Raw genomic sequence first — 72,089 nt, 5'->3', positions numbered from 1 at the left:
GCCACCTATGGAGGTTCGACAACAGTATCATAAGAAAACAGGGAAAGTTCATCAATAGGTGCCACCACTGTGCAAGAAGCTGAAGCTGGCATCGCTGCCTCAGAAGGTTGTGCAGTACGAGCTGCCACCTCTGGAGAAACTGCAGTGGGCGCCATCACCTCTGGGGACAAAAAAGTGTGAGCCATTACCTTGGGAGATTCTGCAACATCAGCTGCCACCTCTGGAAACATCATAGTAGGTGCCGCTGTCTCACGAGTCTCAGTGGTGGAGTATGCAGCCCAAATACTCCATAAAGCAATCCCCATTGTGGGAAGCACCAGAGAGAGGGGAAAAAGTTCAGGAACAGGAGGGCTAGAGTGAATGGGTTTTTGGATTCCAGCTGCACCTGCCACCACCAGCGGTGGATCATTCATACTGGATGCCAGTCTGGGACACTGAAGAACTGATCTCGAAGATCTAGGTGCAGCTGACAGGAAGTGACCTGACTCTGGACAAACATCTAAATGTTACGAGAGTCTGGACGAACAGCTGAGATATGACGAGACTCTGGACGATCAGCTGAGGCGTGACGAGGCTCTGGAAGATCAGCTGAGATATGACAAGACTCTGGATGATCAGCGGAGGCATGACAAGACTCTGGACGATCAGCTGAGGCGTGACGAGACTCTGGACGATCAGCTGAGGCGTGAAGAGACTCTGGACGAACAGCTGAGATATGACGAGACTCTGGAAGATCAGCTGAGGCATGACGAGACTGGACGATCAGCTGAGGCGTGACGAGACTCTGGACGATCAGCTGAGGCGTGAGGAGTCTCTGGATGATCAGCTGAGGTGTGACGAGACTCTGGACGATCAGCTGAGGCGTGATGAGACCCTGGAAGTTTAGCTGAGACATGAGACAACGAGACTCTTGAAGATCAACGGTGACTTGACTTAACTCTGGAAGATCAACGGTGACTTGACTTGACTCTGGAAGATCAACGGTGACTTGACTTGACTCTGTGACACCCACAGTAAACAAAGAGCCAACTGACAACAAAGCATATTCCAGGAACTGACAGAGTGATGAACGCGGACCCTCGCTTCTAAACTAGAGAGGTTGATTTATGCCATCACAGAAAAAATGTCTGGTAACTCAGAATAGTAAGCAACGGATAAAGTGAAAGTGATGTGACATAATGCCAAGTATGGTGACCCATACTCAGAATTCGTGCTCTGCATTTAACTCATCCAAAGTGCACACAGACAGCAGTGAACACACACACACCGTGAACAAACACCCAGAACAGTGGGCAGCCATTTATGCTGCGGCACCCGGGGAGCAGTTTTGGGTTCAGTGCTTTGCTCAAGGGCACCTCAGTCGTAGTATTGTCGAGGCCCGAGACTCAAACCCATAACCCTGGGGTTAGGAGTCAAACTCTCTAACCACTAGGCCACGAGTTCCCTACACTCTCTAGTATGGTTCTGCAGTGATCGTGGGCCTTGCTTAATGGCAAATAGTATTTTATTGGTGTCCATATCTGGCCAGTGTTCACCTGAACAGCTGCTGGATCCTTGTGTGGCCGAGTATTCTGTAACGTGTGAGCCGATGAGATGTGAGGATCCATTTGCAAGCTTTTATTGGTCAGAGACATGGTCATAACAGGCATGTGTCAAACAATGGCAAACAGGTATATAGAGGGCAAGACACAAGAATAATCCTAGGGCAAGCATGGGTCTTTAATGAGCGAACAATATCCAGACAGGGTAATCCAGACATTAAACAGATGGTACTGCGCATGTGTCGAAGCTCATCCATCCATATTGGGAGGGAGGGGTCTCGATCCCCTGCCCCTTTAAGAGCCAACGCCCTTTCTGTCACATAACTTCTACGCTGCTGCTCCATTCTTGTGATGTAACACTCTTATTAGCACATTGTATGCTCATACTGCTAAAGTTCAGTTAAATACTCCAGGTTCAGTCTGTATTCTAACAACAGACAAGGGAGTGATTACAGGATCCAAGCAGACTCAATCAAGTCATTCAAATTAAATTTTTTAAATTCAGAATTTTTCATTCTGAATATTGTAAGTTAATTTTGTTAAACTGATGCATTTTATGAATTTATGCATTTAAATAGATAAAATTTGATTGAATAGATGGAAAATCTATTTAAAAAGCAAATAAGTTAAAAGATGCATGTCAGTTATCATAGTCAGACTCAGAGACAATCCCATTATTCAATGCAGTACTTAACTGCAGTTGATTCACTTGATCCCATTTGCAATCGTGTGTCGTTTGAACAGTAATAAGAAGAATCACAGAACTATCTTTACTGTCTTGTGCTGCTGAAGGATGTGCAGGCGTGATGTGAAGGCAGCTCTCATCAGAGGGTCTATTTATACATGCAGGTTTAACTTTCAGTTTCACTTTAAATAACAGATTGGAAAGGAAAATGTTTGTCATCTCTAGTGATTATAATGGGTGCAGATCAATATTTTCCAAAAACAGCTGTTTTGATAGAAAACTTGGAATATAGCATTATAGAGTCACACCCTCGTGTATTTTTCTTTGCAGATCTGTTAGATTCATTTGTTCAAGTGTTTACAGTGTTTTTGTGTTCTGTGATGGCAGTTCTTATCTAAAGGCTATATTAATCTACAGGTACACACTGTAACATTATCTTTCATAGTTGATAATGCCAGCCATACCTACAAAAAAAAAAAATAATAATAAAATAAAAAAATAACAGAACTAAACATGCAGGTTATTATGAACCAATAATAAGTTCTGAGTAAATCTTGAAAAGATTTATATGAAAATATGAAAGTGAGGAGTAAAAAATTTTTTTATAAAAAATACTGTTTTTGAATCATTCACCAAATAAGCCTTTCTTCATTAAAGCCTTGTCATCTCAATGAATTATTGAGTAAAGCAAGAAAACACTTGTATTGAAATTTGAACTGATTTAATCCTTAAAAAAATATCGCCATGTTTTATTTTATTTTATTTATTGTATTTTATTTTTCATCGTACTGTATTTTAAAATGTTTAAAACCAAGTAATGATTCATAAAAAAGACTCATTGCGAAGTAAATTTCATCTAATCTCTATTATCTAATATCACTATTGCTAGACCGCATTAATATTCACTGCCATCAAGTTTCAGATTTATTCTAGTTGTTTTTAAATTAATTATTTCCAAATAACAGACCTACTTGAATTATCATTATTAAATAAAATGGGGTAGAGGTGGGGGAAGAGGTTGATGGGGTTGGTATAGAATAATTTACAACTCCAACTCTAAACATTGGGCTATAGTCTAAGCGTCCCACATAATTTAATTAAAGTTCCGCAGGTAATAGAGCAGGGTGGGTCACTGCATCTTCTCATATTCCTAATGGACACACAAACACAGGAAGAGAGAAACTGAAACTCAGAGAGCGGGTCGGATGCTGAGTCATGATGCTGAGAGGATGGAGCTTGATCTGTGACTCAGTCTGCAGAGAGGGGCGGGGCTATCCATGTATAGCTCCTCCCTCTGCAGACTGCAGTCAGATCCTTCAACAATCGCAATACATATTCCAAGCTCCCACTCAAACACTGCTGCTTTTATTCTTACAGGTTTTGGGGGTTTTCTCCAATTGTGCAATGCTAATTTGCTTATTTAATTGTTATAAAGTAATCTATTGTGTTATAAATTATAAGAGAAAAGGAATAAAACCTGACAAATATAAGTTGACATGCTTTGCAAGAAAAAAAATTATGGAATATATTTTATCAATAAAAAAAAAGTAACACAAAATAATATTAAGCAACATTAAACACAAAGAGATAAAGAAGTGTTCAGTTCAATCTACATACAATTACTCTATGTATTATATACTGTCAAAAACAGAAAGAAAATGTTGAATTGTATTTGGAAACACTGCCACCAAAGGTCCGTGTGAGAAATTAGAAATTACAAGTGCACACTGCAAATAAATAAAAGTGAAACTAAACTATGCACAAGCTATTCAGAAAAAAAGCCTTTGTATACTATTTTATCCTCTTTGGATTCCTCTTTTGTAAAGAGAATGAACATCAAAGATCTCTGACAAGTGAAAAACCAAACTCTAAACTAAGGTCTTTTCATGTAATTGCTCTAATCTATTTGATAAACTATTTTTAACCTATTTTTTATTGACTTTCTCTGACTTCAAAAACTTTAAGCTTTAAGCTTTTCAACTTTTTTTTTTTTATATTGAGACTGGTTTTGAAAAGCCAACATCAAAAGTTTGTCATCAATCTTAACTCATCTAGTCTAATTTGTATTTTATTTAGCAACACGTTTGTTTTGTGAGCTAGACTCCTCCTTCATGAACCCAGTCATGACAGAAACCCAACTGTCTTCAAAAGGGTAGGATTATGTTATTATGCACTGTAAACTGCAACTCTGTATTATTATTATTTTTATTAAAACAAAAATAAATAAAGTGAAGATCTACAAGTAAGAGTGCCAGTATATGAAAGTCTGTGAGTAAATTAGCTTGAGCTGAATTGACAAGTGTCCTTAAAAAATAATAATAAAAAAAAATCCATCTCCAGCACACTTCCCTGGAAGTCAGAAGACCTTGATTAGCCGCTCCAGGGGTGTTTAATTAGGGTTGGTGTTAAACTCTGCAGGACAGTGTCCCTCCAGGAGCAGGTTTGGATGTCCCAGATCTGTTTAATTACTGGTGTGATTTTGTCTTCTGTGTTTTGTCAGCATGGATCTAGTGGGAGTGAATTCAATAGAGACTGTAACTGTAGACAGACTCTCCCAGCTGGGGATGCTGTATGACTGCAGGAGAGATGCTCTAGTACCAGGTGATGCAGAACCAATTATTCTCTTTCTACCAAACTTTAATGGCAACATTAACAGATAAATTACAAATCTAAATCTGATTTCTGGGTTGAATTGTTTAAATGTAATTGTAGTTTTGGGCTATAATATGGCATAAAAGATTTAATCACACACCTGTTGCTGGTTGTAAAAGTGCATAAAGCAGTATGTGTCAGTGTTGTTCTTGATGTCTGAAGAAGGTCTTTTTATGTAAACAAATATGAGAATGGACAATGGGAGTCAAGTTTATTGTTGCATCAAAAGAAATGAAAAATAATCCCGGTTCCTGCGTACTTTGAAAATGAATCTAATAAAGCTGTTTGCTTCACTCCTCCATCAAAACCAGACTGTCCAATCACTGAAGATGTCAGATGTAGGCAGGTGGATCTGAAAGTGTCTCCACCGTGTCCTGCTACAGAGGAGCTCACATTACTGTACAAAATAAAGAAGGAGAAAGACTGGACATCTCAAACTGTGTCACAGAAGCAGAACACAGTGACTCTGACTGATCTCAGACCAGATACTGAGTACAGGATTAAATGTGCAGCAGTGGGAAAACTCAACTACACTGTAGACAGTGATGTGATGCGCCTCACAGTCATAAACCTGAATCTCATCAAAGCCAAAGTCACCAAACTTGCCACAGAGGTATGATGGTCTGCCATGAAATATCAGCTATAAAAATGAATTTTACCACATCACTCACTGTTATTTTGTAATTTTATGAGGTTGATAGATAATATCACTGTGGATTTCAGCATGTTTGCATGTTATCAAAATTTGTCTTTTGGCACAACAACAGCCGCTGGTATCTTGGTATCTCGCCTAGGTTTGCATTGAATTAGTAAAATATACATTAAAATTCAATATATAACTGACTTTATTTCTTTCTCATGGAATGCGAAACACTCACATTTGATCATTTGTAAAAAAAAATAACATTGTACATCATTTACACATATTACACATATTTACCATATTTATTGTTGTTGTGTGTTTGTGTTTTACTTTACAATAAATGATACATTAAAATGATCTGATCAAGAAAAGCATCTTAATTAAAGATAAGAATCCTGCTCGATAACATCTGGAAATAAGTACAGTCAGTTTGAATCAATCGGACTCATATAGAAAATGACCTTCAGTGAGACAGACAAAAGAAAGATAAAGACATCATGTGTTTGCACAGTTTAAGTAAATCTGCAGTAGAGATCCATGAAATAGATGCAGTGTGTCTGGTGATTAAAGCATCTCTCTGCTGCTAATTTTAAGCAAAGTTACATCAAATGTTACAGTGAACCATACACTCACGGATTATGTGCTCTAACCCCAATAATTATAGTTCTTGTTTTATTCTGTATATCTTAGTTGAGAATTGTCTTATATGATGATGATGATAAGATGTTATTTTGTCTGTTATGGAGTATATTATGTTTATTGTAGTCTTTCTGATTATGTTGCTGTTTCATTTATATCATGCACGTTGAGCTTGGTGCCCAGAGAAACTTCATTTCGTTCTGCAGTGCACTTTGTTGTATGACTAGACTATAAAAGTATTTGAACTTTGAACTTGAACATGGATTGACAACAGCAGGCATGTTTCAGATGATTTCAGAGATTTTCTTCCTCATCATTAGGAGCTGTTCTAAATTAAGGAATTACTTAGTGATAAAACACATTCCCTAAGTTTCCTAAGCATGTAGATTTGTGTGTGTGTGTGTGTGTGTGTGTGTGTGTGTGTGTGTGTGTGTGTGTGTGTGTGTGTGTGTGTGTGTGTGTGTGTGTGTGTGTGTGTGTGAATATGTTCCATGTTGTTCTTGGACCAGTTTCAACACAACCCATGTGATCATAAACTCTTTTACAACACTTACCTGGAAGAGACTATCGTGTTAGTTCTCCTTTGTCATAACTCCATTCCCGCTTTAAAAAGAGAAAGGAATCAGCAATCACTGAAGAACAATGAGAACAAGAATTTAACAAGGATTTATGGGATAGGAAGTTTGTTTCTTATCGGACAGTAGATTTTTGTGATTTTCATGGTTATTCATTTTTGAAACGATCGAACAGAACCTGAGAGTAAAGTTCAGACTTCTGGAGCTAGAACAGAGAAAATGGCTTCTCTACATGTGTCTGGAGAAGAGCTCTCTTGTCCTGTGTGCTGTGAAATCTTCAAGACTCCTGTTCTTCTGTCATGTAGTCACAGTGTCTGTAAAGAGTGTCTTCATCAGTTCTGGAGAAATAAAGAAACTCAGGAGTGTCCTGTCTGTAGGAGAACATCCTCAAAACTCGAACCTGCAGTTAATCTTGTGTTACAAAACCTGTGTGAGTCGTTCATGAAGGAGAGAAAAGAGAGCCGTTCACAAAAGGTAAAACAGATTTATTTCTGAAGAATAAAGCTTCTCATAAACATGCTAATTTCTCTGTATACAGTTTGATTAAAGTGTATTATTGTGTGTGTATATAGATATATATATATGAACATATTACAGAAATCTCTGATGTCTTAGATTTATTTCATTTCTAGGATAAAGATGAAGTTAAAAAGAAAAGCATTAAAAGAAAGTTTGAGGAAACAGGACAACACATGCAGGTGAAACTCTGTTCTTTTGACATATTCACAAATTAAATTAGATTTGTCTGACCTTTTGGGGTTATGAAAGAGGGCTTTTATTTTTAGGGATGTTGGTGTTTAGAATTTGATAATGACTTCTAAATATAATATTTGTTCATTTATACATGTTCATCTATATTTTTATTGTGTTTTGTTATTGTGTATTGTTTTATATTCAGAACAAAAATGATCTGATAAAGAAAAGCATCTTAATTAAAGATGGAAATCCTGCTCGATACCGTCTGCTTGCAAGGACAGAACATTTGGATCAATCTGAACCATATAGAAAAATGACCTTTGGAGAGAGACATAGACACAAACCCCATAAAACCATTCTGCTGTTGGGAGAAACAGGAACAGGAGAAACATCCCTGATCGATGTGATGATCAACTACATGTTGGTGTTCAGAGAGAAGACAAGGTTTGGTTTGAGATCACAGATGATCAGAGCGACTGAACACAAGCTCACAGTCAGACCTCCAGCATCACTGTTTATGAGTTTTATCCACAAGAGAGTCCAGAACATTTAACAATCATCGACACTCCAGGATATTGAGACACACGTGGAATTGAGAAAGATAAAGAGATCGCTGAGAGTTTGCTCAGTTTAAGTAAATTTGATGATTGGGTTCATGAAATAGATGCAGTGTGTCTGGTGATTATGGCCCATCAAAACCGACTGTCTGACAGACAAATCTACATGTTTGATGCTGTTCAGTCTTTATTTGGAAGAGATATTGCTGAAAACATCATCTTACTCTTCACACACTCAGATGGAATGAATCCTAAAAATGCCCTGACGGCTGTTAAAAAGGCTAACATCAAGTTTACAGTAAATGACAAGAATCAGCCAGTGTTTTACCTGTTTAACAACTGTCAGTCAGAACCTGCTGAAGATCAAAAACATAAAAAGATACAGGAAGAATCATGGGATCGCAGTTTTATTGGAATGGAGCAACTCTTCACATTTCTTAACACAATAAAACCAAAATCCTGGAAGATGACTCAAGATGTGTTGAATAAATTGAAGCAGTTGGAGGCAATTATTTCTAATCTACAATCACGAGTTCAAATGATGGAACTAAAGCAGAATGAGCTGAAACAAACCCAAGAAGCTGTGGAGGAGAACAAGAAAGATGTTGAAGAAAATAAGAACTTTGAGTATGAAGTTGATGTGGTCTACAAAGAACAGGTTGATATTGATCTGTAGCCAGCGCGGCGATGTGGTGCACCGTCTGTGAGGAGAACTGTCATTATCCAGGATGCTGGTGGACCAGTAATCTCTCATGGTGTGAAGTGATGAAGAATAATTACTGTACAGTGTGCACTAATAAATGCCACTACAGTAAACATGTCAAAGAAGCAAAAATATATGAAACAAAGACAAGGACAGAGAAGAAGACTTTTAAAGAATTACAGAAGAAATATGATAGTAAGATTAGCGATGGTGTGTCTGTGGTCAAGATACTGGAAGAAGAACTGCAAGCATTAGAGAAAGAGAAAATAAAGCTGGTGAATGAAGCTTTTCACTGTGTTGAAACTCTGCAGATGATTGCTCTCAACACTGATTCACTGCTCACACTTCAGCACACTGATTTTCTGCTTGAGAAGCTGATGGAGATAAATGAGCCTGAAAAGGCCAAAACCCTAGAAAACATCAAGAAGAGAGCAGGAGAAAAACAAGGAGCACTTAGATACTTAACAAGACTTAAAAAATAATAATCAAATCAAAAACAGGATCCTGAAAATATTTCTGCTTCTTTTAAAAAAAAAGTCCTTTATATGATGTCATCGTATTATCAAAGATTATATGAATATATGATTATTATGAATCAAACATTTTTCTATCATCAAACTTGTACTGCATCAATATCATCAAGTGTATTTTTCTCATTTGAAAGCTGCTTTGAATAATCAGTATATGTTAAATTAACTGATGTAATAAGAAAAAACATTTTAAGATTAAGACACATTCTGAGTCCCCCCTCCTTTGACTCACAGTGCTTTAATGTTCATGTAATCATGATTACTAAGTGTTTCTTTAGAGACTGTTTTAACTGTATTAACTTTATTATTAAGCTCTGCCACCTAGATGTCATCTAAAAAAATGTGTATTCTTCAGGTTAAGAGACATTTCCATATTCAAGCTGATAAAAATCTGAGACAGCTCTTCTGGACTGTGTTCTTCATCTTCTATGACATTTGTGGGTCTTACATGTTTATTTGCTTTATAGTTTTTCTTTGAAATAATACTAAAATCTTAGAGAATATGCAGTGTAAATAAGAAATGCGTTCACGTGTATCTCACTTAAATAAATAAAGCCATTTAATTTTTCCTAGAATATTCTTGTTCAGATTTTCTTGTCAGAATCAAACACTTCTCATCTCGATTCCAGTGTGTGTTGTGTGTCGGTCAGAGTGTGTGAATGATCCTGTCCTGCTCTGTCCGTCTCCTAAAATAACCCACAGCAGCTGAAACAAACCCAGAGAGACTGGAACAGTTAACGCTGATGACTGAACTGACAACAACTGAAGAAAACATGACAATAAACATAATATACAGTATATGAGGGCACAACAAGACTCAGTTCATCAGTAATCAGATTTTGCTGGTAAAATTGACTCGAATCAAACCAAAGTTTAGTTAAAAGGCCTGATCATGTGTGACAAAAGCCTGTTTTCATGCAGATTATCCAGATATATTAGCCATAATCTTTTGTATTAAAGTATTAATTCCTTCTCAAACAGACCTGCATGAAAAACAGTTATGCTGAGTTTAATCGAGTGTTATTTAGGTTGTATCTTTATTTCATGTGACAGTGTGGAAATGATGTTTCTCTGTGTGACTCACGTTCATCTGAGCCAGAATCATCATTAAGAGCAGTTCTTCATCATGTTGTGTGTGAAGATCTTCTGCAGGTTTGGGAACTCCTCATATGTGTTACTCATTTGTATCTGTGAGAAAACACATGCCACAAAAGGGAAGCAGAAAGTGGATGATAATGAAGCCACAGGCTCATGTGAATTTGAGTTTATATGAGACACATGTCTATATAAAACACCAGAGAACATCAGCACTGGAAAGTGTCTGTCATGAACATCCATGAAATAAGATTACACTTTCTATTAAGACAATTAAACAATAACTTGATGATTTAGATAGAGCATGTCCAAAAGTCCAGGTACATTTTTTTTATGCTTGTTTTGCTTTATTATATCTATTAAACAAACATATTAAACATGTTTAATCTAAATAAAAAATAGATACATAAAATAGATAAAAATAAATAGATACATAAATAGTATAATAATAAATAAATAAATAAATAAAAGTAAATTAATAAATAATAGTTTAAAATAAAAATAAATAAGACATTTATTAACCTTTTTTAATTCCTTAATTAAAATGGCTTGTTAAATTTACAAAAAATAAATTATTTTAAATAAGTCAAATAAAATTATGCATTAGGGATTAATTAACATTATTAAAATATTATATTATATTTTTAACCGCTAAAAAGTATACTAAATACATTTTTAATAATGTAAATACTTTAAAACAAAGAATTTATGAACATTGTTGAAATTTTGTATAACACTAAATAAAGTATGGTCACGTGAGTTTCATTGATGGTTCTGAACACAACAGACAGAAACTGATCTACAGCTCATGGATCTGTTATTTATATGACGCGCAGTTAAACTCTCAGCCAATGCGCGCAGCTCGTTCTGCACGGACGCGCCTCACACACTTTTGCCTAAACCGTCTGATCCCTAAAGTTAATCAGACACCGGACAGGTCCGACCCACGGACGACCAACATGAGCGAGAGGTTTCTGGTCGTGCCGGTGCCGCACGCCGATGAGAGCGCGTTTGGAGACCAAGCGGACGGAGACTCTGTGTTTGACACCGGTGATGAGCTGCGGGGATCGGTGCCCATCCTCCGGTACAGCAGAGAACCCAACAAATACGGTGAGTTCATAGGTCAGAAAGTGTCGCTCTGAACGCTCGCGTCATCATTAATTAAGAGCCGCTATGTTGATAATAACATTCAGAACAGTAGTAATAACAGGAGCGACGCGCGTCCAGAACTCATCAGTAGTCTTATTAATCAAAAATTGTTAGCCTGAATGCAATGCAAGTCGCTTTGGATAAAAGCGTCTGCTAAATGCATTAATTAAATTTAATTTATTTGCATTAAATGCTGCTGTTTGAGTGCATTTACTTCATAATGAAAATAAGCACAGTAGGAGGGTTTGGTGCATGCCTTAGATCCTTATAATATAAAGCCAAATGTATTTACTTAATCTTTATTATTCTTATTTTTACTTAATATTTGTACTTGTATATATTGTGTATATGTATATTAGTCCTGATCTAAACCTGAGGTGATGGCGTTTTATGCAGCACAAGGCCCTTTTGGTTTTACATGACTGCCTGATTTCAGGGGCTTCCTCATCATTAGGGAGCTGTTCTAAATTAAGGAACTACTTAGTGATAAAACACATTCCTAAGCATGTAGATTTGTGTGTGTGTTGTGTGTGTGTGTGTGTGTGTGTGTGTGTGTGTGTGTGTGTGTGTGTGAATATGGCCCATGTTGTTCTTTGACCTGTTTCAACACGTGATCATAAACTCCACTCTTTTACAACACTTACCTGGAAAAGACTATCATGTTAAATCTACAGTACTTTGTCATAACTCCATTCCCGCTTGAGAAAAGAGAAAGGAATCATCAATCACTGAAGGACAAAGAAAAGAAGAATTTAACAAATATTCATGGAATGTGAATTTTGTTTCTGAACTGACAGCAGATCTTTGTGATACTCATGGTTATTCATTTTCTAGACAATCGAACAGAAACAGAGTAAAGTTCAGACTGCTGGGGCTCAAACAACTCAAAATGGCTTCTCTACATGTGTCTGCTGAAGAGCTCTCTTGTCCTGTGTGCTGTGAAATCTTCAAGACTCCTGTTCTTCTGTCATGTAGTCACAGTGTCTGTAAAGAGTGTCTTCATCAGGTCTGGAGAAATAAAAAAACTCAGGAGTGTCCTGTCTGTAGGAGAACATCCTCAAAACTCGAACCTGCAGTTAATCTTGCATTACAAAACCTGTGTGAGTCGTTCATGAAGGAGAGAAAAGAGAGCCATTCATCAGGATCTGAGGAGATCTGTATCTTACACAATGAGAAACTCAAACTCTTCTGTGTGGAGGACAAACAGCCGGTTTGTGTGGAGTGTGTTACTTCACAACAACACATCAATCACACATTCAGACCCATCAGTGAAGCTGTTCCATCACAAAAGGTAAGACAAGTTTATTTCTGAAGAATAAAGCTTGTCCTAAACATCCTAATTTATCAGTACCGTTTTACTTATGTGTTTTATATAAATAAACATATTACAGAAATCTCTGTAATATGTTAATTTATATAAAAGCACTATCACTGATGTTCTTACCCAAAAAAATTATAGAAAAGATTAAAGGAGAGTTTGAGTAAACTGGACAACACAACAAGATGAGACTTAATTATTTTGACATATTCACAAATTTAATTCCAACAGCTGATTGGTTTATTTAGTAATCCCATTGACTAGCACTCACTTTCCACAATTTTGGCAAATTAGCTTGGGCAAACACAGACAATGTGATTCATGAGCCCAACATCCTGTTAGCATGACAGGGTGAAGCTTTATGATAACTTTAATTAATAAATCATTAACAAACATTATAAAATGTTTTAGAGATCATTAGCTAAAATATATTTACATAGCTCAAAATATGAGATGATGTGATTGTTAATGTTTATGAATAAACTTATTAAACATTGCCTAATTATCAAGAGGTAATTATTTAATGTAAAAATAATAATAAAAATAAAATCAAAATAATAAAAAAATTCTTACAAATGTCATTAAACTTTCAATTAATTCTGAAAATCTATCAATGATTTTGACAGATGTTAAACAATGATGAAAAGCTTTTGTTAATGTAAAAACACTTTTGCTGCTATTGGTGTGTGATATGGTACGTTTACGGGTTGGGTACTGGATGTACAGGATTAGATTACTATTAGGGAAAAGTGTGATGACTGGGTGAAGGAGAAGCTGGAAGCAAGTGCGAGTATAAACAAAGTTTTAATGAGAGTAGGTAAACAAACAAACTGGAACACAAACAACGCTGGGAAGGAGATACTGTCCGAGATGGTGGAGGGAAGTGATGAGTCCAGATGGAGGTGGTGAGTTGGCAGCAGGAGAGGGTGGCACAGGAACTGCGGGGAAGCGAGCCGAAGGTAAGTCGTGATGCTTGTGGTGGTTGCGAAGAGTGGACGAGGTTCCGGGGGAAGACACGGACATCCAAAAACGCAGAACACAACAGAAAGCCAAGCACGGTTAACAACATGAAACAACGCTCTCACAAACACAAGACGTGAGACACGCCATTATATAGAGAGGGTAATGAGTGACAGCTGCTGCTGAAGACAATTAACAGAGACGCCCACAAACTAATCATTGCAGACGCGTAACACACAGACTTCACCCACAAAGTGCAAAACCCAGAGATCACGGTTTACCAACCATGACTGTACCCTTTGGAGGCTTTGACCGGTGGTGATCGGCCTTGGCCTTAGTGCGCTCCCTCACCCGGAGCAGAGTCTAGCGGGCTCTGGTCCAGGTGCGGTGGCACCTCTGGACAAATGCGTGAGTGGAGAGGACCGCTACTTCAGATTCCAGACTGGGAAAAACTGGTGGCTGATAACCTAAGCTGCACTGAAACGGAGAAAGGCCCGTGGCTGACACTGGTTGTTGGCTCCAGGAAGAAGGATTCTTGGAGACCAAACATGACAATGTCCTCTCTAAATCTTGGTTGGCTCGCTCAGACTGACCGTTACTCTGGGGATGATAACCCGAAGACAGGCTAATTGACGCTCCTAGCAACTTACAAAATTCTTTACAAAATTTGGATATAAATTGAGATCCCCTGTCAGAAACCACGTCTACCGGGAGGCCATGAAGCCGAAAGACGTGATCTAGGACAGTGACCGCTGTCTCCTTGGCTGTCGGTAATTTGGGCAAGGGAATGAAATGTGCCGCCTTCGAGAACCGGTCCACTACGGTCAAAACGACCGCCATGCCATTAGAGGGCGGGAGGGCGGTAACAAAATCTAGTGCGATGTGGGACCAGGGTCTCGAAGGGACAGACAGCGATTGAAGGAGCCCATCAGGAGGTCGGTTAGATGACTTACCACTGGCACAAACTGAGCAAGCCAAAACAAAATCGTGGACATCACGAGCCATAAGTGGCCACCAGAATTGTTGTTTAACTAACCCATTAGTTCGACTTATCCCTGGATGACAAGCAACGTTAGAGCAGTGTCCCCACTGAATGACTTTGGACCTTAACTCCTCCGGCACAAATAAACGATTCGGTGGACAACCGGGCGGAGGCGTTACCCCTTCTAAGGCCGTCTTGACCTTCAACTCGACCTCCCATACGAGTGCTGAGACAACTACTTTCTCAGGTAAAATACACTTGGGAGTCACCGGGCGGGCAGAGGGATCGAAAAGACGTGATAAAGAGTCGGGTTTGACATTTTTGGAACCCGGGCGGTACGATAGAGTAAAATCAAAACGACCGGAAAAAAGTGCCCACGAGCCTGCCTGGAATTGAGTATTTTGGCAGTTCTAATGTACTCTAAATTCTTATGACCACCTGAACGGAGTACTGGGGGAGGTCAAGGCCGTCAGAGATGAGGCTAGTTGGCTGAAATTGCGAATGAAACGCCGATAGAAATTGGCGAACCCCAGAAACCGCTGTAGGGCCTTACGGGAATCTGGAGATGGCCAATCTATCACAGCCTTAACCTTGTCAGGGTCCATACATATTCCCTCGGACGAGACGATATACCCTAGGAAGGGAACAGACAGTGCATGGAATACGCATTTCTCAGCCTTGACAAAAAGCCCATTCTCAAGTAACTTCTGGAGCACTCTTCTGACGTGTTGAACGTGTTCCTGGAGAGATTCAGAAAAAAATCAGTATGTCATCCAGGTAAACATATATAAACTGATCTACCATATCTCTCAACACGTCATTAACGAGTGCTTGGCAAACCCCTGGCGAGTTGGAGAGCCCGCACGGCATCACCAAGTATTCAATGTGCCCCCTAGGGGTATTAAAGGTGGTTTTCCATTCATCCCCCTTCCTGATGCGGACCAAATGATAAGCATTACGTAAATCCAATTTTGTGAATACGGATGATCCCTGTAACCTCTCAAAAGCTGAAGACAATAGTGGCAAAGGATAGGTGTTCTTTATCGTAATGTTGTTCAGCTCTCGGTAGTCAATACAAGGTCACAGAGAACCATCCTTCTTACCCACAAAAAAGAATCCCGCCCCCGCTGGAGAAGAGGAAGGGCGGATGAACCTCGATGCCAAGGAATCAGAAATGTATTTCTCCATGGCCTCCCTCTCCAGAATAGAAAGAGAGTATAGTTTGGCTTTAGGCAGAGACTTACCTGGCACTAAGTCTATCGCACAGTCGTAGGGACGATGCGGAGGAAGAAAACAGCACGGGACTTACTGAACACCTCCTTCAGGTCCAGGTACTCTGCGGGCACGTTTGATAACACCATGTTCTCTTTTTGAAAGACAGAAACAGGCACAACAGGAAAAGCAGAAACCAGACAAGACTCATGACAACTTTCACTCCACAATGTGACAGTGTTGGAACCCCAATCCACTCGTGGATTATGTTTGATTAACCAGGGGTGACCTAAAACAATGGGAGCAACGGGGGAGTCCATGAGGAAAAAGGATATGGTTTAACAGTGGTTGCCTGATGTGAGCAGAGTGATGGGTTCAGTATAGTGGGTGACGTGTGGCAGTTCCTGGCCGTTGAGTGCGGTGACATGGATGGGATGAGACACAGTCAGGACAGGAATGTTCAGGTGACGTGCAAGGAGTGAGTCCATAAAATTACCTTCGGCTCCAGAGTCCAGAAGGGCGTGACAGTTGTGAGTGTGATTCTCCCACCGCAGTTTCACCGGAAGGAGAGTCGATGATGTAGTTGAGGACTTCCCAGTGGGCTGGCTCTTTTATTGGGCAGGAATAGATAGAATGTCCTGAGCCTCCGCAGTATAGACACAATCCTTGGGACCTCCGCCGCTCTCTCTCCCTCCGGGACAGCCGAGCTCTACCCACCAGCATGGGTTCGTGGTCGTCGACGGGACCGACCGCATTCTCTCGAATCGAGTGGCCCCTTTTCGGAGAGATGGGATGGCGTGTAGTACTGGTCTGTCTACCAAGGCGGTTAATCCGAGCATCAACTTGAAGAGCCAGGTCGATTAATCCATTGAGTGTAGGGGGCAGCTTGAGGAGGTAGATCTCCTTCTGAACACGGTCGGCCAGCCCATGCAGGAATCGATCCCACTGCGCCGCCTCGTTCCACTGGCACGCAGCCGCCAGGGTGCGGAACTGGATGGTATAGTCCGTGACCGAAGATCTTCCCTGTCGTCGGTCTGAGAGCTGGTGGGCGGCTTCCCTGCTGGCCGCGGCTCGGTCGAAGACCTGTTTCATGTCCTTTAGAGAGGGTGTGGACGGATGTTGGTTCTCCCACACCTGCCAGATAATAAAGTTAGTGCAAATGTAACCTTGGACTCCTCGGTCGCGAAGGTGTGGGGCTGTAATGCAAAGTGCATGGAACACTTGTTAAGGAAAGTCTTGCAGAAATTTGGCTCACCGGAATAATTCTCTGGCGCCGGAAGTCGCGGCTCTGGACGGAAGTGATCCTGGAAGGTCTCCCGGTGGACGGGCGGTGCAGGCGGTGCGATGGGCGCAGTGGGAGAGGTGAGCTAATGGATCTGCTGGGTGAGCTCGGACACCTGTTTCACCAGCACTTGGATAGCATGTCCGGTGTTTGCGATGCTCTCCTGCTGCTGATCCATTCGATTGACGCTGTGATGGATAAAGTCAGACAAGGAAGTGGTGCTCGCTGCTTCCATGGTGGTGAGAGCATTCTGTGATGACTGGGTGAAGGAGAAGCTGGAAGCAAGTGTGAGTATAAACAAAGTTTTAATGAGAGTAGGTAAACAAACAAACTGGAACACAAACAATGCTGGGAAAGAGATACTGTCCGAGATGGTGGAGGGAAGTGATGAGTCCAGATGGCGGTGGAGAGTTGGCAGCAGGAGAGGGTGGCACAGGAACTGCGGGGAAGCGAGCCGAAGGTAAGTCATGATGCTTGTGGTGGTTGCGAAGAGTGGACGAGGTTCCGGGGGAAGACACGGACATCCAAAAATGCAGAACACAACAGAAAGCCAAGCACGGTTAACAACATGAAACAACGCTCTCACAAACACAAGACGTGAGACACGCCATTATATAGAGAGGGTAATGAGTGACAGCTGCTGCTGATGACAATTAACAGAGACGCCCACAAACTAATCAGTGCAGACGCGTAACACACAGACTTCACCCACAAAGTGCAAAACCCAGAGATCACGGTTTACCAACCATGACTGTACCCTTTGGAGGCTTTGACCGGTGGCGATCGGCCTTGGCCTTAGTGCACTCCCTCACCCGGAGCAGAGTCTCGCGGGCTCTGGTCCAGGTGCGGTGGCACCTCTGGACAAATGCGTGAGTGGAGGGGACCGCGACTTCAGATTCCAGACTGGGAAAAACTGGTGGCTGATAACCTAAGCTGCACTGAAACGGAGAAAGGCCCGTGGCTGACACTGGTTGTTGGCTCCAGGAAGAAGGATTCTTGGAGACCAAACATGACAATGTCCTCTCTAAATCTTGGTTGGCTCGCTCAGACTGACCGTTACTCTGGGGATGATAACCCGAAGACAGGCTAATTGACGCTCCTAGCAACTTACAAAATTCTTTACAAAATTTGGATATAAATTGAGATCCCCTGTCAGAAACCACGTCTACCGGGAGGCCATGAAGCCGAAAGACGTGATCTAGGACAGTGACCGCTGTCTCCTTGGCTGTCGGTAATTTGGGCAAGGGAATGAAATGTGCCGCCTTCGAGAACCGGTCCACTACGGTCAAAACGACCGTCATGCCATTAGAGGGCGGGAGGGCGGTAACAAAATCTAGTGCGATGTGGGACCAGGGTCTCGAAGGGACAGACAGCGATTGAAGGAGCCCATCAGGAGGTCGGTTAGATGACTTACCACTGGCACAAACTGAGCAAGCCAAAACAAAATCGTGGACATCACGAGCCATAAGTGGCCACCAGAATTGTTGTTTAACTAACCCATTAGTTCGACTTATCCCTGGATGACAAGCAACGTTAGAGCAGTGTCCCCACTGAATGACTTTGGACCTTAACTCCTCCGGCACAAATAAACGATTCGGTGGACAACCGGGCGGAGGCGTTACCCCTTCTAAGGCCGTCTTGACCTTCGACTCGACCTCCCATACGAGTGCTGAGACAACTACTTTCTCAGGTAAAATACACTTGGGAGTCACCGGGCGGGCAGAGGGATCAAAAAGACGTGATAAAGAGTCGGGTTTGACATTTTTGGAACCCGGGCGGTACGATAGAGTAAAATCAAAACGACCGGAAAAAAGTGCCCACGAGCCTGCCTGGAATTGAGTCTTTTGGCAGTTCTAATGTACTCTAAATTCTTATGACCACCTGAACGGAGTACTGGGGGAGGTCAAGGCCGTCAGAGATGAGGCTAGTTGGCTGAAATTGCGAATGAAACGCCGATAGAAATTGGCGAACCCCAGAAACCGCTGTAGGGCCTTACGGGAATCTGGAGATGGCCAATCTATCACAGCCTTAACCTTGTCAGGGTCCATACATATTCCCTCGGACGAGACGATATACCCTAGGAAGGGAACAGACAGTGCATGGAATACGCATTTCTCAGCCTTGACAAAAAGCCCATTCTCAAGTAACTTCTGGAGCACTCTTCTGACGTGTTGAACGTGTTCCTGGAGAGATTCAGAAAAAATCAGTATGTCATCCAGGTAAACATATATAAACTGATCTACCATATCTCTCAACACGTCATTAACGAGTGCTTGGCAAACCCCTGGCGAGTTGGAGAGCCCGAACGGCATCACCAAGTATTCAATGTGCCCCCTAGGGGTATTAAAGGTGGTTTTCCATTCATCCCCCTTCCTGATGCGGACCAAATGATAAGCATTACGTAAATCCAATTTTGTGAATACGGATGATCCCTGTAACCTCTCAAAAGCTGAAGACAATAGTGGCAAAGGATAGGTGTTCTTTATCGTAATGTTGTTCAGCTCTCGGTAGTCAATACAAGGTCGCAGAGAACCATCCTTCTTACCCACAAAAAAGAATCCCGCCCCCGCTGGAGAAGAGGAAGGGTGGATGAACCTCGATGCCAAGGAATCAGAAATGTATTTCTCCATGGCCTCCCTCTCCAGAATAGAAAGAGAGTATAGTTTGGCTTTAGGCAGAGACTACCTGGCACTAAGTCTATCGCACAGTCGTAGGGACGATGCGGAGGAAGAGAAGCAGCACGGGACTTACTGAACACCTCCTTCAGGTCCAGGTACTCTGCGGGCACGTTTGATAACACCATGTTCTCTTTCTGAAAGACAGAAACAGGCACAACAGGACAAGCAGAAACCAGACAAGACTCATGACAACTTTCACTCCACAATGTGACAGTGTTGGAACCCCAATCCACTCGTGGATTATGTTTGATTAACCAGGGGTGACCTAAAACAATGGGAGCTACGGGGGAGTCCATGAGAAAAAAGGATATGGTTTAACATGCGTGCAAGGAGTGAGTCCATAAAATTACCTTCGGCTCCAGAGTCCAGAAGGGCGTGACAGTCGTGAGTGTGATTCTCCCACCGCAGTTTCACCGGAAGGAGAGTCGATGATGTAGTTGAGGACTTCCCATGCAGGAATCGATCCCACTGCGCCGCCTCGTTCCACTGGAACGCAGCCACCAGGGTGCGGAACTGGATGGTATAGTCCGTGACCGAAGATCTTCCCTGTCGTCGGTCTGAGAGCTGGTGGGCGGCTTCCCTGCTGGCCGCAGCTCGGTCGAAGACCTGTTTCATGTCCTTTAGAGAGGGTGTGGACGGATGTTGGTTCTCCCACACCTGCCAGATAATAAAGTTAGTGCAAATGTAACCTTGGACTCCTCGGTCGCGAAGGTGTGGGGCTGTAATGCAAAGTGCATGGAACACTTGTTAAGGAAAGTCTTGCAGAAATTTGGCTCACCGGAATAATTCTCTGGCGCCGGAAGTCGCGGCTCTGGACGGAAGTGATCCTGGAAGGTCTCCCGGGGGACGGGCGGTGCAGGCGGTGCGATGGGCGCAGTGGGAGAGGTGAGCTGATGGATCTTCTGGGTGAGCTCGGACACCTGTTTCACCAGCACTTGGATAGCATGTCCGGTGTTTGCGATGCTCTGCTCCTGCTGATCCATTCGATTGACGCTGTGATGGATAAAGTCAGACAAGGAAGTGGTGCTCGCTGCTTCCATGGTGGTGAGAGCATTCTGTGATGACTGGGTGAAGGAGAAGCTGGAAGCAAGTGCGAGTATAAACAAAGTAAAGTTTTAATGAGAGTAGGTAAACAAACAAACTGGAACACAAACAATGCTGGGAAAGAGATACTGTCCGAGATGGTGGAGGGAAGTGATGAGTCCAGATGGCGGTGGAGAGTTGGCAGCAGGAGAGGGTGGCACAGGAACTGCGGGGAAGCGAGCCGAAGGTAAGTCATGATGCTTGTGGTGGTTGCGAAGAGTGGACGAGGTTCCGGGGGAAAACACGTACATTCAAAAATGCAGAACACAACAGAAAGCCAAGCACGGTTAACAACATGAAATAAAGCTCTCACAAACACAAGACGTGAGACAAGCCATTATATAGAGAGGGTAATGAGTGACAGCTGCTGCTGATGACAATTAACGGAGACGCCCACAAACTAATCAGTGCAGACGCGTAACACACAGACTTCAACCACAAAGTGCAAAACCCAGAGATCACGGTTTACCAACCGTGACAAAAAGGTTCAATCTGTTTATATTACATTGTTCTGATGAACTATTGGAAATAAAATTTGGATTTTGAACATCATGTTTTCTCCTGCTGATGTATGGTTCAAGAAATACCCTGTTTAATGATATACTACTAATATAAGTGTTGAGGCAATAAAACATTTTTAGGTTACACATGTAACCATGGTTGCCCGAAGAGAACGAGATGTGCGTCGAAATGCTATGGGAACGTCTTCAATGTGACCACGCTCTGATACACAAGCGTAATCAGTCCAATGGATGGGCGAGACATCAAGGGCAGGGTGACATAACGACCAGGAAGCTTAAAAGCATGTACGGTGAAACCAGTCTCAGCTTCTATGAATGAAGCAAGCACTGAAAGGGATGCCAGAAGTATGGCCTTGAGATGGATGCATATCTTTCCCTACATGCATAACCTAGAGATGTTCCCCTTCAGGAACTCTAGCTGCATTAAAATACTATGGGAATGAGAATGCCTATGCTGTCCCTGCCTAATGTGGAAGAGCACAGCTAAAGCAAGAGAACAGAACCAGTGTGACACAGAATGCAGGTAGGCACCTGACAAAGTAGGCGGGGACATCCCACCCAAAGGCCAACTTCAGAAGGATTGAGTCTTGACCCCCAATCGAGAGGGGAGATGTGAATACTCAAGGCTATGGAATAGCATTCTGATCCAATTGCTTAACATAAGCTTCTCTGGCTGGAAGCCTCAGCCTCAGCACACCACGGAGGAAATTTGAAACAAGTGGGTGTCTGCTCACTTACCACCAATAGGGGCGTGATAGGCCACAGTTGCCAACACGTAGAACTTTAGGGTGGAGAATCTGGCATGCAGGAACTCCAGAATTTACCAACTTGGCAGCTGACTGGGTCAAGCTGACAGTCTCCGCATCAAGAAGTGGAAAGATTACACTTCAGGGCATACAGTTCCCTTATTGAGGGAATTCTGGATTGGAGGATGGTCTCAACCTTGGTTGAGAGACCGGAAGCTATGAGTTGTGCCCCCTCAGAGGCCACACCCATAACTTCCAGCTCAATGCGGGGATCCTAAAAACTACCAAGAGTCCATCGTTTTGTTACCTTAGGGGGCGTTATGGATTGTATCATGGTAGAAGGCTAGTTAGGTAATCAGGAGCTAAACCATTTAGGGCCTTATAGGTAAGTAATAATAGTTTGTAACTGATACAGAACTTAATAGGTAGCTAGTGCAGAGAATGTAAAATTGGGTTAATATGATCATATTTTTTTCTTCACCTGGTATGAACTCTAGCCACTGCATTTTGGACTACCTGTTGCTTGTTTATTGAAGATAAAGAAGTGAATTACAATAGTCCAATCTAGAGGTCATGGATGCATGAACTAGCTTTTCTGCATCAGAAAAAGGTAACATGTTTTGTAGCTTGGCAATGTTTCTAAGATGGAAGAATGCTGTTTTTGTAATATGGGAAATATGGTTTTCAAAAGTCAAGTTGCTGTCTTATATAACACCCAGATTTTTGACTGTAGAGGAAGTAATAGTACATCCATCTAGTTGCAAACTGTAATCTACAAGATTCTGTGTTCTGTTTTTTGTTTGTCCAATAAGTAATCTCTGTCTTATCCAAATTTAATAGGAGAAAATTATTGGCCATCCAATCTTTTACAGTTTTAATACACTCTGTTAGCTTAGATAATTTTGAAGTTTCACCTGGTCTAGTTGAGATATATAGTTGAGTACCATCAGCATAACAGTGGAAACGAGTCCCGTATTTTCTAATATGTGACCAATCATGCAAAGCAGTGACACAAGTTGGTTCTGGGGCATTTTGAGTTATTCACAGATTCTGAAAGTGTAGTCTCCAAGCTTTCCAACGATGTGTAACACATGGAAATCTGATAATATTTGGAGATGTTGTGGCCATTGGAATGTAGGCACTCAAAAAAGCTCAAAAGGGAGAAAATGGCCTCTAAAGATTGTGCAGATCTCATCTGTTCTCACCTGCTGGGAGTGACAAGAGGGCTCATTTACATCTCATTTAGATAAGCCATACCCCCTTCTATTCTTCATATTTCTGTTTTGCATAAACAGAAATAAAACAGAAACATAAACAGCATAAACAGTAGTTTTGAACATCATGGCAACGTACACAAAAAAATACCTCACGCGGGAAACCCTTAACGTAACGCGTAAGTGCAAGTAACTAACGTAAATCAAGCATAGTCCACAAAGTGTTGCCAAAATAACACAATATCGGACTGGAGAGAATAATATGGAATTTATGGAAACTCACCCCATAAGAAACAGAAAATTATTCTTGCAGATCTCATTGCCTCCAATGAAATAAGTTGTTCGGGCACACTTTCTCTTTGTCGGGGTCTTCTTTGTGGATGTAACTATCTCCAAAGTTTGCACTGTGCGTCTGTTTGCCTCTCAATGTCCAATAATTTGCATGTCCTGCCACTCTTTTTCCGTAGCTAAAGAATCCAGCCGTATGTTGTATATAATGTCTGGAGAAAGCTTCTGGCTACAGGACTGTCTCCCATGCAGAGAGTTCTCTTTTCTCCTCATGTAGCATTTACAGTCAAAGTTACGGATTTTCCCCATTTCTCTGTCTTTATCCCCATTCTTTCTCATTTTGCTCAAAAGTTGTGCTGCCGACTTGTGTCACTGGTTTCTGTAATGGGTCACATATTATTACCAAGGGGCAACATTTTTTTTTTAAATAGCAGAGGACCTAGAACAGATCCTTGTGGCAGCCCATATTTTACTGGTGATAAAATATGGGACCACCTCAATGGCCTCCTTCTTCAAGAGGGTGTATACTTCTTGTTCTATCAACAGCTTGAGACCCACCAGAATGTAGGTAACACCATTGAACCAAGGCAGAGGGGAACAAAACTCGATTCTGTAGCCTCTCTCTACAGTGCGCAGGACCTATTTAGACACATTTAACAATAGTTTCCACGCTGCTAAATAGTCTACTAAGGGAATCAGTCTCTCGAGACTGACCTCTGGTGTAATAAAAGTGGATAGCTTGGTGATGTGAAGTGGCAAACTAGGGGACACCTGTACTAGCTGCTCTAGAGACCTCCCTAGAGGTCACGAGCCTCTTAGCACCACTACATTTCCAAAACGACAGCCCTCAGACCCACGTCGTCTGCTTGGAAGACTAAATCTCAACCTGCTCTGGGTAGGACTCAATGAAGCATGCTTGACAGGGGCTCCCATATAGCCAGGTGACCTCCCAAGGGAACCAGTCTCACGAAACTGGCCTCTGGTGCACTTAGACCAGCTAGCTCAGTGCCCTAAAGCAGCGGACCAGTAGGAGATGGCCGAACTAGCTGCTATGGAGACCTCTGTAGAGGTAGTGAGCCTCTTAGTACCACTACATTTCCAGGCAGTAACTGAGAGAAGCACTCACTTTAGACTGCTGCACTCTGGAACACCAGGAGGGTTGGCAGAAACGATCTCCTGAGGGCACTGAGAATAGACGAGCACCATGTAATGCAGTGTATATCTCTCTTCCCCAGAGGGAGCTGGCCCTCAGAAGTCCTATAGGCCTTAAGTGTCAGGACGTTTTAGACAAAGACTATCGAGCAAGAATTATTGTCTGCAGAACCTGGGAGTACCACTCTGACTTTAGACTCTGCGGAGTACGAGAAGTGACGCCCCCAGAATGAGGAGCTGGAACAGGGTAGGTTAGGACTGCTCCCGCCCAGCAGCCCCTGGGCCCGGTTTTTCAAAAGGTTTAATCCGGATAAAATTGATCCAGATTTAGTAATCATTTTTTTGCGATCCGTGATCATGTAATCCATCTTACTTTTGGAGCCAGTTTTTTAAAGCAACATCAGATTGGATCAATCTGATCCGGATAGGAACTTTTCAGGATCACCAAATCTGGATAACCAGTGCTCGATAACCAATGCTCAAACAGGATAGGAAATCACAATGTAGAACTATAGATATGTAAAGAGCAACAAGTAGAATAGCTAGTGTGGGGTCAATATAAGTTTATTTTTATTTTAAATGAAAACCCACACATTTAAAAAAAAAAAAACTAAAAACAAGAAAAACCCCACCCCATCCTCTTCCAGCAGTCTGCTCATCTGAGACCTACAACACAAACACTGTACATAGAGGATATTTATAACAAGTATCAAGTATAGATCTATTGAATTAAAAAAAAGACTTAATGTCAAATACTCCACAATAATTTCAGACTTCCTCATCTAATGTGGAGTGACCAGCTTTTCTGAGCATAGCCTTTAGGAGGTGGATCTCAAGTCTGGCCTTGGTTTGCTGCAGTTTGGTCAGAGTCAGTTGTTCCTCTGCCAGACAAAGCTGTGCTTCTGCCCTTTCAGTCTCTTTTTGCAAAAGTGCCTTGTAATCATCATATTTGTTTGATGAAGGGCGCTTCAAGCCTTTCCTCTGAGATCCTGTGGCAACTACCACTGGCTCAACCAATGATGATCCAGCTTCTTCCTCAGGAACAGAGCTGAGATTCAATATAAATACGCTCTCTGGATCAGCCTCAGGAGGAACTGGCAGATTCTCCTCCTCCTTCTCAATCCAAGGCTCGCCATCCCCTACAACACATTGAATACCATGGAGAGCTTGCGACTTCTCACCTCTAATGATGTCGAGGACCACATCTGTGTAATCTCCCCTCTTAAATGGCTTGTTGCCTGTTTGTGGGTTTTTGGCTTCAGCATGGTCCTTTGTTGCCCTGGCCTTAAGATACTTCCACCGCAATTTGATTTGGTCTGTGGTCCTCCTCTGGCCAGACCCTATGGCATTCACATTTTCTGTGATTAAAATCCAAACAGGGGGGCGAGGAACCTCCAGTTGCTTCCCCACGCCAATCACTGGACCCACTTCCGGCCACTAGGGCGGCAGGGAGGCCTGGGCCGGCCTGCTGGCGTTGCGGGGATCCGGGCCATTTCGTGGATAGGTGCCCGGTGATGGAGGTGGGGACGTTAGTCCGGGTCCCGGACGACCCGCAGGCTGCCCCTGATCAAGCCGGGTTGTACCAAATACCAGTGAGTATAAAGGGGGGTAGCTATCGGGCTTTGGTGGATTCAGGTTGTAACCAGACCTCCATTCATCAAAGCCTGATACAATCGGGGGCATTGGATATGGGCCGCATGGTTAAAGTGAGGTGTGTGCACGGGGATATCGTGGAATATCCCGTAAAGGCCATAGCTTTCAAATTTAGGGGTCAAAAACATTATTTAGAGGTGGCCGTTAGTCCGCGCCTCCGGCACCCGCTAATTTTGGGGACCAATTGGCCAGGATTCGAACAATTACTGGGGTGTTTGACAGTGGGTGCCTCTGGGAATAAGAATCGGCAGGACAGGGGAGCGTGTGCTCAGGTGGGAGAATCTGTGCCAGGACCCAGTGGGACGGTCTCAGGGGAACTGAGCGGCTTGGCGAGGCTGACCCTTTCCAGTTGCGATGACTTTCCCCTGGAACAGTCCCAGGATGAAACCCTCAAACATATAATTAAACAGGTCCGGGCCATCGATGGACAGGTCCTCCATCCTGACCGTGCGCTCTCTTATTCATATTTTGCCATTATCAAAGACTGGTTGTATCGAGTGACCCATGACACTCAAACAATTGAGGATACAACCCAGTTGTTAGTACCTCGGAGCCGTCGGGTAATGCTTTTTTCAGGCGGCGCATTGTAACCCTATGGCAGGGCATTTGGGAATGACAGCGACACTAAATCGCCTAATGACCCGATTTTTTTTGGCTGGGCATTCACGAGAACGTGCGTAGATGGTGCGCGTCGTGTCGTGAAGTTGGTAAACCCATCGGCCACCCCAAAAGCACCGTTGCGCCCTCTTCCTCTAGTGCAGGTCCCCTTCGAACGAATTGGGATGGACCTCATCGGGCCATTAGAGCGATTGGCACGCGGACATCGGTTTGTGCTAGTCATAGTCGATTACGCAACCCGATATCCCGAAGCAGTGGCGCTCCGCAACATCTCGGCAAAGAGTGTGGTGGACGCCCTGTTTCGTTTAATCTCCCGCGTGGGAATCCCAAAAGAGATTCTCACGGACCAGGGCACCGCGTTTATGTCACGCACGTTACGCGAATTGTACGAATTATTGGGCATTAAAGCGGTACGTACCAGCGTCTATCACCCACAAACGGACGGTCTGGCCAATCGCACCTTGAAAACGATGATTCGTAAATTCGTACAAGAGGACGCGAAAAATTGGGATAGATGGCTGGAACCCCTCTTATTCGCTGTGCGCGAGGTCCCCCAAGCCTCCACGGGGTTTTCCCCCTTCGAGCTTCTTTACGGACGCCAGCCCCGAGGGGTGTTGGACGTCCAGTGGACGGAGCAGTGCCAACAGGCCGCTCCTGCACTCTCCTACCTTTTCTCTCTCCTTTTTGTTGCAGACTGACGCATCGGACAGGGGGCTGGGCGCAGTCCTGTCCCAGGAGGTGGAGGGGGTGGACCGTCCGGTGCTGTCCATTAGTCGGAAGCTCTCGAAGAGAGAGACTAAGTACAGCACCATAGAGAAGGAGTGTTTGGCCATCAGGTGGGCAGTTCTCACCCTTCGCTATTACCTCCTGGGGCGGGAGTTCACCCTCTGCTCGGACCACGGGCCCCTCCAGTGGCTCCTCCGCATGAAGGATACCAACGCGCGAATCACTCGTTGGGATCTGGCTCTGCAGCCGTTTAAGTTCAAGGTGATTCACAGGCCAGGGGCGCAGTTGGCTGTGGCCGACTTCCTCTCCAGGAATGGGGGGTGGGGGGGGCTGCAGGCTGGATGGCTCCCCAGCCTGAGTCGGGTGGTGGGGGTATGTGGAGGCGTGGTTCAGCGAGGTCTGCGACGGGAGAGAGAGCGAAGAGACGAGCGGTGGTAAGTGGTTCAAGTGAGAAACAAGTAACACCTGGTTCTCGTTATAGTGATTGGCGTGGGGAAATGCTATTTAAGCCGCCCGAGGATCGGCAGAGAGAGAGAGACCTGAGGACTCGGGGAAGGACGCAGCAGCAGCAGTGCTGAAAGTGAATCCTTAGTGACGAGTGAACGAACGTGAACGGGAGTGTTTATGCGCATGTGGCGCGACTTTGTTTTCTGTTTTGTTTTCTTTTTAAAATAATAAAATCTTCCTCGAGCCTCAGCAAGCCGACCCTGGTCTCCTTCCTTCACCCACAATGAGAACGTGAACTGTATTACAGTAGCCAAACAACCAAATGAGTAAACATGGTCAGGTGTAGTAAGACTCTCAAAAACTGTAAATGATGTAATCACGCGTTGCATTGGTCACACAAACATCAACATTATCAGTCTCCTCAGAGAAAAGTAGCTGTGCAGCGAGCTCTCACTCAGAGGGGAAGAAACCATAGTGCGGATTTCCAAACTTCAAGAAGGAGATCTAAATCTAGGGAATGCGGTTGGAGCCTGCGCCGTTCCACCGCACGTGCTTTGAAGCTTCCTGGTCATAATTCCGCCACACCCGTGATGTCTAGCCCATCCATTGGACTGATTACACATGTGATTCAGAGTGTGGTCACGCTGAAGGTGTTCCCCATTCGACGCAGCTTAACTTTCACACCCAAATTTTCACACCCAAATTATAATGTGCGTTATGTCTTTAAGAAGCATTTGGCTAAACTTAACTAACCACCCTTTACATTGTTAAAGCAGCTAAAAGTCCAGTGCCCTTGAAGATACTAAAAGTGTCACGGTTCATGAATTTGCTGTTTCTCTCTCGGCTTGTTTAGTGTGCAGGTGTGTGTCTGTGGGCGTGGATGATGATCACGTCTGATTAGCAGCACCACCTGCTTCCTATTGTTTGTGTCTATTTAAGTGCAGTATCTGGTGTCTCGTTGTCAGATCGTTGTGGTTCTTCCAGTGTTCCGTTCTGTTCCCCTGGCTGTATTGGATCGTGGATTCCCCCTTTGTTCTTTGTCGTGTCTTCCTATACTCAGCAACAGGATCACGAGCACCTTCACTGGGAAATACAGCACTGGATCACCGAGGATCATCACTGGTGGTCCACCAAGGCCCCTGCATCACCCACAATCTGAGCTTGGGATCTTCGCCACTCTTCTTCATTGTTTGGACTTCTGTGTTGTCTGTTTGTCTGACCTACTATCTATCTTCATTAAACCACCTTGCATTTGGATCCTGCCTCTGTGTCGTGATCGAACGATCTGACCACATCATGGATGCAGCAGGCGCTACTAGCTGGAACGATTTCGCTTCTGGTAGCATGGCGCGGATAGATCAACAAGAGGAAAGCATCGGCAACACAGGTTGGGCGATCCAAGCTCTTGTGGCGCAGGTGTCCGAGCTCACCCAACAACTCCAACATCTGAGAAGCCCCACTGTGCCGGGTAGGGAGGTGGCCAGATTACTCGCTGATCTCTGCCAGGGGGAGTGCTCTGTGTCGGAGTACTCTATCCAGTTCCGCACCCTGGCCGCAGAGTGCCATTGGAACGAGGAAGCGCAGAGGGACCGGTTCCTGCATGGGTTGGCTGACCGTGTCCAAAGGGAGATTTACATGCTGGACCTTCCTCCTAAACTTAACAAACTCATCTAACTGGCATTAAGGGTCGACGCGCGAGTCGATTTCAACAGAGAACCCCGTTCCGCAGTGCAGAGAACTTGCGCACGGACAGAGAGGACATGGTGTCTGATCCCGAGCACATGGGTAGAGCTCGGCTTTCCCAGGAGGAGAGAGAGAGACGGAGGTCCCAAAGACTTTGCCTCTACTGTGGGAGGGCGGGCCACCTCATCCACTCCTGCCCTGTAAAAGGATCAGGCCCGGTAGTAACTATGAGACTACTTTCGTGTGGGATCTCCGCCAAGAAGACCTCATCCACACGCCTCCTGTTAAGACTAAGGTGGGCAACTCATACGCACAACACCAAGGCACTACTGGTCTCTGGGGCAGAGGGTAACTTTTTGGATTTTAAACTGGCACAACAACTCCACATACCCATATTCCCCCCACACACAAAATATCCATGAATGCTCTAAATGGACAACAACTTCCTTCGATTTCTCATGTCACCAGATCCATAACTGTCATTACTTCTGGCAACCACTCCGACAGCATAACATTCCTCCTCATGGACTCACCACTGGCACCCATAGTTCTTGGTCACCCCTGGCTCATTCTGCACAATCCAAGAATCGGTTGGGTCCACGATTCCGTGTCTGCTTGGAGCAACCCATGTCATAAGTCTTGTCTTGTGTCTGCTTGTTCATCTGTGCCTGTTTCTATGTTCCAGTAGAAGGCAGTGAATTTGTCTAACGTGCCCGAAGAGTACCAGGACCTGAGGCAAGTGTTCAGTTAGTCCTGGGCTGCTTCCCTGCCTCCGCATCATCCTTATGACTGTGCCATAGATTTAGTACCACGTAACTCCACCTAAAGGCAAGTTATATTCTGTTTCCGATCGCCACCGGTCAAAGCCTCCTGTATACCTCGTTGGTCAAAAAGTGTGGCTTTCTACTAAGAACATTCCTCTCCGATCCGTATCTAATAAATTGGCTCCTAAATGTATTGGCCCGTTCACTATCATCCCACCTTCCATGTGTCAAAATTAAAACTTGTGTTTCATTCACATATTAACCCGCCTGTCCCGGTTCTTCCCCTGCCGCTCCTCGTAGATGGGGAACCCACTTATTCGGATCATCGTATTCTGGATTCAAGAAGGAGGGGATGCGGATTCCAATACTTGGTGGACTGGGAAGGTTACGGTCCGAAGGAGAGAAGTTGGGATTCACATTCTGGATCCACTCCCTGATCGATGATTACAATCGACAGGTAAGTCCGATGAGGGACGCCAGGAGGCATTCCTAGGGGAGGGGGTACTGTCACGGTTCATGAATTCGCTGTTTCTCTCTCGGCTTGTTTAATGTGCAGGTTTGTGTCTGTGGGTCTGATTAGCAGCACCACCTGCTTCCTATTGTTTGTGTCCATTCAAGTGGAGTAACTGGTGTTTCATGTTGTCAGATCGTTGTGGTTCTTCCCTGTGTTCCGTTCTGTTCCCCTATCTTTGTTGGACCGTGGATTCCCCCTTTGTTCTTCATCGTGTCTTCCTGTACTCAGCACCGGGATTACGAGCACCTTCACTGGGAAATACAGCACCGGATCACTGAGGATCATCACTGGTTGTCCACCGAGGTCCCTGCATCACCCACCATCTGAGCTTGTGATCATCGCCACTCTCATTCATTGTTTGGACTTCTGTGTTGTCTGTTTGTCTGACCTACTACCTATCGTCATTAAATCGCCTTGCATGTGTCATGATAAAAAAGACTAGTAATCATTTATAATAATAATAATTAATAATCTAATAATCATCACTCAATCTAAAGTTGAGTACTGCAAAAACATGAACTAATGATTAATAAATAAATTTATAAAGATGTGTATATCTGGTGAATTCAGGTCATTTGTTACACATTTTGCAAACGAGATGACTGCTCATAAAGGTACTAATGATTAGTAAAAAAAATTGTAAAATTAAAAGTTGAATGACGTTTATAGGCATTTCAATTTACAAACATGATCTGTTAATCAAAGATAATGTTTAATAAGTAAACATTAAAAAACACATGATGTCATATTTCTAGCTATTTGAATGTATATTAATGATCTGTTAAGCATGCCATTGCCTTTTGCTGTGAAAAAATGCTAGTTATCTCACACAGAGACAAGCAGAGTGACACAAATGGTGAACAGCTCCGTGCTGATAAAGGTGAAATATCAGCACATCCTGGAAAGCCTCTGAGCCAAATGTATAATGCTTGCCTTTTCAGGGTGGAGTTATGTAAGAAGGCCTTTATTACTTGTTGTTGTTTATAATTTGATAAGGATTTATAAATATAACATTGTACACCATTTGTACATGTATCTATATTACATACATCCATATTATCTATTGTTTATTTATTAGTTTTTTTATTATTTTGTGTTTATTTTTATGCAGAATATAAATCATCTCATCAAGAAAAGCATCTTAATTAAAGATGGAAATCCTGCTCGATACCATCTGCTAACAAGGACAGACAATTTGAAACTATCTGAACCTTGTAGAAAAATTACATTTGGAGGGAGAAATAAAGACAAACAAAATAAAAGCAAAAAATACAAAACCATTCTGCTGGTGGGAGAAACAGGAACAGGAAAAACAACCCTGATCAATACAATGATCAACTACATGTTGGGTGTTCAGAGAGAAGACAAGGTTTGGTTTGAGATCACAGATGATCAGAGCGATCGAACATCAGTTTACAGTCAGACCTCCAGCATCACTGTTTATGAGTTTTATCCACAAGAGAGTCCAATCCATTTAACAATCATTGACACTCCAGGATATGGAGACACTCATGGAGTTGAGAAAGATAAAGAGATTGCTGAAGGTTTGCTCAGTTTAAGTAAATCTGAAGAGATTCATGAAATACATGCAGTGTGTCTGGTGATTAAAGCAACCCAAAACCGACTCTCTGACAGACAAATCTACATATTTGATGCTGTTCAGTCTTTATTTGGAAAAGATATTGCTGAAAACATCATCTTACTCTTCACACACTCAGACGGATTCCGTCCTAAAAATGCCCTGACGGCTGTTAAAAAGGCTAACATCAAGTGTACAGTAAATGACAAGAATCAGCCAGTGTTTTACCTGTTTAACAACTGCCTCTCAGACATTGCTGATGAAGAAGATTATGAAGATATTGAAGAACATGAACAGAGGCTGGATCAATCATGGAATTGCAGCTTTAAAGGAATGGCAGGATTGTTTAAGATTCTTGAATCAATAAAGCCAAAATCCCTGAAGATGACTCGAGATGTGCTGCAGAAACGGAAGCAACTGGAGGCAAATGTCTCCTATTTACAATCACGAGTTCAAATGATGGAACTAAAACAAAATGAGCTGAAACAAACTCAAGAAGCTCTGGAGAAGAACAAGAAAGATGTCGAAAAAAACAAGAACTTTAAGTATGAAGTTGAAGTGCCCTACAAAGAATGGGTTGATATTGATCCTTCTAAAGCGAGGGCGGCGATGTGCTGCACCATCTGTGAGGAGAACTGTCATTATCCAGGATGCTGGTGGACCAGTGATCTCTCATGGTGTGAAGTGATGAGAAATAATCACTGTACAGTGTGTACTAATAAATGCCACTACACCAAACATATCAAATCAGCAAAAATATATGAAACAAAAACAAAGAAGGAGATGAGGACATATGAAGAATTAAAGAAGAAATATGAAGACAAAATTGGTGTGTCCGTGGTCAAGATGCTGAAAGAAAAACTGAAAGAATTAGAGAAAGAGAAAATAAAGCTGCTGATGGAAGCTTTTGACTGTGTGGAAAGTCTGGATAAAATTGCACTGAAGAAAGATTCTGTGTTCACACTTCAGCACATTGATTATCTGATTGAGAAGCTGAAGGAAATTAATGAGTCTGAAAAGGCCAAAACACTGGAAAACATCAAGAAGAGAGCAGGAGAAAAACAAGGAGCACTGGATTATTTTACAGGATTTAAAAGAAAATAAATTCAAATGGTGCCTCAGCTCAAATCATGCTGGAAGTCTGAAAACAGCATCCTGAAAATGTTTCTTCTTTCAATAGCATGTCCTTCATATGATGTAAAGTGTTATTGTAATTGAGTGTTTTATGAATGAAAAAAAAATGTGTATATATATATATATATATATATACAACCCGAATTCCGGAAAAGTTGGGACGTTTTTTTAAATTTTAATAAAATGAAAACTAAAAGACTTTCAAATCACATGAGCCAATATTTTATTCACAATAGAACATAGATAACATAGCAAATGTTTAAACTGAGAAAGTTTACAATTTTATGCACAAAATGAGCTCATTTCAATTTTGATTTCTGCTACAGGTCTCAAAATAGTTGGGACGGGGCATGTTTACCATGGTGTAGCATCTCCTTTTCTTTTCAAAACAGTTTGAAGACGTCTGGGCATTGAGGCTATGAGTTGCTGGAGTTTTGCTGTTGGAATTTGGTCCCGTTCTTGCCTTATATAGATTTCCAGCTGCTGAAGAGTTCGTGGTCGTCTTTGACGTATTTTTCGTTTAATGATGCGCCAAATGTTCTCTATAGGTGAAAGATCTGGACTGCAGGCAGGCCAGGTTAGCACCCGGACTCGTCTACGACGAAGCCATGCTGTTGTTATAGCTGCAGTATGTGGTTTTGCATTGTCCTGCTGAAATAAACAAGGCCTTCCCTGAAATAGACGTTGTTTGGAGGGAAGCATATGTTGCTCTAAAACCTTTATATACCTTTCAGCATTCACAGAGCCTTCCAAAACATGCAAGCTGCCCATACCGTATGCACTTATGCACCCCCATACCATCAGAGATGCTGGCTTTTGAACTGAACGCTGATAACATGCTGGAAGGTCTCCCTCCTCTTTAGCCCGGAGGACACGGCGTCCGTGATTTCCAACAAGAATGTCAAATTTGGACTCGTCTGACCATAAAACACTATTCCACTTTGAAATAGTCCATTTTAAATGAGCCTTGGCCCACAGGACACGACGGCGCTTCTGGACCATGTTCACATATGGCTTCCTTTTTGCATAATAGAGCTTTAGTTGGCATCTGCTGATGGCACGGCGGATTGAGTTTACCGACAGTGGTTTCTGAAAGTATTCCTGGGCCCATTTAGTAATGTCATTGACACAATCATGCCGATGAGTGATGCAGTGTCGTCTGAGAGCCCGAAGACCACGGGCATCCAATAAAGGTCTCCGGGCTTGTCCCTTACGCACAGAGATTTCTCCAGTTTCTCTGAATCTTTTGATGATGTTATGCACTGTAGATGATGAGATTTGCAAAGCCTTTGCAATTTGACGTTGAGGAACATTGTTTTTAAAGTTTTCCACAATTTTTTTACGCAGTCTTTCACAGATTGGAGAGCCTCTGCCCATCTTTACTTCTGAGAGACTCTGCTTCTCTAAGACAAAGCTTTTATAGCTAATCATGTTACAGACCTGATATCAATTAACTTAATTAATCACTAGATGTTCTCCCAGCTGAATCTTTTCAAAACTGCTTGCTTTTTTAGCCATTTGTTGCCCCCGTGCCAACTTTTTTGAGACCTGTAGCAGGCATTAAATTTTAAATGAGCTAATTAAGTGGATAAAAGTGTAAAATTTCTCAGTTTAAACATTTGCTACGTTATCTATGTTCTATTGTGAATAAAATATTGGCTCATGTGATTTGAAATTCCTTTAGTTTTCATTTTATTAAAATTAAAAAAACGTCCCAACTTTTCCGGAATTCGGGTTGTATATATATATATATATATCATGATTGTTTTTTCCCCCTCATTTGTAAGTTGCTTTGGATAACATGCATCTGCTTAAGTAATTGATGCAAAATACTCCAGTGATTACTGTAATGATTTTCCTGCAATGAAGCAGAAACTGACAGCAGTATTACGTAAAAAGACACTGTTTAAAATACTGCAATACTATTGTGAAAGAAATTGTTATTTATCATAAAATTATGTGTACGTAATCATGATCACTATAGGCTGTTTAGACACTGATTTAACTGTATTAATAAGTGCTGATATCTAGAGGACATATGAGAAAATATGAAATGGTATCACTTGTATTCACTTACATAAATTCATTAAACTAACAGTTTTGCTTTGGCAGTGTTTTATCTGTGTTCATTCAACTGCAAAATACTACAGTAAGAGTATAATTATCATTATTGTTTTTAAATATTGTTATCATTATTTAATTTCCTTAAATCTCTTACAAATTTCTAAAACACTTTTCTTAAATGTAAACTTTGACTTGAAATGACTCATAATAAATGACTCTTAATGCACACACTCTGATATTTATAAAAAATAATAATAGAATGGATATAGCTTTTCATGACAATCTCATTAAATTTATAATTTTTCCACACAATTCTACTGTCATCAACATGAATGACAGGAAATATGCAGAGCATAAAGCTGTATTTAGCTGTATTTCAATCAGTGGAAATCTGTCATATGAAACAGAGATTTCAAACAACAGTCTAGACTGTGAAATAAAAAAAAAGAATAACAACAACATAAACAGTTGTACTCAAGTGAAACTGTATTCCTTTACAGGCACAGCAAGCTCACTGTTGGCAATGCTCGAAATATTGGAAGAATATTTTAAACATTGAATTTGGGGTGGAGGATTATATAACTATCTCTGAAGGGATCGAGTGTCTTCAGAAAAGTTTGGATAACATTTTCTTTTCATCTTACCTCCATTAAAGCGTTACTTTGTTTACAGTGGTAACCAAGGAAACAATATGTTGCAGCTGTACTATGAGTGCCACCTGCTGTCAGATAGTTATTTGCATTAAAGTCAGACCTCTCTGTTTGCTTTAAATGATGTAATTGTACAATCTCATAATTTTTTTATTTTTTTAAATGAAAATTAAAATGCAATGGTTGCTTCTCATTTCAAATGGTTGCTTTTTAAAGGCCAGTTCAGCCTGTAATAGAGCAAATAAGCAGCTTGTTCCTGTACTCTTTCATTCTTTCTTGTCTCTTGCTTAAATAAATTAATTAAGCATTATCAGAATCAGCCCATTTGCTGGCAGTCAGAATCAGCCATGAAAAATCATGATCAGTGCATCTCTAGTTTTTGTAGTTTCCTCAAACAGTGATAACATTAACTATTAATAGCATGTCAAGAGAGAGTGCAACAGTTTTTCCAGGGTCTTTTATGAACAAACCTTTGTCAAAATGATATTTTCACCTAATGAAGTTCCAGTGATAAACACACATCTGCCTGTCATGCTGATTATCAGTGTTTGGAGTTACTGTCTCTCCATCTGTTCTGAAGCTGCGTCTGAAGCATCTGAACAGCTCTCGTGTGTGTGTTTGTGTGTGTGTGTGTGTGTGTGTGTGTGTGCATTTTATAATGTACTTCATAAAATAATCAAGTGTTACCACTATGAATATTTTTATAGGCTCTATGCAGCGGGGGCATGTGACGTGTTTCCGACTACACTCTTTACTGGGCTAACAGTTTCCGGTTCCATATTTACATCTGATGCTAACCCTCGCAAGATTGTTGGGTATGGCGCTAAACTTAAAAGCGACAAACATTTCTGGTTGTTAGAATATATCGTTTTTGGCATCTAAACCATGGAGAAAAGGTTTTCCGATACCAAAAGCTAATGCGACCTAGATCGGAACATTGTTGTGTGCCATTGTGCGTTGTGTTGGCAAGATACAACTCGACTGTGAGTTTCCATTAATTTTCAGTGGAAGAGGATCTCAGAAAAAAGTGGCTGGTTCAAATCAGGAGAGATGACTTCCAAGTCAACAAAAACACAAAGGTGTGTAGCGTTCATTTCAGACCTGATGACTTTATGGAAGGGGCTCATCTAAAACGTATGAAAAAATGTGTTTTTCCTACACTGTTTGAGTGGAACCACTACCAGGAGCAGCCGCCGAGGTTGAGTGTTTGGGAACATCAAGAGAGACCGCTGACCCCAGATCCTAATTTGGACGCAGAACAGGAAGATATAGACTTTGATGTGGAGAGGACTGGGCATGATTATTGTTCTGTTCCCGAAGCTGCAGCTGTGGACATGGTTCTACATGAAAACGAGGAGTTAAAAAGGGAGATAGAAGATGTACGGAAGCAGTTGGAGCAAACAAAGATGATACACCGCTTTGGTCTCAATAGATTTGCTGGGTCCAATGAGGACATTCGTTTTTATACAAGGTAAGATTGTATTGCCTGTGGTAAGCATTTGTAATAGCATTGCCACTGTCCTGAAAACATATGATTGGAGTTGTATACGATAGCTACACGTAGCCTAGGCTACAAACCGGAAGGTTGGTGGTTCAATCCCCAGCTCCACCTGACCAAGTGTCGAGGTGTCCTTGAGCAAGACACCTAACCCCAACTGCTCCCGACGAGCTGGATGGAGCCTTGAATGGCTGACACCGCAGTTGGTGTATGGGTGAATGTGAGGCAAATTGTAAAGCGCTTTGGATGGCCATGTGGTCTGTTGAAAGCGCTATATAAATGCAGTCCATTTACCATTTACCATAATTATAAGTATGAACACCAGCTGTTGTCTTCAACAGCAACCAGAGTTAGTTTAATTATACATAGCAAATTCCATAATTGTCATGACTCAATATTGCAAGATTGTTGTATCAGTTACTTGTAGTTCAGCATTCCTATTTCCTAAACTTTAAACTTACTACAAAGCTATGTATAAGTATTTTATGCCATGTGAGAACCAATGCACGTTTTTTTTTTCTTGACAGATTTGCAACATACAACCACCTGATGGCCTTCTGGGAACTGATTGAACCGGCAACTCACAGGATGATTCGTGTCACCAACTCCAAAGTCTTCAAGGAGCCTGGAAACACTCGGGCACTTCCTGCAATAGACGAGTTCTTCCTGTTCTTGATGCATCTTGCTTTAGGCCTCAAGCAAATGGACCTTGGTCATCGGTTTCAAGTACATCAGACCACTGTAAACCGCATCATAACAACCTGGGCCAACTTCCTATACTTTGTCCTGGGGTCAGTGTGCATTTGGATGCCAAAAGAGAAAGTACGAGCCCATCTGCCAGAAGAATTCCATCAATTTCGAGACACACAGGTTATCCTGGATTGTACAGAGATCCGCTGCCAAACACCTTCCTCTTTGCTACTACAAAGTGAGGTCTTTTTAAATTACAAGTCTCACTGCACCTTTAAAGCTTTAGTAGGAATGGCACCTCATGGTGAAATAACATTTGTTTCTGCACTGTAGGGTCTATTAGTGACCGGGAGCTGTTCAAACAGTCAGGGATCATTAACCTTCTTACCCCTGACATGGCCATCATGGTGGATAAGGGCTTCTTAATTGATAGCCTAGTGCCATGTAAAATTCAACCGGCCTGTTTTCCTGACCAATGGAAAACAAATGTCAGCTGATGAAGTGACACACACTCAGTCTGTGGCTAGGCTCAGGGTACACGTTGAACGTCTTATCCGTCGCGTTAAAGAGCATAAGTTGTTTGACACATCATCCCCTTGTCCATTACTGGTAGCATAAACCAACTGTTCACAGTGGCATGTTTGCTTGTGAACTACCAATGTGGACCACTTGTCAAGGCATGGAGCCACTGAGTCTAAAAACTCTCATCCTTGATGATGTGCTTGGGTTTGTATAAATATTGTACATATACTTTTGTAAATACTATGGATTTCACACTCTGTTCTGTATTAATACCTCTTGATCAACAGACAAAACTCAGACACTTTCCTTTTACATAGTTTATTATAATAACACAAAAAACAATAAAGATATGTATATATACGTGTATATGTAATATTATAAATATAGATAGGTATATGTATTATATTGTATATCTTGTATAGATGTAGTGTATGTGTGTGTGTATATATATATATATATATATATATGTACGAGTGTATATATGTAAATATTGTTTGCATAAGATACAATAAACCATAAATATAATACTGTATAATAATTTCAGTGTAATTGAATGGACCACCAGTGGTATGTGGCCACACTCACACTTAGACAGTCATTAAATCTGAAATGACTTAAACACACAAACACTTCAGTAGGTAGTGGTAAAAAAAAAAGATCTCCTCGGTTTCTAACGCATTACATCTACATTTTTGTGTATGCGCTCAACAAGCATGTCCTCCTGCGCACATACCACAAAATCGCACCACTCCAAACCTGTCAGGAGGATCTGACCTTGTACTTGCCAATAGTACTTGTGCTGCCTCCTAAACTGCAAAGAGCCATCAGACATTTTCAGGTAGGGACAGTCAACGTAACTCTTGATGTTGGGGCATTTAATTTCCAGCAGTCCGAATGGTGGGTTTTCAGAAGGATCAAACACGACTCCATCGGGCGAGCATCCCAGCCATGGAGCATAAGGGTGTATAATGAACCCGCAGGGTGAATAGTTGACATTTTTTAAACTGCAGTACTCTGTCATGGCAACTGGCTCCATATCGATTCCTCTCCTCAAGTCCTTCGTCATGACAGTCCCCCTCAGAATTCTGTGTGCCAGATTTTCAGCTGATGTATGACAGCGAACATGGCATGCCTCGTGAAAGCGTGTAGATGTAACTCGCATCTTTCTCAGTCGATGCCATTCCTGGCATGAGCTCTGCTCCCGTGTTGCAGCTTCAATCCTGTGGGCCATGTGGAATGACACCTGTAGTGATTTCATATATACATGTTCCTCCTCTGATAACACATTGGCACATGTGGTTGGCTCAAGCCTATAGCCTTGGATGGGAAGGGAAGGTTGGGCAGGGGCTTCTGGGATGTTGATGATTTCCCGCATTTCTGGTGTTTTTTTCTGAAATGACAGCACACTCCCGGCCTGGACAGCCCCAAAAGCTGACTGAACTAATGGGACTTCCGCTGACATGCCCATAGTGGTCACCAGAGGTGCAAGCAAAGGTGGAAAGTCCCTATATATTTCTTCCACTCTCAATGTGGCAAGATCTAGCATTTCCCCGTCCAGTGCTTTTAGAAACATTGCCAAGCTACGAAACATGTTATCTGTTTCTGATGCAGAAAAGCTAGTTCATGCATTCATGACCTCTAGACTGGACTATTGTAATGCACTTCTAGGTGGTTGTCCTGCTTCGCCAATAAACAAGCTACAGGTAGTCCAAAATGCAGCAGCTAGAGTCCTTACCAGGTCAAGAAAATATGATCATATTACCCCAATTTTGCAGTCTCTCCACTGGCTACCTATTAAGTTCCGTATCAGTTACAAATTATCATTACTTACCTATAAGGCCCTAAATGGTTTAGCTCCTGCGTACCTAACTAGCCTTCTACCACGCGACAACCCATCATGCTCCCTAAGGTCACAAAACGCTGGACTTTTGGTAGTTCCTAGGACAGCAAAGTCCACTAAAGGAGGTAGAGCTTTTTCACATTTGGCTCCCAAACTCTGGAATAGCCTTCCTGATAATGTTCGGGGTTCAGACACACTCTCTCTGTTTAAATCTAGATTAAAAACGCATCTCTTTCGCCAAGCATTCGAATAATGTATCTCTTAAATTGTGAGTGTAGTTGCATCTGCATTTTTATTCTTTAGCTTGGGTTAAACTAATTTTACTTTGTTGGATCAGCAGCTATGCTAATGATGTCTCTATTTTGTTTCTATGTTTTACCACGGGATTTACATCCCGTGGTAACTAGGATTTACACAAGCTCCAGTCTGGATCCAGAACACCTGAGAAGAGATGATGCTGACCCTCAGAGGACCCCAGATGATCCTAACCTTGAATCAACAAACAGAACTAACAATTATTGCTACATGTGTGACTACATCATATAATTACTATTAATTAATAATATTGATAGTTCATCATCTAGCTGACTACATCTTGTATTATTATTATTATTTTTATTTTTATAAAATCCTGTCAAACGTGCACAAACTACTAGCTACTACTAAATATTGTAGAAACATAATTTTCTGTAAAGTTGCTTTGTAACGATTTGTATTGTAAAAAGCGCTATACAAATAAACTTGAATTGAATTGAATTGCTTTGTAGAGAGAACTTCTGAAAATGTTGAAGTGAAAAGATGTATAAAAAAAATAAAAATAAAAAACTGCAGCATATTAACTGCATACATATTAACCACATCAACACATAGCTTAAACTAAAGGTAATATAGTTTCACCTCACACAAACAGCGGTAGAATTTTGGGGTTTGTGGACCTCCATGTCTCCCACCGGACCTGTCCTAACACCCTGACAGCAATGAGACATTTTGACATGGGATCACAATAGTTACATGTGCATAGGTACAATTCACATGACAGACAGATGACTTACCAAGGTCCTTGGCTTATGCCAGGTCTGCTCCGTTTCTGTGCAACTGTGCACTGGGGGTACAGCAGGGATGCCTAATTGTGAAAAATGTGCTGTTTGCTACAGTAGTGTAACCAAATGGTTGCATAAGGCACACCCCGCCACACAGGAGCAGAGGGTGCTCACCAAAATTACAGGTTTCGAGACTTTTAACACCATCTAGGAAGAAATAGAAGCTTAGATGAGAAATACCCCTTAAGAGCTAAACTGTTAACAAGAGAAAAAAATAACTAATAAAAGCATATGGTTGTATTGTAGATGAGAGCCACATAGACCTATACATTCACATCCATAAAAAGTAGACTGAGCCATGTACTAGGGCTGAACAAGTAATCAAATTTGCAATCGCAATTACAGATGACAAAATTATGAAATCGTTTAAAGGCACAATTACACAATTATTGCATTAGCCTAAAAAAAATATCTATCTATATATATATATATATATATATATGTGTGTGTGTGTGTGTGTGTGTGTGTGTGTGTGTGTGTGTGAGCTGTAGAGAGAAAAACTTTTTCACTTACATTATTCTGTGTGCTTAAGATGACAAGATAGGGGTTTTTCTTTCTACAGCTCACACACACACACATACATACATACATATATATATATATATATATATATATATATATATATATATGTGTGTGTGTGTGTGTGTGTGTGTGTGTGTTTGAATAAACCATATATATATATTCAGTGTTGGGAAGGTTACTTTGGAAATGTAATAGGTCACAGATTACAAGTTACCCTGTTTAAAATGTAATAGTAGTGTAACTTTTTCAATTACTTTAATAAAGTAATGTAACTAATTACTTTTGAGTACTATTTGATTACTTTTCTAAATTTGTGAAAATTAAAGAATAACCCCTGTTTCACACCGCAAGCGTGAGCGGTGCACGAGCAGCGCATATTTTTTTCGCCGTCCATTTTAATCAGGAGGCATTTCTCAAAGTCAAGGATACTTCCTTGGCAGGACTGGTCCTTCCAAGTCACTTCCTTCAGAGGCTAGGCGAGACTCCTCTTTAGCATTTGGAGAACACGTAAATGGAACAGGCTAGCAAGTGCACGTAATTGCGTCATTACGTCAGTGAAAAGGTCCGTTTGAATAATGATAATGGTATCGTTAAACTACTTTGGACAACTCAACTAGTTATTTATAAAAGAAATGCCAATGACGCAACCAATTGTTAAATGACAGGTCCGGTTCAGTTAACCATTTGTATTTGTATAATTTACAAATATCAATATGGTAGAAATTTGTACTGGCATTTAAACGTTAAACTTTACTTATATTTACTACAGTTATAAAAAATGTTTGGTAACGTAAATAAAAACCGTTAATGCTCCGACTCCGCTAACGTTCAACATTTTTGAATATTTGAACAAGATAGCAAAGCTGTGCGCATAGGATTGTGGGTGATTTGAGAGCGCGAAGAGCGCGAAGGATACACATATGCATCCTTTCCTGTGTATGGGATATTCTTTGAACGAAGGACTCCGTCCTTGGTTGAAATTCCGAGGATCCTCGACATTGGAACAGTCCTTCGACGGATGTCGATGACGTAGCATCCTCGAAATACTGGCTTCCGAGGATCCTTCCTTGACATTGAGAAACACCTAATGAGTGCATTCACAGCGGGAGCAGGAGCATCGCGTGAGCGTCAAGCATGAGCGCCGCATGAACAGCACTGCAGCGGGGGTTTCGGCGTCCGGTCTATTTTTGCTGTGCTGCTCACACTCAATTAAAGGGAAAGCACACTTTTGATGGACAAAATAAATATGATTTAACACAAAACGTGTTCAAAATGCACAGAATAAGCATGTCAAGAGTTTTAACAACAATGCCAATGTCTAGTGTTTTAACAATTATGCCAGAAAAGAAAATTAAGTATAAAAAATATGTATTTACCCATGTAAACTTTTTAATTAATCGTTTTGGGTGAAAGTATGGTGTATTGTTATAAAAACAAATGTTGAAAGAATTATACCCATTGTTTGAAATGGTTATACTGTCTGCCGAACACGCTTTGCAGCCGCTGCTGTGATGCTGCACTTATACGCTTCCAGTGTGAATACTCGCGAGAGTCTGCTGCTGCAGTGACGATGTAGTTGCGCGGACGCGCTGCTCGCGCACCACTCACGCTTGCGGTGTGAAACAGGGGTTATAAATAAAAGCATATACATCAACTTAAATACAGTTATCTAATAAGCATGTGACGTATTCTGTGTAATAAATTCCTGAAACATTGGTGTTTTTTTTTAAACTGCTGTCTCTTAGTATATGATGATAGTTTTCTCAAAATAAGTAAAATGCACATGAAGTGACACAGAGCAGTTCTAGAAATTATGTTTATGTGCTCGTGTACTCCTATATTGAGGCGGCAGAGGTTGAAAACACTGCGAGCTTCAGCAGGCCTATGTGTAGTAAATGAAACCATGTCTTTGCCATTAATTTACAGGAGGGGCGGACTGGGAAAAAAATTCAGACTGGAAGTTCACTCATACAAACTCATACAAACTCATACAAACAAATTCATGGACAAAACTATTTTTTGTATGGACCTAAAAAAAGGTTTAAATCTTTAATTTGGGGACATGCAAAATAATTAAAAGTGTTCTTCTGAACTGCACCTTCACTTCCATTTTTCTCTTCAGTCTCTTTATTTTGCCCTGTTATCCATCTCTCTCATGACTTTAATACTCAAGATTGAACAAAACTATACTTTACAATACAATACTCTACAATACTACAATATCTTTATAGAAAAATCCTAATACTGTACACGAGTCATGTTTTTCCCTTACAAAAATTAACCATGCTTTTATTAGCCTATATAAAAGTAAAATAACCTTGTTTTTTTTATAATAATTTTTTTATAATAATATTTGTAATTTTTTTAATACAAATGGATTTGTATTTATTTTTAAATAAATACATTTGTAAAATAATTTTACATTTTTGGTTACCACAGTTACACAATAGTAACCATTTTCTCTGGATTTAAAGTTAAATATCAAAATGTTAATTTTCGTAAGGGTTGTGTTGTTGTCGTAGCTCCCCCTAAACCTATGAAAAAATCGGATTTTTTTTTTTCAGCTAAATTACTACTGCAACATTACAACAGATAATAATGATGTCCTTTATATAGTATTTTGAGTGATGACTGATGAGCAACGTGCTGCTGCTTGATTAAATAAATAAAAAAACAAAGACAATAAAGCATCTTTACAGATGAAACTGACCTGAAACCCTGAACAGTAGTTCTGCCTCTCTGCTCCAGCTGTGCGCTTCCAAAGTCCACTCTCTCTCTCTCTCTCTGTCTCTCTCTCTCTCTCTCTCTCTCGAATTGATTACTCTGAGTCTGATCCAATCCGTTTGGCGGAGGCGCGGAGAGCGCGCGAGTCATGACTAACAATTCATGATTTATTAGAGATTTAATTATCAAATCGGATTCGCAAATGATCGCTTTAGTACACTCGGCAGGCAATTATACAATAATGATATTAAATAGTGGGGCAAAATCGGCTGCCAGGTCACCGGGAATTGTCCCGGTTCTCCCGGTGTCCAGTCCACGCCTGATTTCCAACACGCAGAATGTGCAAGTCATATATTGCATTTTTGGGGCTTAATATTCACAGACACTAGTCGATGTCATGTTTTGATTTAAGTGTACTGACCTACTTTTGATTTAGTCATCCAAAATGTGGCATATTCCGTCCGCGTTAGGCATTTCGTTTTTATGACTGGATTCTACGAACCAAACATAAATATACTAAACTTCCTGGTGATTGGGAGGAATATAAACGGCTACGAAATATGTGCACCACCCAAACAAGAAATGCGAAAGCCAATTACTACAGAAATAGCTTGTCAAATGACTTCAGTAATCCTAAACAATTTTGGAAAAAAATGAAAACACTACTTGGTAAGTCTAATAGTACAATGAGCAACATGACTACCTTTCTTCCTGAGCCGACTGTAAATTCTCAGCCTTTCCATAGATCTTTCACATTTCGACAAGCTAGTTCAGCTGATGTCCAGCTGGCCATTAGCACGCTATCCTCTAGTAGTGGACCTGGCCCTGATGGCATTGAGGGTAAGTTTATAAAATTTTCTTCATATGTCTTATCCTCTCCATTGGCTACGCTCTTTAATTTGTCATTTCTAACCCATGAAGTGCCTTTGGCATGGAAGTGTACCAAAGTCATTCCATTGCATAAAGGAGGTGACATTCAAAATATGAACAATTACAGACCGATCTCAATAATTAATAGTATTGTGAAAATTTATGAGAAAATTATCTTCGATCAATTATCTAATTATCTCTCTCATAACAACTTACTATCTCAATGCCAGTCAGGTTTCAGGAAACACTTCTCAACTACCTCTGCTCTCTTGAAATTTACGAATGATATTTTTTCTAGTTTTGATAATAATATGTGTACTGGTGCCATCTTTTTAGATCTCACAAAAGCATTTGACTTAGTAGATCATTATCTGCTCCTGGATAAATTATATTCAATTGGCCTTTCCCGTTCATCTCTGTTATGGTTTAACTCATATTTTCATCACCGTCGCCAGTGTGTGTCCTTCAGGGGCAGTCAGTCGAATTATATAGGGGTAGATAAAGGCATACCCTAGGGTTCTTCGCTTGGGCCTTTGTTATTTTCAATTTTTATTAATGACTTGCCACTGTGCTGTTCAGGATGTGATATTCATCTTTATGCAGATGATACAATTATTTACTGCTCTAAACCAAACATTTCTGACATTAATTATTCTTTACAACATGATTTTGATTCTGTACAGCAGTGGCTGTCATTTAATAAACTTCTGCTGAATAAATCAAAATCTTACTCTATGCTTTTCCAGAAGAATGATAGAAATAATCTTAATTTGCATTTTCTGGATTCTTCTCCTCTAGAGCCAACCGAAAAATTTAAATATCTTGGTGTTTGGCTAGAAACTGATCTCTCATTCAAGGCTCATATACATGCGCTTAATAACAAGCTTAGCTTTCGTCTTAAAGCATTATATCAATCGATAGACTGCTTTAACTTTCAGGTTAGGAAAAGAATAGTCTCTCAGTTGCTGCTACCTATTCTGGACTATGCTGATACTATATATGCTAACACTACTGCCACTCGTCTACATTCTCTTGATGTGGTATATAACAGCCTGTGCCGATTCGTCCTTCGCTGCCCCTATAGGACTCATCATTGTGTGATGTATGAACAGCTGTCCTGGCTTGCACCCTCAGCCAGAAGACAATATCATTGGCTTCAGCTTATTTTTAAAAGTATTTACTTTCAATATCCATATTATTTATCACAATATCTTGTGCCTTTTAGTTCACAGTATAGCCTTCGTCACAACGAACAGATCTTCTTTACTGTCCCTAGAGTTAAGAGAGAAATTGGGAAATATGCTTTCTGTGTCAGAGCCCCACGTGACTGGAACAGCCTTCCTGCATCTATTCGCTCGCTTACGTCTTTTCCTTTGTTCCGAACTGCTTTGTTAACACATCTTCAGAATACTTGTCTATGTTTCTAGCATCTCAGACTTACAGTTGCATCGATATGTGTGTATATATGTACACTGGGTAGGTAAAGTGAGAGCGTGTGTGTGTGTATATGTATGTGTGTTTGTATGTTGGGTGAGAATGAGAGACTGTGTTAAGATTATTATTATTATTGTATAATTTTTTTTGATTGCATCTACTCTACTCTGCTGCTTTGCTGTTCTGTTCTATTCTGAGGACCCCCATGAAAACGAGATGATTCATCTCATGGGGTTTATCCTCTAATAAATGTTCATAAATAAATAAATAAATAAACTGTATTTCCGCATTCCGGAAATTATTAGGGCGGTATGTCTCAGAATAGTCGGTGCAATTTGGGAAAGAAATCAGTTAAATCTGTATGTGGATGTGTGTAAATATTCAAATGTAATCCCCTTTGTAATCGTTAAAAATTTCATAAGTAACTGTAATTGAATTACTCATTATTTCGTAGTAACTGTAACTAATTACAGTTACAATAATTTTGTAATTAAATTACGTAACGCCGTTACATGTAACTAGTTACTCCCCAACACTGTATATATTTGAGGCTTAATGCATTAGAAAAGCAATGTAAATTGTGCTAATCGTAATTTATTATCGCAATTACAATTTCAAGAGAATAATCAACAATTCTGATTTTTGTCATAATCGTGAAGCCCTACCATGTACATTTAGATAATGTTATTTATCAGCTGGGCAATTTATTAGCAGGCCTAACCATTTCCCTAACATTGACCCTAGTCACCCTACTTTCAATTCATGTGGCTTTTCATTATTCCTCATGGTTCTACAGTATGACAGACTGTCCTCACGCTGACCTCTCCTGTCACCTTGTTTTTCATTGACACTGTTACGGAAAAAGATGAACATACATTTCTAAACTGGATTACACTCATTCTTACACTGTGCTAGTTTGTCTGTTTTAATATAGTAGAGTATTGTGAAAGAAAATAGCTAACGTTAACAAGTTCAGTCATGTCAGTTTCTTGAATACAATGCAGTATGATAACGTTAGCTACTTACCCTCATAGTTGTCGATTTAGCTGCCGATATACATTTTAAATCCCTTTTCCCGCTTGCCGTTGGAAGCGGCACATGATGTTTTTACAAAATGGTCTATGTCATTTACTGTGAGACGAGGTAAATCCTGAAGACAGCGACTATAAAAGAGAGCCATATCTGTCCGTGTATAAACAGGAAGTTGAACCGGAAGTTGGTAGCCTAGTACACACGAACCCTGGAACTGTGTCGTGCATAGAACCTATTCACTCCCTCTAATCATTTAAACTAATTAGTAGGAATATTTAAATCACATTTCAGACATACTGTACACATATTGTGATGAATAAATAAAGAATCATAAAATAAGCCAAAGAATGGCAAACTGGACTGTTAAAACTATAATACACCTTTGTTATACAAGTAATACCTTTTTAAAAGTTCGATATCATTCACTGTTAGCCCGGACAAGTTGAATCTACTTAAAAAATGTGAGCAAACTGGTTGCCCTAAAATAATTAAGTAATGGTAACTTAAAAAAATCGAGTTAGTTTAACTTAAAAAGTTTAGTAATATCAATTACTTTGCAATTATTACAAATAGCATATTTAAGTTCAATGTACTAGCCCGGCTACTTAAAAAATGTGAGCAAACTGGTTGCCCTAAAAAAATTAAGTAATGTGTACTTGATAACTTGAGTAAACTTAACTTAAATTAAAAAAAAGCAAGCAAACAACAGAAGAACATTTTCCCCCTTTTTTTTATTTCAAAATACAACAAGAAACATTCCTTGCCTTCAAGTTTAAGAGGTTTCAAACTTTTGAAAGCATTTAAAACATTTAAAATGCTTGAAAGAGGCAAAATGTGGGAACAATTCTCCTGAGAACATTTTTTTTCCATAAAACAACTGTATAAATGAATACAGATATAACATTAAAGCTACAGTTTGCATTCACTTACATTCTTTCAAAAACAAAAGTTATGATCTTCACTTGAAAAACACATTTTCTGAGAATCCCAAGATTTATCTGCTTTTCTTTTAAAGAGGCCGCACAATTATTTGTCAAATTTTACTTCCAGCAGATATAGTCTGCTAAACTATCAGTGTGAGGAAACATGTTATTTTCAAAGTGCAACAGTGCAAAGTTTCTCAGATCAGAAGGCAGAACTACAGAGCTACATCAAAACAAAATAAAACTTTGGTTTGAACAACCAACTTTAAAGTAGCATGTCATCTCTTGGACAAAATGTAACCTGGGGCTTTTTTTCACATTACAGTGGATATTAAAGAAACAATAAAAAAAAAGAAGAAAACAAATTAGACATTCAGATGTCTTGTGTAGAGGAAGCCCTGTTACACTGTAACTGCCAGCTGATTTTTTAAAGATTGAATTTTAGGTGTCAACTCACCCTTTCCCAAGTTAAGAAATACCTGCTGGATGAAGTGAAAAGTGCTTTTCATGTACTTAGGATAGTCCAAGTGCAGGGCATAAATGAGTCCGAAGAGAAGACAGAAGGCCTGAGGCAGATTTTCCGGTTCCATCACCAAGCTCCCTTCCAAGATGATGTGCACTCTGAAAGGGTTTAGCTGTGGACTTTCTGAATCCAGGCAGAGGATTCCCACTGGAATTTGGTGGTACAAGTCCTTGTCATTGACATCCTAACAAAGAAAAAGATTGACAAGACATTATCATGCCAGTTAGATAATACTGTGTTGTCAACTAACATATATATCCAACTAAAAATGAAAATCACCATACAATGTAAACTAACCGAAATGCATAAAAAAAATAAAAAAAATAAATAAAAAACAATACCAGTCTTAAACGGAGTTCTTCGTTAACTGGATATTTTACACACTTTCAGTGCCAGTTGTGCACAAACTTTTTTGATTAGCTACCAAGCCACATTCACTGCAGTTAGTATTTACCTTTTAGAAGCCTTTAAAGGACAAATCCAGTGAAAAATGAACCTTGGGGTATTTAACACATGGTTACCGAGTCGATCGTTCCCTGCGATGCGTTTTCATGATAATCGAATGTGTAGAGTTTTATCTTTAAAAACAGTATAGCTCATAGCAGTAGTATATGGGGCATAGAGTAAGTAAAATTAAATCGCTAGTTAATACCACTAACAAGGCTCAAAATAGCCTCACACTAACACGGTAACATAATGAAGGTCCATACATGCAAACCAAAGTTGAGAACTTTGTAAGTGTACAGACAGTTTAATAAGAAGATACTTTATAAAGACAGTACATTACGTGTTTACATGCAGGATCCATCTTGGAAAACAGTCTCGACTAATCGAGTCACGAACGCCGTGCTACGTTAGATTTCACAAACGTAACTCCTATCGACCAGCTATCCTATCGACGGCATGATTTAACACATCTAGAGTGAAATAAGTCTTGCCTATCAGGTCTTTAAGACACAGGGACAACTGTGAATTCCTCAGGAGATCGAGCGAGATTGTGTTCACTAACGTTACACGCGAGTGAAATGGGTTTTGGGGCATTTTTTTGTCCCAAACTGTTTAAAACAATGTTTTCACACTACTCACAAACATCATTTTGATGGAGAGAGAGAAAAAAAAAACAAATGAACAGATGAAACTATGTCTGCTAGATTCGCCTGGCACGTGTTCAAGCGGGACATTGGAAAAAAAGTCCAAAATTACTTAAAACAACGTCTTCATTACTCACAAACAAAAATCGGTGAAAAATAGAAACAATAAACTGGCTTAAACATTTGCTTTCTAACTACTCACCAACAGCTCTATGAATTCGTATACACTTTCAACCACGAGAAAATGGCGTTTCAAGTTTTCCACTCATTCAAATATGTCTACAAAAGTAGTAGAATTCACTAACATTTTTATAGTAATGCATTCAAAATTAAATAATTTAAGTATGTTGTAATTAAATTGTTAATTAGATATAAAATCCGGGCTAACAGTGTTGTAGTATTCCAGTATATTTGTTTGCAAAGCAGACTGACAACAGCAGGCATGTTTAGGATGGTTTCAGAGTTTCTCTTCTCTTCAGGATGAGCAATTCTAGATTTAGAAGCTTTTTTTAGTGTTAAAATCAGGAGCAACACACTGTAAATCCAGATTTTAATTCAACTCAAGAAACTGAGTTCATATTACTTAAATGTTTCTAATTTATTGACATTACTTGTTAATTCTGAGTAAGCTGAACTTTTTCATGTCCTTTCTTATTGTACTTGTGTTTTTAAGTCCAATCAGTAGTTTCTACTCAAACAAATTGAGTTTGTATTACTTAAACGTGTCATTTCTTTACATTACTTAAGAATTCTGAGTAAATTTACTTTTTAATGGCCTATCTTATTGTAATTATGTGTTTGAGCTCAAACAACTCAATATCATCAAGTTTTGCCTGTTACTAACAAGACTGGCTGCAGCCTGGCACTTCCCGTCTCATGCCGAGGCGTGTCCAACGGTTGATAGGGTCAAAAACAAAATATGAAATCGCGAATTATTTTCCATGGAGTCACGGGTAAATGTGTGATTTCCGGATTTTATTGTTGTGTCCCTGATGTTAACGTAAAATTGATGAAAACTTGAAGTGCTGTACAATATTGTACAATAATGAATGGAGGTAAAGAGGTATATATATTTTTTTTTCATCACAGCAAATTATCCAGTGTTGAAATCCTAGTGTTGGGGACTTTTAGAGTAAAGTGTTAAAGTTGTGGTGTTGAATTTTAGCTAGTGTAAACAGCCCCCTCTGGCCGGTGTAAATATCAGAGTTACCTTTGAGTGTTAATAGTTACATCCGGGACCTTTGCTCGTGTGCACGCGCCTGACCCATCTGAAATACTTTTCACAGACGCCATTTTCTTTGCTCACGACGAGGCGCGTATGAGGACGGAATATGGCGAAATAAAGTGTATAATCTTACTCATAAAATGGGGTTTGTACTATCATATCGATTTATAATGACATTTATTTGCTGTGTGCGCATAAACTTTTCTCAAGGACATTTCCTTTCACTCACGATGCGGAACAGACGAGGACGTCTTTTAATTTCTATATGGGAAATCTAAAAAGTAAGTGTTTTTATCTCATTTAAAATGTGTTTAATAACATCATATTGGTTTTTAGCGATATTTATGTGCTTTACTCCAAAACTTTTTCTTGTGATTTACCTCGTTTACATGTATTTTATAAGATGATATTACTTTATGGTGATATTTAAATGCTCTGCGCGCCTAAACGAGCCTAACGGTTCCTCACAGATTTGAACTGCTGTGCCGGCAGACTATGATGGTGCAGACGCGGAAAAGACCAGAAGTAAGCGTTTTAACTCATTTAAAATATCTATTTTATAACAGCATATTGATTTATTGTGTCATTAATATGTTGTGCGCTCCTACACTTTCCTCAGAGAGATATTTTCCTTCACTCACAAAGCGGAGCAGATGGGGAAGTTGGTTTTAACAAGGAAAACACGGAAATTAAGTGTTTTACTTCATTTACTATATGTACGTTATTTCATAAAATAATATTATTTAGTAACGTTAATGCTATTTGTATGCTGTGCGTGCCTAGACGATCTGAAACATTTCTCACAGATTAAATTTGATGTCAAAATAGCAATATCAGTAATGTTAATTGTTTCTTGCATGTCTCCTGACCAAATGTTGTCATTTCTGTCATTATACTAAGCATTAATTTAATGAGTTTTCATAATGTTGAGTTTCAGTATATTGTGTTTTAGTTATTTTTTCCATATATATGTATGTATGTGTTTCATATTTCATATTTTTTATATATATATATATATATATATATATATATATATATATATATATATATATATTAATTTGTATATATTTGAAAATAACTTTTCAATATACTCAATTCCTCTATAATGCATGAGTTAAATTCTTCACCCTTTAAAGTGAATTTGTGCCCTCCCAAGACTTGGAGTATGACTCATGGGTAGCATGAACTACAGATTAGATATGATTTTTTTGGTACCGTCATTTATTTATGTGCTGTCCCATTTATGCGCATTCATTTTGATAGACAGAGCCCGCAGCGCAGTGAGATCAGCATGGAATTCAGGAATCGTAGAAAGAATCAGAAACATACTGAACTTTTTCATATTATTTAACAAACATCCTGACTAGATTGTTGGTCTCTGTGCATGACTGTGTGTTCATGAGACACTATTAGTTTAGTTCACTCTGAATTGCACAAAGGTTGTGGAAAAAAATCAAGAGAAAAAAAACTGTGTACTTTCTTCACTGAGTTGAATCTTTTTCACGGACTCCTGACCAGAGCTTCGGTTGTTATGACTGTCAAAATGACAGCTGACAGATTAACGTGATAACTTCCTGTTGCAACAAGCACAGCAGATGTATTTACCTCAGAGAAAAAAGCACATATGTGGTATTTCATGCTTTTATTAATCTTCATTTTTCACAACTTGTGTGCTTTTCCTAGTTGAGTTGGATTGAATTGCTTTGACATTGTTTTAATTGTTGTAAAGTATGTTCTTTATATGAATTGAAAACACTGAATGTGAAAACATTGTGGTTCAGGGAAAGAGAATTACAATATTTCAGTTAAAATAAATAAATAAGTGTAAACATACATTGTTTTGTGAATTAATGTATCTCTCTCTCTCTCTCTCTCTCTCTCTCTATATATATATATATATATATATATATATATATATGTGTGTGTGTGTGTTATATAATATATATATACACACGCACACACACACACACACATATATATATATATATATATATATATATATATATACACAATGTTTTTTTGTTTTTGTGTTTAAAACACTTATTGCAGTGTTGTTATTTAACTCCAATAGTGTTACATTTTAACACTGTATTGGTGTTGCAAGTGTCAACACTTTTGAAAGTGTTGATTTAACACTTGTGTGGTGGTATCCATATATACACTAAGAAAGTGTTAAATTTAACTATTGGTGTTAAATTTCACTGGGGAAACTACACACTGGAAACATATTAGGCCATGGCTTTGTTTCTTTTGTTGCAAAAAAAGACATGTTCAATATAAATACAATTGGATCAGTGTAATATTGCAGGTGTATGTATTTATTTTACATGGCTCTATTGATTGAAAGATATTTTGAGTTTCAGGAACTAAAAGTTAAGTTGGGTCAGTTACAATATACAATTTAGCTGAATTGGTAATGGAGTAATGCTAGCTTAACAAGCTGAGTTAAATAAATGGGTGGGGAATGATTGTTTAAACTAAGTATCTTCAGTTACTGTAACTCAGTTATAAGTACATTCAACTTAAATGTTCTATTGCATTCCATTATGGGCTTAAGTACATTGAACGTAGTCCACTTCACTTATTCAACTAATGCTTCATTACTTAACATTTTTAAGGCAACGAGTTACCTCAGTTTTTTTAAGTAAATTCAACTTATCCGGGTTTAAGTCAAAGTCACCTTTATTTATATAGCGCTTTAAACAAAATACATTGCGTCAAAGCAACTGAACAACATTCATTAGGAAAACAGTGTCAATAATGCAAAAATTATAGTTAAAGGCAGTTCATCATTGGATTCAGTGATGTCATCTCTGTTCAGTTAAATAGTGTCTGTGCATTTGTTTGCAATCAAGTCAACAATATCGCTGTAGATGAAGTGTCCCCAACTAAGCAAGCCAGAGGCGACGGCGGCAAGGAACCGAAACTCCATCGGTGACAAAATGGAGAAAAAAACCTTGGGAGAAACCAGGCTCAGTTGGGGGGCCAGTTCTCCTCTGACCAGACGAAACCAGTAGTTCAATTCCAGGCTGCAGCAAAGTCAGATTGTGCAGAAGAATCATCTGTTTCCTGTGGTCTTGTCCTGGTGCTCCTCTGAGACAAGGTCTTTACAGGGGATCTGTATCTGGGGCTCTAGTTGTCCTGGTCTCTGCTGTCTTTCAGGGCAATAGAGGTCCTTTCTAGGTGCTGATCCACCATCTGGTCTGGATACGTACTGGATCCGGGTGACTGCAGTGACCCTCTGATCTGGACACAGACTGGATCTGGTGGCCACGGTGACCTCGGAGCAAGAGAGAAACAGACAAATATTAGCGTAGATGCCATTCTTCTAATGATGTAGCAAGTACATAGGGTGTTATGGGAAGTGTTTCCGGTTCCGGTTTACCCAATTAATGCATTCTAAAAATCCTTTAACGGATTTGGATAATAAAAGCATATTAGTATGTTATGTGTATGCCAGGTTAAAGAGAGGGGTCTTTAATCTAGATTTAAACTGCAAGAGTGTGTCTGCCTCCCGAACAATGTTAGGTAGGTTATTCCAGAGTTTGGGCGCCAAATAGGAAAAGGATCTGCCGCCCACAGTTGATTTTGATATTCTAGGTATTATCAAATGAGAACGTAGCGGACGTAGAGGATTATAATGTAAAAGGAGCTCATTCAAATACTGAGGTGCTAAACCATTCAAGGCTTTATAAGTAATAAGCAATATTTTAAAATCTATGCGATGCTTGATAGGGAGCCAGTGCAGTGTTGACAGGACCGGGCTAATATGGTCATACTTCCTGGTTCTAGTGAGAACTCTTGCTGCTGCATTTTGGACTAGCTGTAGTTTGTTTACAAAGCGTGCAGATCAACCAACCAATAAAGCATTACAATAATCTAACCTTGAGGTCATAAATGCATGGATTAACTTTTCTGCATTTCACATTGAGAGTATAGGCCGTAATTTAGATATATTTTTGAGATAGAAAAATGCAGTTTTACAAATGCTAGAAACGTGGCTTTCTAAGGAAAGATTGCGATCAAATAGCACACCTAGGTTCCTAACTGATGACGAAGAATTGACAGAGCAACCATCAAGTCTTAGACAGTGTTCTAGGTTATTACAAGCAGAGTTTTTAAGTCCTATAATTAAAACACCTCTGTTTTTTCAGAATTTAGCAGTAAGAAATTACTTGTCATCCAGTTTTTTATATTGACTATGCAATCCATTAGTTTTTCAAATTGGTGTGTTTCACTGGGCTGCGAAGAAATATAGAGCTGAGTATCATCAGCATAACAGTGAAAGCTAACACCATGTTTCCTGATGATATCTCCCAAGGGTAACATATAAAGCGTGAAGAGTAGCGGCCCTAGTACTGAGCCTTGAGGTACTCCATACTGCACTTGTGATCGATAGGATACATCTTCATTCACTGCTACGAACTGATGGCGGTCATATAAGTACGATTTAAACCATGCTAATGCACTTCCACTGATTCCAACAAAGTGTTCAAGTCTATGCAAAAGAATGTTGTGGTCAATTGTGTCAAACGCAGCACTAAGATCCAATAAAACTAATAGAGAGATACACCCACGATCAGATGATAAGAGCAGATCATTTGTAACTCTAAGGAGAGCAGTCTCAGTACTATGATATGGTCTAAATCCTGACTGGAAATGCTCACATATACCATTTTTCTCTAAGAAGGAATATAACTGTGAGGATACCACCTTTTCTAGTATCTTGGACAGAAAAGGGAGATTCGAGACTGGTCTATAATTAACTAGTTCTTTGGGGTCAAGTTGTGGTTTTTTGATGAGAGGCTTAATAACAGCCAGTTTGAAGGTTTTGGGGACATATCCTAATGACAATGAGGAATTAATAATAGTCAGAAGAGGATCTATGACTTCTGGAAGCACCTCTTTTAGGAGCTTAGATGGTATAGGGTCTAACATACATGTTGTTGGTTTAGATGATTTAACAAGTTTATACAATTCTTCCTCTCCTATGGTAGAGAATGAGTGGAACTGTTCCTCAGGGGGTCTATAGTGCACTGTCTGATGTGATACTGTAGCTAATGGCTGAATGGTTGCAATTTTATCTCTAATAGTATCGATTTTAGAAGTAAAGTAGTTCATAAAGTCATTACTGCTGTGGTGTTGGGAAATGTCAACACTTGTTGAGGCTTTATTTTTCGTTAATTTAGCCACTGTATTGAATAAATACCTGGGGTTATGTTTGTTTTCTTCTAAAAGAGAAGAAAAGTAATCGGATCTAGCAGTTTTTAATGCTTTTCTGTAGGATATGTTACTTTCCCGCCAAGCAATATGAAATACCTCTAGTTTTGTTTTCCTCCAGCTGCACTCCATTTTCCGGGCTGCTCTCTTTAGGGTGCGAGTATGCTCATAATACCATGGTGTCAAACTGTTTTCCTTAACCTTCCTTAAGTGTAAAGGATCAACTTTATTTAAAGTGTTAGAAAAGAGAGAGTCCATCGTTTCTGTTACATCATCAAGTTGTTCTGAGGTTTTGGATATGCTAAGGAATTTGGTTACATCAGGAAGATAACTTAAAAAGCAGTCTTTTGTGTTAGAAGTGATAGTTCTTCCATACTTGTAACAAGAAGTAGAATTTACAATTTTGGCTATATGAATTTTACACAGAACTAAATAATGATCTGAGATATCATCACTTGGCTAAATAATTTCAACACCATCAACATCAATTCCATGTGACAGTATTAAATCTAGAGTATGATTTCGACAATGAGTAGGTCCTGAAACGTGTTGTCTAACACCAATAGAGTTTGTAGTGTATTTTCGTCTGCCATGGATCTGAGGAATCACACTGTCTAGGTTTTGTTTCCATAAGAAAGATTTTATTCTCAAGAGAAAATAAAACCGAGAAAGCTCTGCAGAACAGTCTCTCGAGTCTGTGTCGGTTCTCTATTTTATACAGTGCTTCTGAAGGCGTGCCCATGTTCAATACATTTCATGCATATGGTTCTGTTTATCAACTCTTTTACCTTTTATGGCGGTCTCTCCAGCTTGCTTTTACGATGTAGAATTTATTTTAAGTGAAACGAGGAGGCCTAATCATATATTTTGTCTTATGTCAAAATAGGGTGTCCAACTTTACTATATGCTGTATTTTGGTAATGTCTGCACCAAGGAGGTCTGATCATATATTTTGTCTAATGTCCAAATAGAGTGTGCAGTTGCACCATATACTATACCCCTGCACTCTCTGCACATTCCATTCTCAGGCAGGCCTCTACATACAGTCAAATGCATGATTATAACAGCAGAATAACTTCATACATAAATGGCTAGAGTCACATTGATTATGCCTGATTAGTTTACATATTGACCAATAAAAATCTTCCACATTCTCCCCTTTGAGACTTAATAAGTCTCACATTTGATTATTTATTATCCAGAGTGCTACTCCATTATCCAGTCATAATAGTTACACTACCTAGTGACTAAATAAGTCACATTGTATTATCACCAGTGACTAGATTATGAAATTCCACTCTGAGGGATTACTGGACCAAACATTTCTCTCCTAATTTGACAAGGAGGGAGTAAAAGATCCAGTCTCCCTAACCCCTCATTAAAGATAAAACAATGTTCAGCACTTCAGTAAATGCTCCTTCTGGAGCAGTATTATTTGGTATATAAATACAGCATTGTCCCCCAAACATAACACATACTTTTCCTTCTTCTTCAGTTTCCAAACAATCTAGAGCTTTTCCATTTTGCTCTTTTCATTCTATTTGTTGCATCCAATTGCTCTATATTTTCCCTTCAAATCTTCCTACATCCACATTTCCCTTCTCATAACCTTCAAATTCTTCATCTGCCATTACTTGACATTATCTTTCTACTTTTTCTTTTCCATTTCTTGGCCCACATCTGCTCCCAAGTATTTTGATCTCAGTAGCAGTCCCATCACTCTCTCATTCCATCTTCACCAGGGAGACTCTTTGCGAGTCGTTGCAATGGTCTTTCCCTCGTTGGCAAGGGTGGGTCGTTACTAGCACGCCCTTCATCCCTCACTTCATGCTGTGTGGAGTTGTTGAAGCTGGTTGGTGTATTTTGAGGTTAGAGATGTGAACTCAGGTGTCACTCTGTAACCGTTTTGCTGATTAATGCAAGGCTCTCCCTTGAGATCCTAACTGCACCCTCACTGGTTCCCTTTGATGGAGTGAAGCATTCCTTGGCCTTACTAGAACTGCTGTCACCTGTAAATGGAAAACTTCAGAGTTTTTTGTTAGTGATATAAAGCATGCTAATTTGCTCATCTTGCTAGTCGTCGTTCTTGTTGAGACCTGTGGAAATGTAATGTGGGTTGAGGGCTGTCTTGGCCCCTTTTTGAGCTTTCACAATTCCAGTGCTGTCCTTACAATGAGAAAAGAGTGAATACCCATTTTCTATAATATAATAAAGAATTTGGTTTTTAGCATCCTTGCTATTTTTCAATTCATTTCAATTTTATTCTCAACAATTTGCTAATTCAGTTATCTCTTTTTGTTTTATAAACTGAGTTCCATTATATTACTGGATAATTTCCTATCTTGCTCAGTAGCATATGCCTTTTGACCTGGAAAACACTCAACCCTAATTTTTACAACAATATTTTATCCTTTTGACACAGAATCAGCTCCATCATGATATGCTGAAAAAGAAACTTAGATGTGGGGTGGACAGAGCAAGCTTGCTTTGCTCTGTCTTCCCATGTTATACGCTGCGCATGTGTGGCACTGTTTTTCTTTCTGCCACAATGACCTATGTACTGACCAGGAAACTTAACCAAATTCATCCATGGTCATTATTTTACTGGGCATAAATTGCCCTGTGGGCCCACATTCATATTTGTATACAGCTGTTTTGGCAAATTGATTGAATTGCCTCAGTGTCTCGTCAGACACTCTCTTCATGCCATACAAAACCATCATTCATACTTTTTCAAACACTTTCACACCCCTTTTTGGCCAAAAACATATTTTTTCTCAAAATGTCATCTGATTGTGAAATTAATTATTTTAGCTGTGGAACGGCACATTTTGTGTAGGATAACATTAACCTTTTATGTTAGACTCTACTTAGCGTAGACCTGCTATCATTCCACATAGTTTCTAGATGTCACATAACTGGGCAATATCAGCCACCATAAAGTTTAGTTTAACACCGCTGTATAAACCCCTTTTTTTTTTCTTTCTTCCTTTTTCCAAAATCTAATAGATTGATTCGTTTAGAATATTAGGCCTAGGCATTGGGCATTTTAGAGAGCCAATTATAATTTCTCAAATGTCTCTTGTTTGTCTAATTTAAAGTTTAGTCAAATACTTTTTTGTTATTGCTCATGAGCTACTCTGAGAAGAGGATTGGAGATCTCTGCATAATTTAGGATCCATGACCATCAACATTTCCATCTTGTTATCCCCAGTGATTACAGTATATGTGATTTCATGATTTTGGAAATATTTTTTTATTTTATCAAATCTAACCCTAGAAAATTACCTTTAAACAAAATGGAGTGACTAATATTTCTATTTTCTCAACCATATATATATATATATTTATTTCTCTATTTTGCATTTAGATACCCTTTTTTATTTATTTTTTTTTTTTTCCCCCAAAAGGGTTCAGCATTGTTGTCAAGTTTTCAGTTGTGCTTTTTCCCCAGTTGGTTAATGAAACATCCTTACTATGCCAAATCCAGCTCCATGTTTATCTGATTGGTGAGTCAAGTACTCACTTCTGTCTGTCAAAATAATTTTTTCTTTAAGATATAAGACTGGACTGGTACCTATTGAAAAGCAGATTGAGAGAGTTAGTTAAAACACTGAATTTAAAGAAGTGCTGTGAGACCAGTGAATAATCAATATTAAAATAGTTAATAAAATAATGAAATAAAATGATTAACATTTGAAGCAGTCTCTATAGTGTTCATTGAATATGCAGCACCTGTGCACTGAAGGGATGGAAGTCCTTCTGGTGACATCATCAGCCTGGGCTGTTGCACTGGGTCGTCAGTCTGTGATGGCACTCAAAGATCTGATGTTGTGGTGTACGGTCTTCGTTGTTTCTCTGCTTCTTCTCAGTCTGGCTTCTGGTTGCTTTCTGCCAGAGTTCTGTAGTTCACGATGTTCTCTTCACCCTCAGGAAAAGTCTCAAGTGAAAGATTCACCTTTTCCTGCTTTAATTCAGTCTTTCTCCTTGCTGAAGATTGCTCTCCTCTTTCAGGAGGGTATAACGTCCATCAGCCCGTCCCTCTTCTTCTCTCTGCAGCTGTGTTTGCTGCTTTGCCATTTCTCTACAGACTCCAGTTCATTGCGTCTTTTTGTCAAGGCGCTGTTCCAGAAGTCATCTGAAATTTTAACACTCAGAGACTGCATTAATAAAATGTAGCTATGTAACTTCTGACCAAATTGTGTCTGAGCAGTCAGCTCTTTTTATGATTTTCACTTTTCAAACTCTTCTTTCAGTGCTTCCTTAGTAAAAACAAAATCATCTGGTTGAACACAGCAGTTCTCTTATTCTATGTTAGTAAAGCAAGTTCTTCATTGCAGAAAAATAGCAAGCATTTTTTTCTTCTTTGCAAAATGCAGAAATCAGCTACCTTTATTATCTAAGTATACTGCAATAAAACAAAATAAACCCTTTTATAACAGCATGACATGCATATGGTAAAATAAAGACTGATATTGTTGAATTAATGTTTCCTAACCAACATAAAAGAATTCCTATTATTGTAAATAAAATAATTTAATTTAAATATTTAAGCAACTAGTTCCCTTCCTATTGTAAAATGCCTCTGGCTTTTGAATCAAAATGTCTATTAACTTGGTCACCCAATCTTGCTCTCATTCCGCATTGCACTACACAGGTAACTCTTTTTTATTTTTTATAACTCAAGCCCAATCTCTGAAACTCTGTAATGGATTAACTTTCATACTGTGTCCCAGGGATAACAAGATACAAATTTTAGATGTCTTCACATATTAGATATAAAGTTTTAAGAACATGCATCTTTTAAATTCGTCTATTAATATAAGTTATTAAATAATAAATGCATATCTTATTTTAATTAATTTATTATTATTTTTATATTCTGCACAGTCCCTTTCTTGGAACATTTTTAATTATTTTTTCTCTAAAACAACCTTCATACAGTTAACTTTATTGTTTTAGGGCTCCTGCACTTATCCTTTCTCAACACCAGCCACGCCCTTCTCTGTAACCTAATCACTCCCAAGTGATGGTCCAGGAGGGGAGAGCACCTCTTGCTCCTCCAGATATAGGATCTATTTTCTCACACCAACACAGCCAGTCACACAGACACTGACATTAAAACGTACATAAATACAGAGTACTCTACACTCTCCTGAGTGACCTGTCAGCTCTACTCGCTCTTTCACTGATACACTTCCTCAACAAAGTAAAAATCAGTACTATACAGGATTTTCTGCCTTCCCTAAGGACTTTTCCGCCTTCCCGTTTCAGACCTCTGTATCTTACATATACAGAGCGGTATCCGAAGGACTTTTCCTCTATAATACATCTGGCTCACGTGTATTGCTGTCCCTTATAGGCCCAGCCCACAATGAACACAGACCATTGCATGCAATGTATTTCTGCCTACACTATCCAGATTAAAATCAGGCCTTTTCCAAAAGACCTTTCAGTAAACCAAATATGTATATGCAGTTTTTCTTCTGGAAACAAAACCCTCCATTTTTATTTAATTAGTTCTAAATTTGGAAGAGCAGATTTTAAGTGACCTTACCGCTCAGAACTGACCAGTCAACAACACACACTAATTATATAAGCAAAAATGCTTACCTTATTCTATGGTGGCCACCACTGTGTGTGTGTGTGTTGCTCATCAGTCAGCTCAAAAGCGGCCGTCCACTCTGCTGCTCCTTTCCAGTCCCATCTGGGGTGCCAAATGTAGTGTATTTTCGTCTGCCATGGATCTGAGGAATCACACTGTCTAGGTTTTGTTTCCATAAGAAAGATTTTATTCTCAAGAGAAAATAAAACCGAGAAAGCTCTGCAGAACAGTCTCTCGAGTCTGTGTCGGTTCTCTATTTTATACAGTGCTTCTGAAGGCGTGCCCATGTTCAATACATTTCATGCATATGGTTCTGTTTATCAACTCTTTTACCTTTTATGGCGGTCTCTCCAGCTTGCTTTTACGATGTAGAATTTATTTTAAGTGAAACGAGGAGGCCTAATCATATATTTTGTCTTATGTCAAAATAGGGTGTCCAACTTTACTATATGCTGTATTTTGGTAATGTCTGCACCAAGGAGGTCTGATCATATATTTTGTCTAATGTCCAAATAGAGTGTGCAGTTGCACCATATACTATACCCCTGCACTCTCTGCACATTCCATTCTCAGGCAGGCCTCTACATACAGTCAAATGCATGATTATAACAGCAGAATAACTTCATACATAAATGGCTAGAGTCACATTGATTATGCCTGATTAGTTTACATATTGACCAATAAAAATCTTCCACAAGTTCAGAATGTCTATAAATGCTGATCCCAATGCATCTTTTTCATTATCAACATGGATATTAAAATCACCAACTATTAAGACTTTATCTGCAGCCAGAACTAACTCGGATGTAAAATCAGCAAACTCTTTAATAAAGTCTGTATGGTGCCCTGGTGGCCTGTATACAGTAGCCAGTACAAACATAACAGGGGATTTATCATTAACATTTGTTTCTTTGGATAATGTTATATGAAGTACCATTACTTCAAACGAGTTATACTTGTAGCCTGCCCTCTGAGAAATCCTGAAAACGTTGTTATAAATTGAAGCAACACCTCCCCCTTTGCCTTTTAGATGCGGCTCATGTTTATAACAGTAATCTTGGGGGGTGGACTCATTTAAAATAATGTAATCATCAGGTTTTAGCCAGGTTTCTGTCAAACAGAGTACATCTATATTATGATCAGTGATCATATTATTTCCAAAAAGTGTTTTCGTAGAAAGGGATCTGATATTCAATAAGCCAAGCTTTATCATTTATCCATTCGTGTTTACAGTGCACTTCGACTAAGAGTTTAAGAGTTGCTTGTCGATTTCCACTTTAGGAGCAAAGGCTTTTTTTGTTGTTAATTTTTTTTTTTTTTTGAGTGTGTGTGTGTGTGTGTGTGTGTGTGTGTGTGTGTGTGTGTGTGTGTGTGTGTGTGTAAATACAGCCCATGTTGTTGTTCTTTGACCTGTTTCAACAGAACTATGTGTTCAGAAACTCCATCCTCTTACAACACTTATACCAGGAAGAGACTATCGTTTTCTTTTCTCCTTTTTCTCATGACTCTCATGAGAAAATAAAAAGGAATCAGCGATCAGTGAAGAACAAAGAGAAAATCTTTCAACAAGGATTTATGCGAAGTGTGTTTCTTAATGGACAGCAGATCTTCGTGATTCTATTGATGATTCATTTTTTAAACAATTGAACAGAAAGTGAAAGTAAAGTTCAGACTGCTGGAGCTAGAACAGAGAAAATGGCTTCTCTACATGTGTCTGCTGAAGAGCTCTCTTGTCCTGTGTGCTGTGAAATCTTCAAGACTCCTGTTCTTCTGTCATGTAGTCACAGTGTCTGTAAAGAGTGTCTTCATCAGTTCTGGAGAGTCAAGAAAACTCAGGAGTGTCCTGTCTGTAGGAGAACATCCTCAAAACTTGACCCTCCAGTTAATCTTGTGTTACAAAACCTGTGTGAGTCGTTCCTGAAGGAGAGAAAAGAGAGCCGTTCATCAGGATCTGAGGAGATCTGTATCTTACACAATGAGAAACTCAAACTCTTCTGTGTGGAGGACAAACAGCCGGTTTGTGTGGAGTGTGTTACTTCACAACAACACCACAATCACACATTCAGACCCATCAGTGAAGCTGTTCCATCACAAAAGGTAAAACAGATTTATCTCTGAAGAATAAAGCTTGTCATAAACATGCACATTTATCAGTACCAGTTTGCTTATATGTGTATTATAGATTTATTGTAGATTAGATTTGTCTGATCTGATAATCCCATTGACTAGCACTCACCTTCTGTATTTTTACTTTAACAAATTAGTTCGGATGAACAGTGACAATGTAATTTAATATTCATTAGCCCAGCAGCTTGTTACTGACACTGAGATGATGACATTATGCATCTACCTGAGGCCAGACCACACAACTCTGAAAATTTCATAGAACATTTTTGAACAGGCAAAAATTAATAATAAAAAAAACTAAAAACTGGATACTTTTTATGCAACTACATTCTTGCCTGAGAAAAATGCATTCTGTGACACAGTAGTATTTCCAAAATTATGGGTTTGCTCTTCCGCCATTGCCTTTTGCTGGGAAAAATGCTACCTGTCTCACACAGGAAAAAAGTAGTGATACAAAGTAGTGATACACCCCCTCGTGCTGATACTGGTGAAATATCAGCACTACTCTCAGCCAATCAGATTCGAGGAGAGGGGTTAAAAACAATGAAAATGCTGACCACTATATATCAACAACTCAAACATTTTATTTATTATTTAAGGTGGAAATTACAATTAGAAATAAATGTATAATGCTTGCCTTTTCTGGGTGGAGTTATGTGAAAGCACCTCTATTGTTAGGGATGTCGATGTTTATCATTTGATTATGATTTATAAATGTAATATTGTTCATCATATATACGTGTTCATCTATATTTTTATTGTGTTTTGTTATTGTGTATTGTTTTGTAAACAGAACAAAAATGATCTGATAAAGAAAAGCATCTTAATTAAAGATGGAAATCCTGCTCGATACCGTCTGCAAACAAGGACAGACAATTTGGATCAATCTGAACCATATAGAAAAATGACCTTTGGAGAGAGACATAGACACAAACCCCATAAAACCATTCTGCTGTTGGGAGAAACAGGAACAGGAAAAACAACCCTGATCAATACAATGATCAACTACATGTTGGGTGTTCAGAGAGAAGACAAGGTTTGGTTTGAGATCACAGATGATCAGAGCGACTGAACACAAGTTCACAGTCAGACCTCCAGCATCACTGTTTATGAGTTTTATCTACACGAGAGTCCAATCCATTTAACAATCATCGACACTCCAGGATATGGAGACATGCACGGAATCAGTCCTGATGAAGAGATCGCTGAGAGTTTGCTCAGTTTAAGTGAATCTGCAGAAGGGATTCATAAAATAGATGCAGTGTGTCTGGTGATTAAAGCAACCCAAAACCGTCTCTTTGGCAGACAACAATACATGTTTGATGCTGTTCAGTCTTTATTTGGAAGAGATATTGCTGAAAACATCATCTTACTCTTCACACACTCAACTGGAGCTCCACCTAAAAATGCTCTGACGGCTGTTAAAGAGGCTAACATCAAGTGTGCGTTAAATCAGCAGAATGAGCCAGTGTATTTCCTGTTCGACAACTGCCAGACAGAACCTGCTGATGAAGAATATGAAATGATACAAGAACATGCATGGAATCTCAGTTTCAGAGGAATGACAGGATTGATCAAGTTTATTGAAAGCATAAAACCCAAATTCTTGAAGATGACTCGAGATGTACTGCAGCAACAGAAGCAGCTGGAGGCAAATATCTCTACTCTGAAATCGGCAGCTCAAACGATGGAACTGAAGCAGAATGAGCTGAAACAAACTCAAGCAGCTGTGGAGAAGAACAAGAAAGATGTCGAAGAAAACAACAACTTTGAGTATGAAGTTGATGTGGTCTACAAAGAACAGGTTGATATTGATCCTGCTGTAGCCAGCGCGGCGATGTGCTGCACCGTCTGTGAGGAGAACTGTCATTATCCAGGATGCTGGTGGGTCAGTGATCTCTCGTGGTGTGAAGTGATGAGAAATAATCACTGTACAGTGTGCACTAATAAATGCCACTACAGTAACCACGTCAGAGAAGCAAAAATATATGTAACAAAGACAAAGAAGGAGACGAGGGCATATGAAGATTTAAAGAAGAAATATGACGGTAAGATTAGTGATTGTGAGTCTTCGGTTAAGAAACTGAAAAAAGAACTGCAAGAATTACAGAAAGAGGAAATCAAGCTGGTGCTCAATGCTTTTCACTCTGTGGATGCTCTGCAGATGGTCGCACTCAACACTGATTCACTGATCATACTTCAGCATGTTGATTATCTGATTGAGACGCTGAAAAAAATCAATGAGTCTGAAAAGGCCAAAACACTGGAAGACATCAAGAAGAGAGCAGGAGAAAAACAAAGAGCACTTGAATACTTAAGATATTCTATTAAAAAATAAACAAAAACAATAAATAATCATATCTCAGATACACAAACCCTGATGAAACTCTCAAAACAGGATCCTGACATTTTTCTGCTTCTTTCAAAAACATGTCTTTCATAAGATGTAATCATATTATCATTGAATGTATTTATTAATCTAACATTTTTCCGTCACATATGCTCTATGTATATCATACAGCACTGGATGTGCTTTGGATGAACAGCATATGCTAATTGAACTGATGTAAAATACTACAGTGATTACTGTAATTCCTGCTGGAATACAGCACAAACAGCATAAAACAGTTTATACAGTAAAATACAATTGTAAAAGAAACAAATAACCAGAAAATGTATATGTAATGTAAAATGATGTACATGTCATCATGGTCACTAAGAGATTTAGACATTTTTAACTGTATTATTAAGCACTGCCCTCTAGAGGACATATGAGAAAATTTAGCATATTCTTCAGGTGAAGAAACATTTCCATATTTATGAAGAAAAAGTGATAAAAATCTGAGACAGTCACGAAAGTTCTTCTGGACTGTCCTGTTCATCTTCTATGATATTTGTGAGCCTTACATGTTTATTGCTTTATGCTTTTTCTTTGAAATAATACTAAAATTTTAGAAAATATGCAGTGTAAATAAGAAATGCTTTTACTTGTATCTTACTTAAATAAATAAAGCCATTTAATTTTTCCTAGAATATTCTTGTTCAGATTTTCTTGTCAGAATCAAACACTTCTCATCTCGACTCCAGTGTGTGTTGTGTGTCGGTCAGAGTGTGTGAATCATCTTTTACTGCTCTGTCCGTCTCCTAAAATAACCCACAGCAGCTGAAACAAACCCAGAGAGACTGGAACAGTTAACGCTGATGACTGAACTGACAACAACTGAAGAAAACATGACAATACACATAATATACAGTATATGAGGGCACAACAAGACTCAGTTCATCAGTAATTAGATTTTGTGTGGGGTTCAGATTTTGCAGGTAAAGTTGACTCGAATCAAAAAAAAGTTTAAGTGTTAAAAGGCCTGATCATGTGTGACAAAAGCCTGTTTTCATGCAGATTATCCAGATATATTAGCCATAATCTTTTGTATTAAAGTATTAATTCCTTCTCAAACAGACCTGCATGACAAACAGTTATGCTGAGTTTAATCGAGTGTTAAATTTTAAATAATGTAAATAAATACTTTCAAACAAAGAATTTATGAAAATTGTAAAAAATTTGTATAACACTAAATAAAGTATGGTCACGTGAGTTTCATTGATGGTTTCTGAACACAACAGACAGAAACTGATCTACAGCTCATTGATCTGTTATTTATATGACGCGCAGTTAAACTCTCAGCCAATGCGCGCAGCTCGTTCTGCACGGACTCGCCTCACACACTTTCGCGCCCGGGTGCGCGCACATTCATACTGTCAGATTACCGACCATGAATCACGGGCCTAAACCGTCTGATCCCTGAAGTTAATCAGACACCGGACAGGTCCGACCTACGGACGACCAACATGAGCGAGAGGTTTTTGGTCGTGCCGGTGGCGCGCGCGTTTGGAGACGAACCGGACGGAGACTCTGTGTTAGACGCCGGTGATGAGCGGCGGGGATCGGTGCCCATCCTCCGATACAGCAGAGAACCCAACAAATACGGTGAGTTCATAGGTCAGAAAGTGTCGCTCTGAACGCTTGCGTCATCATTAATTAAGAGCCGCTATGTTGATAATAACATTCAGAACAGTAGTAATAACAGGAGCGACGCGCGTCCAGAACTCATCAGTAGTGTTGCGCGTCGCATCACTTGTGTTCAGCGTAAACAAGAAAGTGAAGTGAAACTTCATAATCCTTCTGGGGTTAATAAATTAAGTTACATACAAACTAGCGTTTGCAGAAAGATCTGTGCGATTTAATTATTTAGTGGAATAAAGAGTTGCATACAGTATATGAAATATAATTTATTGCAGACGGGTTGTTTTTACGTACAGTAAAAAACGTACAGGTTTTTTATATTATTTTATATTATTTGTTTATTTATTATTTTCTGAGACGTTTAGAATCAAATAGTTTTTTTTATTATTAATCAAATATTCAGGACATTTTTTTATTTATTTAAAATGTAACAATGTGGTCTTAAAGTATTCTACAGCATATGCATAATATAAGTATATATATATATATATATATATATATATATATATATACCAAAAAAAAAAATTACAATGATTATCATAGTAAACGTTGTAGCTGCTGGTAACGTTTTACCCATTTCCTTGAAATACAGAAATTAATAAATATTTATTATATCATATGTAATAAATTAATATAACTTTAATTATGGGATTTTTTATTTTTTTATTTTAGCGGTTACCATGTTTGATTTTTTATTTAATTTATTTATGTTTTTTTTAGGACCTGTTAAATGACTTATGCAGGATTGCATAATTGACACTGTCTGTATTTTGCTGGTGACATATTTATATTTTTACTCTTGTGTGTATTTGTATTAAATGCTGCTGTTTGAGTGCATTTACTTTACAATGAAAATTGTAGGAGAGTAGGAGGAGGGTTTGGTGCATGCCTTAGATCCTTATAATATAAAGCAAAATGTATTTGCTTAATCTTTATTATTCTTTTTTTCTTTTTTAGTCCTGACCTAAACCTGAGGTGATAGTGTTTTATGCAGCACAAGGCCCTTTTGGTTTTACATGGCTGCCTGATTTCAGGGCTTGTCTAGACGTGTCTTGGGACACTGTTCATGCTCAGCTGTCTTCATTAATTACCATGACACATCTGTTTGTTTCCTGGGTTAGAAATCTAGCAACCTACATCTGAAAATACTAACAAAACAATGATTTACCTGAGCGACTCTCTTTGCTCTTTCATTTATTAAACCAAGTCTATGTCCATGTGGATGTAAGGAAGGAAATATATAACCAAGTACATTAATGCAATGCATTTAGTGTCTCTCTGATGTCTGATGTCAGACTTTATCTCTGATAGATATAAAAGCTTATAATTCATTAAATGTAGGCCTTTTAAAACCACAGTGTTTGATTATCTACTTTAGCACCAGTCACGCAGTCTATAAAGAAGTTTAAAGTAGTGTTATTGTGAGAGGTGAACTTCTGCTGAAGGTCTGAAGTACTTAAGAAAGTCCAGCTGATCCAGAGACAGCTCTTGAGGTGTAGTGATTAAATATACTGCAAAGTTCAACATCTTGTTTCAAAAGTTTCACTCTGTGTTAATCATATAAAGACAATGTTGGTAAAGGGCACTTTTGGTGATGTGCTTTCCAAAGCTACCCAAAGCATTGAGCTGATCCTAACACGATCAGACCTACAGACACATTAGTGACACACGAGTTTCATTTGTTGACGTGTGAAGAACTGTCTTTGGAGAAGAGCAGATAAAAGTTGTCTTCCAGATGGTTGGTCTGGGGAGTGTTGGGTTTGGTTACACACTCATTATAGGAGTCAAAAACATCTCTGTTCATTAATGTGATGATGCTCTCAGTCTTTACTCCCAGACCTAAAACAATGCTGAGCAATCGCTTAAGTTGCTCCCAGACATTAAGCAAAGTTGAGGTCTTGGAAATAATGTGTAAGTAAAACTGAAAAGCAATGCAAACTATGCATTTGTACTTTTTTATTATTACTTTTTATACATACACATCACATGTTTGGTTTTATGTATTCTTGTATGTGCATTATATTTGGTTCTCCAAAATAATAATAAAGAATTAATAAAGAATTACTTCCAGTCAAAAGAACAGACAAACAAACTGAAAGTAGTCTTTAACCTGGAATATTACTTTAAGTAGCTGTTTAAGTGCTTTCATAGGGAATATGATACTGTACACTTAGTAAGCATCACATATTTAAGCACTCACATAATGCTGAGTTAACAGATTTGTACAGCATTTTACAAACCATGTTTCATATGTGATCTGAGATGAGTGTTTTACTTTCATGTTGACCCTGTTCCTGAAAGCTTGCTAGAAGTTCATGATGATGTTGAAATATAACTAGAACGTGTAATAAAACATGATAAGTTTCTGCTGTTTAATGGAAGTTTT

The 72,089-nt window shown here is 39.6% G+C and overlaps 5 protein-coding genes and 1 pseudogene across 8 annotated transcripts in view; 5 read left to right on the top strand and 1 right to left on the bottom strand.

The window, feature by feature from the left end:
- Positions 1-305, bottom strand: part of LOC132124425 (interferon-induced protein 44-like) — a 4,153-nt gene extending 3,848 nt beyond the window's left edge. The window contains exons 1-2 of the mRNA XM_059535416.1: positions 189-305; positions 1-5 (exon numbers count right to left, since the gene is read on the bottom strand). The exon at positions 1-5 is cut by the window's left edge and continues 97 nt beyond it. Of these exons, the coding sequence (XP_059391399.1) occupies positions 1-5; positions 189-305 (122 nt within the window). The remainder of the gene's footprint in view (positions 6-188) is intronic.
- Positions 306-7,636: 7,331 nt separating this feature from the next.
- On the top strand, positions 7,637-9,179 carry LOC132124438 (uncharacterized; annotated as a pseudogene).
- A 2,819-nt stretch (positions 9,180-11,998) lies between these two features.
- LOC132123952 (uncharacterized) lies at positions 11,999-34,090 on the top strand. Its single transcript, XM_059534642.1, has 2 exons — positions 11,999-12,756; positions 32,418-34,090. The coding sequence occupies exons 1-2, from the start codon at positions 12,355-12,357 to the stop codon at positions 33,987-33,989; spliced, it is 1,974 nt and encodes a 657-aa protein (XP_059390625.1). The 5' UTR covers positions 11,999-12,354; the 3' UTR covers positions 33,990-34,090.
- A 3,779-nt stretch (positions 34,091-37,869) lies between these two features.
- LOC132124424 (uncharacterized) lies at positions 37,870-39,254 on the top strand. Its single transcript, XM_059535415.1, has 2 exons — positions 37,870-38,204; positions 38,759-39,254. The coding sequence occupies exons 1-2, from the start codon at positions 37,870-37,872 to the stop codon at positions 39,252-39,254; spliced, it is 831 nt and encodes a 276-aa protein (XP_059391398.1).
- A 25,937-nt stretch (positions 39,255-65,191) lies between these two features.
- LOC132124437 (uncharacterized) lies at positions 65,192-68,712 on the top strand. The gene is made up of 2 exons (XM_059535434.1): positions 65,192-65,649; positions 66,473-68,712. The coding sequence occupies exon 2, from the start codon at positions 66,854-66,856 to the stop codon at positions 68,015-68,017; it is 1,164 nt and encodes a 387-aa protein (XP_059391417.1). The 5' UTR covers positions 65,192-65,649; positions 66,473-66,853; the 3' UTR covers positions 68,018-68,712.
- Positions 68,713-69,513: 801 nt separating this feature from the next.
- LOC132124435 (solute carrier family 12 member 7-like) overlaps positions 69,514-72,089 on the top strand; it is a 68,403-nt gene continuing 65,827 nt past the window's right edge. For all 4 annotated transcript variants that reach the window (XM_059535432.1, XM_059535431.1, XM_059535428.1 and 1 more), the window contains exon 1: positions 69,514-69,667. In XM_059535432.1, the coding sequence (XP_059391415.1) occupies positions 69,529-69,667 (139 nt within the window). In that variant the 5' untranslated portion in view covers positions 69,514-69,528. The remainder of the gene's footprint in view (positions 69,668-72,089) is intronic.

This window comes from Carassius carassius, chromosome 42 (genome assembly GCF_963082965.1).
Source record: "Carassius carassius chromosome 42, fCarCar2.1, whole genome shotgun sequence".
In the NCBI taxonomy this organism is placed as follows: Eukaryota; Metazoa; Chordata; class Actinopteri; order Cypriniformes; family Cyprinidae; genus Carassius; species Carassius carassius.
Note: the sequence above shows the minus strand (reverse complement) of the source record. Positions and strands in the feature narration are given on the sequence as shown.

Coding starts and splice junctions, on each gene's coding strand:
- LOC132123952 (XM_059534642.1), top strand. CDS start 12,355: ATGGCTTCTCTACATGTGTCTGCTGAAGAGCTCTCTTGTCCTGTGTGC. Junction 12,757..32,417: donor AAGCTGTTCCATCACAAAAG/GTAAGACAAGTT, acceptor ATTTTTATGCAG/AATATAAATCATCTCATCAA.
- LOC132124424 (XM_059535415.1), top strand. CDS start 37,870: ATGAAAAAATGTGTTTTTCCTACACTGTTTGAGTGGAACCACTACCAG. Junction 38,205..38,758: donor GACATTCGTTTTTATACAAG/GTAAGATTGTAT, acceptor TTTTCTTGACAG/ATTTGCAACATACAACCACC.
- LOC132124437 (XM_059535434.1), top strand. CDS start 66,854: ATGCACGGAATCAGTCCTGATGAAGAGATCGCTGAGAGTTTGCTCAGT.